General features: G+C 32.0%; 7 protein-coding genes across 8 annotated transcripts; 4 read left to right on the forward strand and 3 right to left on the reverse strand.

Annotated features, from left to right (window-relative positions):
- Positions 1-15,045: 15,045 nt before the first annotated feature.
- On the reverse strand, positions 15,046-21,011 carry LOC110993227 (MMS19 nucleotide excision repair protein homolog). The gene is made up of 7 exons (XM_022259396.2): positions 20,714-21,011; positions 20,168-20,551; positions 19,109-19,458; positions 17,469-18,923; positions 16,409-16,672; positions 15,599-15,766; positions 15,046-15,397 (listed from the first exon to the last, which is right to left on the reverse strand). Exons 1-7 carry the CDS (start codon positions 20,799-20,801, stop codon positions 15,194-15,196), a joined length of 2,913 nt encoding a protein of 970 aa, XP_022115088.2. The 5' UTR covers positions 20,802-21,011; the 3' UTR covers positions 15,046-15,193.
- A 2,140-nt stretch (positions 21,012-23,151) lies between these two features.
- LOC110993245 (DNL-type zinc finger protein) lies at positions 23,152-23,886 on the forward strand. The gene has a single exon (XM_022259424.2). The coding sequence runs from the start codon at positions 23,297-23,299 to the stop codon at positions 23,810-23,812; it is 516 nt and encodes a 171-aa protein (XP_022115116.2). The 5' UTR covers positions 23,152-23,296; the 3' UTR covers positions 23,813-23,886.
- A 673-nt stretch (positions 23,887-24,559) lies between these two features.
- Positions 24,560-26,796, reverse strand: LOC110993244. The gene is made up of 2 exons (XM_022259422.2): positions 26,592-26,796; positions 24,560-26,253 (listed from the first exon to the last, which is right to left on the reverse strand). The coding sequence occupies exons 1-2, from the start codon at positions 26,673-26,675 to the stop codon at positions 24,703-24,705; spliced, it is 1,635 nt and encodes a 544-aa protein (XP_022115114.1). The 5' UTR covers positions 26,676-26,796; the 3' UTR covers positions 24,560-24,702.
- Positions 26,797-27,231: 435 nt separating this feature from the next.
- On the forward strand, positions 27,232-28,107 carry LOC110993282 (U6 snRNA-associated Sm-like protein LSm1). Its single transcript, XM_022259479.2, has 3 exons — positions 27,232-27,468; positions 27,550-27,734; positions 27,877-28,107. Exons 1-3 carry the CDS (start codon positions 27,408-27,410, stop codon positions 28,048-28,050), a joined length of 420 nt encoding a protein of 139 aa, XP_022115171.2. The 5' UTR covers positions 27,232-27,407; the 3' UTR covers positions 28,051-28,107.
- Positions 28,108-28,225: 118 nt separating this feature from the next.
- Positions 28,226-38,318, forward strand: LOC110993281 (rho GTPase-activating protein 19). Its single transcript, XM_022259478.2, has 10 exons — positions 28,226-28,861; positions 29,032-29,216; positions 29,690-29,899; positions 30,239-30,447; positions 32,528-32,718; positions 33,912-34,084; positions 34,546-34,691; positions 35,550-36,131; positions 37,042-37,208; positions 37,575-38,318. The coding sequence occupies exons 1-10, from the start codon at positions 28,749-28,751 to the stop codon at positions 38,071-38,073; spliced, it is 2,475 nt and encodes an 824-aa protein (XP_022115170.2). The 5' UTR covers positions 28,226-28,748; the 3' UTR covers positions 38,074-38,318.
- Positions 38,319-40,071, reverse strand: LOC110993182. Its single transcript, XM_022259334.2, has 3 exons — positions 39,891-40,071; positions 38,798-39,622; positions 38,319-38,460 (listed from the first exon to the last, which is right to left on the reverse strand). Exons 1-3 carry the CDS (start codon positions 39,938-39,940, stop codon positions 38,340-38,342), a joined length of 996 nt encoding a protein of 331 aa, XP_022115026.2. The 5' UTR covers positions 39,941-40,071; the 3' UTR covers positions 38,319-38,339.
- A 1,201-nt stretch (positions 40,072-41,272) lies between these two features.
- Positions 41,273-58,370, forward strand: LOC110993210 (delta-1-pyrroline-5-carboxylate synthase). 2 transcript variants are annotated; one of them, XM_022259365.2, is made up of 10 exons: positions 41,273-41,503; positions 48,463-48,639; positions 48,973-49,116; positions 49,881-49,988; positions 52,276-52,446; positions 54,128-54,316; positions 54,395-54,587; positions 54,860-55,864; positions 56,355-56,492; positions 58,136-58,369. In XM_022259365.2, exons 1-10 carry the CDS (start codon positions 41,387-41,389, stop codon positions 58,255-58,257), a joined length of 2,364 nt encoding a protein of 787 aa, XP_022115057.2. In that variant the 5' UTR covers positions 41,273-41,386; the 3' UTR covers positions 58,258-58,369. The 2 variants fall into 2 exon arrangements, with proteins under 2 accessions (XP_022115057.2, XP_022115058.2); XM_022259366.2 differs by lacking the exon at positions 41,273-41,503 and adding an exon at positions 44,694-44,969 and having other exon boundaries at positions 58,136-58,370.
- The last annotated feature ends 13,719 nt before the right edge of the window (positions 58,371-72,089 follow it).

A 72,089-nucleotide genomic window follows, 5' to 3' on the forward strand; every position in this document is an offset into this window, starting at 1 on the left:
GATTTGTCTATTGACTATTTGACTGTAAAACAAAATTGACCGCGTTTTGACTAACAAAATACATCCTACGCCCCTTAATAAAATGCTTGATATAAAGAAAAAACGTTTTCAATAAGTACCTTTAATAAAATTTCTTCAAATTATCTGCGAAATAATTATTTCCAGTGAAGATATTATTCCTACGTATCATTAGACACGAGAGTTCATATTAAATTGGACGTTTCCCCGTAGCACCCTAGCTACACACATACATTAATTGTTTCCGAGCCCTGTATAATATTTGTATCCTGGGGATCAAAGACATGTCAGGTGAAATGAGGGGATTTTTTTGTTTGAAGGGTAATTTTATTAATGCAATTTTTTCATATTCCCACAATCCATTAAATTATAATGGTTCGTTTTGAATATGTAGTATACAATAATTTGTCTTTAGAAGAAACAGTGTTGGGCTATTGGCTTCAGCATGAGACTCTGCTCCCTGTTATGATGAAAAAAAACTCTGTGCGGAATCCGGTATGCCTTACCAAAAAGACTGTGAGTTATGTAACCCAACATTAATTTAATTGTTTTAGTTACTAAAAGATATGAAAGCGTAACAAAACTTCTTCTTAAAAGGCCGACGCGCTTGCGAACCTTCTGACAGTGCTAGTGTCCATGAGCAGCGGTGTCACTTAACATCAGGTGAGCCTCCTGCTCATCTGCCTCCTATAACATAAAAGAAAGTAAACAATCACTTGAAGCCAATACTGAACCCTTACGATTTTACCACACTTATAAATTTTATTTTAAAATTCTCGTTACCGATAATGTCCATAAGTGTTATTAAGAAGTATGTCACCCTTAGATAAGCCAGGTTTATTTTTAGCGTTGCAACGCCTTTACCCCTAATTTTGTGTTAGTGGTAAGGTCATATTTAAAACCATTACCAAGGTTACCCCGCTTCAAACACAGAGTTTTATTTAAACATATCCATAGTACAACCAGATTTAATTTGCCAGCATACTTAATTTGCGTCAAACACAGAAAGATGAACAACTACTTGCCCATTAGAAAAGATATAATCACGAAATAGATACAGAAATCTGAAGCCAAAATCGAAGAAGTTGTAATTGTGTTTAATTGTAGTCTGCATGACGTAGGCATCTTTAAAAACAAATATCCACATAATGAACCTTTGCACATCAATGCGAATTTATTTCATAATAATTTGTTTCAAGTAGTCAAATACTTGATATCGTTAATAGCAAATCTCGATAATTATGTTTAACAATTTAAACTTTCAGTCGCAAACAAAATTAACTTACCAATAATTAAATTGTTCACTGTTTGATATCATCAATAATATGGTGATAATTAATAAATTTTTCTTCGAAAACGATTTACAATAAAACAAGCTTTTGCCGGAATACAACATTTTAATTAATATACCAATAATTTATTAAATTAGGTTTTCGTTAAATTTGCTAAGCTGAGCGTTCACGCTTTAAATGAGATCCTCGTGTAAATAAAGACGCAGTTTTTAATTACCCCACTTCATAAATTTCAGCTAATTTATAATAGACACCACAATACAATTAAAATGCAAATAGAATACCTATAATAATTTTTGGAGTTCCGAAATGTGAAGCATGTTTAAATGCATATTTGCAAATACGCATAACTTAGAAATAATGCGAAGCAGTAAGATAGCTAGCTAGTACAACACACGTGATGATGCAACTATCTATTATAAAGTCCAAAAGTCAAAATAAATCTTTATTATGGCCCTATTAAAGACTTTAAGAAAGTAAACGTATGTAGAAGAAATATTAATTTTATAATATTGAATTTAAAAGTGCCAAACAAAAGTAGCTATAATTATTTAAAGCAAAACGATATTTAAAGTGATACTTAAAACTATAAAAATATAGCGTTGGGTTGAGAAACAATATTAAAATGAAAGTAAAAAATTTGATATTTAATTTAAGATATTAAATTATAACAGCAATAGAAGTAAGTAAATACTAATTGATTCTAATTAAACGCGAAGGAATCGGCAACAAGTTTCAATTCATTGTGATTCGTTAGCATTTCTAGTCCAATCAAACATACGCGGCATTCATGTTCAACCAATCACAATCAAACGAAAAGAGCCATCGTTCGTCTTTCTAAGATTCTCATACCCATAGATGCGCAAGTAACATTTCCCAAATGTAATTTTCTTTATTGAAAAGTGATCACAGTATCTTTATGTAAATTGGGAACAAAGTAGGATCGAATCCTTGATTATCTTGTAACACAAACGTTATCCTTTAAGCTTACCACAAATAGAATTGGCGGATATGGGAACTATTAGGCCTAGCGCTCACTCGCAGATAAATGCGAGAAAACGGCTTTTCAGAAGCGGTTACACAACCGTTCAAGCTTACTTAGATCTGTTTGAAAGCTCACGTCGACGCTTTCAGTTAAAATATTTGCTGAAATGAAACGGGATAGAAACCGTTTTTGTCTTTATTACTTTTATAAATATATTTTAATCAAAACATATTTTTTTGTTTTTTTCTTTACTTTGTTTTAGGCAAGCAGATACATCCTTATAGTCCTGCCTTGCCCCAAAATAATCAAACGCTTCTTATTGAAGTAATAGATGAGTTGTAGTACTTTAGTTAGTACTTTACTTAAGTGCATTATCATACACGATAAAAGTATTTAATTTCCTGATGATTAAGGTCTATAACTCTGTAATTTTAAACAAACTAGAAAATAACGAATGATTTAGAAAACCTAACAACGTTTAGCCACGACGCTTGTTTTAATTCAAGAACATTTATAACCGTACATATTTTAGTAAAAATATACATTTTTATATCAAATGCTAAAAATCATTTGTAAATTTTATAATTATATCAGGTCTATGATTATATTATGTAAAGTGAATTGAGTGTATGAATATTTAAATCTAAAAGACATGATTCTTTTTTCATACCAATCTACGAATCGTAGCATTACCTACGCGTCCCTTGCTGTAAGTCTGTCATAACCACTGTTATTATTATTTAGAATCAGTATGTACAGGCCCCTAACAAATGTTTAACGCTCGGTTAGGTTTAATGTAACGATATCACCTATCAGAACTATCTATTCTAAATAGCAATGCTAAAGATTACCGCTTCAATCGTAGAATCCTGTTCAAAGTTAATTGAATAGTCAAGTTGAACTTCTCTTTGGAAGATAGTTTATTAATGCGTATTATTAATTCCGATTGCGGCTCGGGGCTCAGCGTATTTGCAAATTAGTTTCTTTTGATTTAAAAAATGGTTTGCTAGTTTACTTTATGTTACCGAAAATTAATAAAATTATTTTTTTGTAAACAGTTAACAATTCTTAAAGTTTTATATTAACTATTAAAAAAACTAACAGCTGCTTCTATGGTATGAGTAGTTTTAGGTATAAAAGTGTTTGTAAACAAAAGACACTTGATGGTGGTAATCAATTTTTATTTAGATACAATTTACTTTAAATAAATATCTGTAGGTAACCGGCATCGTGACATATCCTTGGTCATAATAAAAGTACTCTAGATAGAATCTCAAATAAATAAAAGGATCATATATACATATATTATTATAAACATTTTCAATTACGGTGCTTAACATATGATCAATAAATCCAAAAAGAAGTTTATATTTATATAAAATAATTTTCTTATTGCCAACAACTGAATAACTTGTGAAAATTAACTATTAAACACAGTACAAAGACTAACATAAGAACTACAAAGTTTTATATATAAATACTGTACAATGTAAAATGTTTAGTACTAAACGAAAAAATCCTATAAAAATATACTACATAACCTACATACAGGATATCTGTAATTTAGTGCATTCATAAAATATAAAGCAAATAGATTTCAGAAGATATTCCCAAATAAACCCAGTAAAATCATGCCAATGAAATGGTATAAATCGCCCTGAGCTAAAGCAATTTCCAATCTGGACTTATGCTGTCCAGTGAAGCAAATACAGCCCGCCAATTAGTCTCACTCACGCCAAAACCATATTTCGTTTATTTGTAAACAACTATCGAATAATAAGATACCACTAAATTTAACAAAGATACTTTCTGATTTCTACTTAAGTACAATATTTAGTGTTACTACTATAAGTTTATATTAAATGCCAACAGCAAGAAAGAACTTTTTATAGCAAAGTATATCACATAGTTGACGGAAAAATCAATTCAAATAGCTGTCTGATTTGACACATTTGTATTACCGAAACGATCAAAATTTTATATTAATTTATAAATTAAGAGAGAAAATTCATTAATTCATAAAATAGTAATATTTTTAACTTTTACTGTGACTTATGAACTACTCTTATGATTTAATACTACAACTAAAACAGTAGTAGTAAAACAAAGCAGCATTAACGTCCAAAACACGCATCACCGAAGACAAGGGTTTCCCAAACAAAAGCGCAACCACAAAAGGTGAACGCATCGTTAGTTGCACAAGATTTATCAGAAACTCCGCACCATAAGTTATAGCTCATCCCCCTGTCCCAAACATGTGTGATCCGGCTCTAAAATGCTGCTTAATCTTCGGTAACTTTGGGAAATTAGTTCTACGGAGATGAAAGGTTGACTTAACGCGATATAAACCAACTACAACCCTTTAAGTAAAACTATGTTAACCAATAAAAAAGCAAATTTATTACATTATGTACCTAGAGTACTGCTGAAGAGTACTGAGAACTGCTACATTAAGTGGACAGACAACTATTTGATATTATATAGGCCAGCAACGTACTTGCGAGCTTTCTGGAAATGTGCGTGTCGCCCATGGGCACTATCACGTAACAATAGGTGAACCACCTGCCTGTTTACCCAATACTGTTAAATAAAAACTATAATGTTATCATTTTAACGCCAATGCTTTGAAAATCGGTACTAGATCCTCATACGTTTTGCTAATGTTACTCCTGATATGTTTACTAATATGTAAATATATTAGTAAACAAATTTCCATTTTCTCACAAAGTATATAATCGAACATCGTTTATCGTCATTTAATATCAGCCTGTTATGTGCTAAAAGGAAGACGTTCCACAATACCATGTTATTTTCTACGAGAAGAATCTTCGAGAACCTGAACTGAACATTTCTTTTGCAGAGATAAATTAAGTCCTTTATCCATCCATATAAAAGTTGTCTGCAAAATATTACTGAAATATGTAACACAGTTGGCAGACAATGCAGGAGACAGTGAAATGGCGGCATTTTGCAGAGGCGCGCCGTCAACGCCACGTGGCCTGCAGTCTTTATTAGCGCGGTTTCAACAAATAACCGGCTTTGCCCGTTTTCGCTCGAAGCTCCACTACTCTAGCTCACATTTATCCCTTTGATAAATTTAGATTTTTACACCTAACACTTAAATTTAGAATATTCTCTCACACTTTTTAAAAACTATCATGTTATATTATGAACAAATACATACTTGTATAAAATTGTATAAATGTATGTACATATTAAATCGATCGAAATAGCTGAATCTTGCAAAGAAGAGAAGATTTTATTTAAAACTATATAATAATAGTTTTAGAAACAAGATTCAGAATAATTGTTTCACAAAAACAAACAATAAACACCGACTAAATCAAACCACAATAAATGGTAATTTAATACCAAGGACCAAAAATAATTAATTCGTAAAAAATATAACAGTGCGTTTACTAGTAATCAAAACATTCTAATATACAGTCATTACAATTTTTTCAACCTAAATTTAAATAGTTTGGTGCCTGTGACATTTCCTCGCTGTATTATATATGCGATACTTATTCGGATAAGGCTCTGCTGTTATCGCATCCCGCATAAGGCGATTGCTGGTGGCACCTTGGGGTTTAGTGGGTATGCACAATAGCGAGTCGCACATAACTCATCCGCATCAAGCAGTCGCACCGCGGGATGCGCAAAGCATTTCCCCAAGTATAAAAAAAAGTACCAGCTCAGGGGTTAACGGTTCTTATTTATGGGTATCTTATTTTTTTTCTTTTTTATCTACTAGGCGCCAACTTAAATCTATAATTTGCGCCTGTGCAATTAAACCCCATGGCCCAAGCGTCTCTACTCCAAAGGGAAAAAGTTAAGTAGTTTTTTTTTTATTCGTAATGATCATTATTACGAATAAAAAAAACCACGTCTTCATTACGAATAAAAAATAACTTAGATAGATACTTTACCATAATGTCATCACATAATCACATAGAAGTTGTCGAGTAGATTTAACCGAGTTCTAAGGGTAAAGAGTAGGGGGCAGACTACGTGCGTCAGATTGTGATGCAGGCTTACGAGTAGGTGGGCAATTTGCACGGCTCCCGATGGTTATAAAAGTTAACTAATTCTCTGTGACAAGTTATGTCATTCATTTTCACTGGAAAATTAATATGCTAACGTAATATTGGACTACGGCTTACAGTTTCAGACTGAAACAGCTGACTTTAACATAAAATCGTTCTTGGTCATGGTGCAATAAAATTGCCAATTATTCCGAGTTTTTATCATTCTTGGGAAATAATGGAAGCCGCAGGGTGCCAGGCTCAGGCAAGCAGTCAGGCAAATCTTGACAGTTTTGCGGGGTTTTTCGTGGTGAAATTCTGCTTCGAGGGCTGCTGTCGAAATTTTTCCAAGACAACAGGCAAACAGCTTCCACAACTGGCGCGAACTCTTGTTACACGTGAAAATGAACGGACCGGTCTCTCACGTTAGGCTTATATAGATTTGCCGCCAATCCACAAAAACAAATGACAAATCGATACAATATACTACATTAGGTTACCAAAGAGTCCTAATTTAAAAAAAGTTTTCATTAGCAATGTTTTTAATTGGCCAGTTCTAAAAAATTTCAGTGATACCTGAAACGTATACATATAATAAGAGATGAAATAAATAAACCTGTTAAGGTCTGGGCGCCAGATTTCTGTAACTGTTTCATGATCATCCTGTTAACGACAGACGCTGTTGACTTTTTTGGATTTAAGGCAAGCCGGTTTCATAAAGATGTTTTCTTTCACCGTTCGAGTGAATGGGTTACATTGGTCGAGCCTACGACCTCGCTGTTGATAATCGCACGCTGAATCCACTAGGCTAACACTGCTCTAGTGTATAATCATACGAATATATTTAGGTTCAGTTTCTTGACAGAATGAGTAAGTTAACATAGAAAAGAAATATAGACGTTGAATTGCTCTCAGAAACAGACACTTTTATTATTATGTCTAGCGACTTAGCAAACGATTTATTTGGATCAAAGAAATTAGAACAGAAATTTAGTAAAGATATTGTACACAAGTTTTCCCTAATGACATCTTGAGCTTTCTAACTACAATTAGGGTACAAATTTGGTACATTCTCCAAACAGAATATTTAAACAAAATAATTGTGCTGTTTCAGTTTATTGCAGCTACATAATGGTTTTATTACTAAGTAATTTACAGTAAACATTATAGTATATGAAGATTCAGAAACGAAAGACTAGAAAAAAGTAAGATTTTTAAAAGTAGTTTACAAGTATAATCTTAAACTATCAATAAGATTGTGACTTATCGATTAAGAACACCGAAAACTAATGTGTTTAATTTTCTTGTTAATTATACCACCAATCAAGATCGGCTGGACCGTTGTTAATAGTATCTCTTTTGGTGGATTCTTCTCCGCTCCGAATAGCAGAATAAGTAACAAAATGTCGGATAAGTTTCGAATAACAATAAATTAAATAATTTATTTATCGAAAGCAAACATTGCCATCTGTTGACAAAACTACGCATCATTTTACATCGAATTCGTGTCAGTTCAAGAAATTCCGAGCTTGAGGCGATGCATAACCAGGCTTTTATTTTTATCGCAGACATGTGTTACCTCACCAAAAATCTTGTATATCAGAAAGTGCTTTAACATGCAGTATCGCAACATTAGCGCTACAGAGAAGAGGTCTGTGTGTAAAACTGCCATGCTTCTTTCGCAATGGTATGCAATAAGACATTTCTGTATTCCCAAAAAAGTTGTATTAATGAAATCCTAAATTAAGTTTAACTTTGGATTGAAGTTACAGGCGGCGGTATCACTTAACGTCAGGTGAGCCTCCTGCCCGTTTGCCCCCTGTTCTATAAAAAAAACTAAAGTTAGCGCTTTATTATAACACTGTTAGGCGGAACGAAGTTAGCCGAGTTATCTAGTCAAATATAACACAACATACTACAATACTAAATTAAAATTGATAAAGGAGTTCAACTCTCTATATTCAAACTCATATTCAAACTCTCTATATAACAAAACGCTCAATAATATTTAAGCTACTAATAATTCTATCCTATATACCATAAGGAATATAGGATAGAATTATTAGTAGCTTAAATATTATTGAGCGTTTTGTTCAAAGAAACGCTTTCTGTAAAGATGACAACACTTTGTTTCTCCTACTACTATCTAAAAATAGCCATTCAGTCAATACTTGGTGTAAGCCCCCAGTTTGAATAGATATTGAATAAGTTTTCAATACGTATACCATTATTGACTTTCACATATTTACAGTGGATATTCTCATATTTCTTCAGCTAAATAAATAAATTCTGGGAAGAGATCGTCGTTTGTAGACTCAAACTTTCTCGTATTGAAAAAAATATTGTTGAGACCTGATTGAAATATTCATACCAATATTCGCGAACTTTTGGCAAATAGCAGACTGATACTTTAGAACTAAGCATGGTAAACAAGTTACCTTCTTCAAAAGAACTCAAATTAATCACGAACATTGCCTAAGAGATAAGAACTAAAATTACTTATTCTATCCAGCCTTAACCTTTGATACGCTAATTTCAACCGTATGATTTTCGTATAAGACGTACATTCATGTAAATCTTTAAGTAAACAATTTAGTCCAAACATTTGTATGCCACATATCTAATTTAGAAGTTGCAGACAAACATATCAATCAAGATAATGAGTTGAATAATTTGTTGGGAACATTACGCAAAATGCTATTACACAGTATTAAAATCCGTCACGTTAATTCTACTTTCATACTAGATGTGGACATTGGTGCTATACCAATTATAAAATAGTAACGATTTTTTTTTCGAATCAAGCCACATGTAACTTAGTTAAGTAAATAACAAAGGAAGCAATAAAGCATTTACCAATTATTTCTCAAACAAAACCATTTCACCAGGTTGGTAATTACTTACTGTCGTTTGAGTAAAATTCTAATTATCAATACTGACGATAACATGGTTTAAAGTATTTTTTCACTAGACCGTATGCAATAAAGTGCGATTCGATCGTCGACGACCAGTCTCTCGCTGGTGGCTTGATCCCTCGGAGAAGAGTAGGCCTAGAGAGGTATCTCTGCATCTTTAACCGAATTTACTATTGAGAATGTTCAGAGATGTTGGGATTAATACCAGTATCTGTCTTTGATCATCGTTCCACAACTGAACAGATAAGTTTTTGCTGCGCACCACCGCTATGTGGAACTAGTTACCCACTGGAGTATTTCTAAACTAGTTTGAGTCAGGATGACTCCAGAAAAGAGTGTGTTTTACGCATTTGCGGGACCTTTGAGGGTCCATGGGCGCATAAAAATCGTGATATTAATCCTGGATCCAAAATTCCAACGAAGATGATATTCTTACAAATATAAAATATACAAATTTTCAAGTTCAATAATATTAGAAACCTTACCATCAGTGAGCCCAGCCTCAATTAAACGAATGAGGAATCAAATGGAATTGGTAGGATTTACAAGGCATCGATAAAGCATTGGTCGTTTTGCAAGACTAAACGATCACGTATTTTAGTCTGGATTAGAAACTCCTATAAATCTACATGTACCTATCTATTGCAATCGACCGCAGTTTTACTTAACAACCCTTGTTGTTTATGTGTAGGCAATCACTACACGGCAGCTGAGTGATAAATTTTCAAACCTGCTTTTGCCTTTTGCATTTTTTCACACTAATTAATTTAAAACTTTAAAAAGAACTGTTACAAAACTCATAGAATCTGATAAGTCGTAAGGATTACTAAATGGATTTGTCAGTCAAGGTGTGCTTAGTTTTAAACAATATCCCTTTGTAGTTCACGCCTTAATAAATAAATAAAATATTTACAAAAATATAGCTTAAGCAAAATGAACAATACAAAAACGTAAGTATGAACGATCCTAGACCTTGGGAGTGAGTTTTTAAAATCAATCAATGTTTTTGAGCGAATTGTTACAAACATATTTACATACGAATATTTCCTCTTTGTAATATTACTATAGATGAGGTAACGCAGGTGAGGCAAACGGATAGTAGTCTCATCTGATGGAGGACGCCGAGAGAGGGTTTCTTCACTGCGAGCGCGTGTGGTATGGCTCTGTGAGAGTTTCTATTTCTTTTGCACCTTCACATTTATTAGGAGAATGTGAAATCACACACTCACCACCAATCCAGCCCACTGCGCAACTGCTTGTGATTTTATAAGTTGAATTAATTGTATCGAACTATGTTTTATTAAGTAAATTAAGTTTAGAATTTACTTGGTTCTTTATTTAGTGCAAACGATGATAATAAGCATTTTGCGTAAGGGTCGGTGCCAAGGCCCATTCACTGGTAACTTTAATATTAGCATTTATCTTAATTTATTTACGTGATACTTAAAGTAAGTCTTATTTAAATATTTGTAAATAAGTATCCTTTTTCCTTAACAACACTATCGGAGTTAAGTGTAAGTATCATCCCCTACTCGTATTGTCTTGTAACAAACAGCTCTAGGCCCGAATGAAGGCAGATTAGTGAGAGAAGGATTACGTGTTAGAGCGAAACTAACCAAGGAGCTTTGCAATCGAACTGAGATATCTCCATGTACGCTTTGTTATCAGTGCAATATATATCGCTTATATTCTCATGTATCTTTATATACACTATGGATCTCAGGTATATAATGTAGCTTTCATAACTTACATCGTATTATGACCGTCAGTGCGTAATTATGTATTATACGTTAAATACGTTTCAGGTGAATTTTGTTTTACGTTTGTAAATAACGTGATTTCATTGTTTAATTTTTCTTAAAAGCTATTTCTATAGTCCATGACATATTCGAATCTTTACTTATTAGTGCCTGTGCCAGCTTAAGCAAAGTTAAGATTTATATCACATTTTTCTTATATTTTAATTAATTTGTAAGTATATAAGGCAAGTGTTAATAAATTGAACTAACTTAAACTTAACCTGGTTACGGCACAATGTTACTACATGTTTTTAAATCAATGGTACTACAACCTTTTATGGGCAGGGCCACAGATTTCTGTACCTGTTCCATGATCACTTGTTAATCTTATAGGCAAGTTGGTGATCAGCCTTCTGTGCCTGACGCTCGCCCTCGACTTTTTAAGTCTAAGGCAAGCCGGTTTCCTCACGATATTTTCCTTCACCGTTCGAGCGAATGGTAAATGCGCACATAGAAAAAAGATCATTAATGCACGGCCGAAGATCGAACCTACGACTTCATGGAGTTGCACCATGAAGCCACTAGGCCAACACTGCTCCTAGATGGAAAACGAAATACACATTTTTTTAACTATCATATTAAATAAACTAAATGTTGTTAACTGTTAACCAACTTTAAAAACGAATGAAGGTATACAATTCAACGTAGATGTCTTTTAAAATTTTAATTACTATGTTGATAAAGGTTAAAGGTATGTACTTAGAAAGCAGATAACTTCAAGGAATGCTACAAATGTAATTACATTCTTACACCACCACTAACACAGTGGAGTTTAGTTAACGATTAGTATTCGAGGAGTTAATACTCTACACCACATACTAACAATAGAGAAACCGAACTTATGTTTCACAATGCAATGCTACTACCTAGATATAAAGTGCTTTAATAACTCAATGGGTAATAAGCACAAACCTATTTTCAACATCCTTTCGTTTAAGGTCTGAACCGTAGATTTTTGTTTCGTCACGTCGACGTCGTCAGCTAATTAGACTCTAAGGTTTCAGGATACCTAAGTAAAAACTTAATTTAGAGACTAGGAAAAAGCAAAAAAATACTAAGGTGTGCTAATTCGGTAACTGATTGACGACTGAGTGAGTGACGGAGCATACAAACACGTGCAAACAACTGATGAAGGAATTACATCTTCTGAGGATGCAGAGGTCTGTTACTGGGTGGTCAGCGAACTAGCTGTTTTTCTGTAGAATATCGAAATTTGTTACATCAAATTTGAAGGTGAAAGTCACCGGGAAAATTTATTGCAGACCTGAAAACATCATAAAACCATCATTCTGCGAAGTCTTATTGATTTGTAAGAGGCAGCGAAAAAAAATCGCGTCCCAAATTTGCCACCCTAGGCTTCAGCCAACTCAGCCTGCTGGTATGTTCGCCATTGATTATTAAATATGCAAATAGAAAGTTCATTGGTGCCCAGGTTTTCAAACCTAGGGATGACAGCCACTGGGAAAATACTACTTAAAATAAAAATTATATTGAAATAAATATAGTACCGCTTCCATAGAACTACAAAATAGGTAAGATCTTATTTACACTTCAATAGGCATATAAACGACATAAGTAACTAATTACCCATAATTTCTCAATATAACACGTAACGACTTTCATAATGAAGCAACTAATGAGCATTTGATCTCGTCATTATATCTATATGTATGTTACCAGGCGAGTATTGTGAGCACTCTCGGGACAGCGGTTCTCCGCATAACGGCGGTAATTAAGGCCAATTAGAGCTGGCAACACTGGGAGTAACGTCAAATAATATGTCATTTAGGCAGGACGATGTGTGTGAATGCTTTATGAAATGGGTGGTATATTCTGCATACCTCTTGGGAGCCTCTTTTTTAGGCTCTATATTTGGTTTTTTATCCCAAAATTATTATTACAAATACTAAAAGTAGTGAGTGTTGGTGATAATAATTTACGTATAATAATGTAATAATATTTAATAGCCTAAATTTTAATATATTATGGTGTCTACATCCTCACATATATTTAAGCTAGTATCTACGAGCAAATAGGACCGCAAATAAATATTGTAATATGTATTGTATATTTATTATAATGCACAATTGGACATGCAGGAAAGAAATTTTGTATAAATATGCCTAAAGCTAAATTAAGGTAAATTAATAAATAGTAGATATAACGATATATGTTCCTTAGGTATAAACGATTAAATTGGAATACGTTAGTAGTTTAGTACCTATTTACCCCGCTTCGGCAAAGGTCGTTAAGCAAGATTAGTATTCAAGAGGAACGGAAGAGCTAGTCCGAAGAATATGCGTCCCCAGACGACTAATGCGACAGTATTACGAACCTTTTCAAGGATTAGCTAAACAAATCCAACCCAGTGATTCTATTAAAATTAGCATACCCGTTTGCTGTTTATTAAATTCACGGTTTAGAACTTATAAAATGAATGAATGTTTGTTTCTGTTTAGAATTAAACTTTAAAATTTAAATATTCACTACAAATCATGTCAAGTTACTCAGCGTTGCAGTTGCACCGCATTTAGGTGTATTCTAAATTATTTCGGTGGTCTTTGTATATCCGGGCGGTTGCTGCGTATCGCTTAGGTACATGGGAAACGGACATGATAATCTCCGTATTTGGTTGCATAAAATATAAAAATAACAACAATATAATACAGCCAACCTATATATGTATGGTGACCTAAACTTGATCACTATATATATGTATAAACTTTTAACTAAGCTTTACTATTGTAGCATAGATACAATGACTGAAAAAATAGAACTGATTTCAGATCAGTGCAATAAGATAGTAAACAGATTTAGTTTATAAAGACATTCCCATATCCCATTTATATCCACGGAATAATAAAGTAATTAACGTCGGCATAACACCCTTTACCTACCTGTTATTTTATTTTATACGTAGTCCGAGATATATACGTACTCAAAAGCGGAGAATAAAAACCCTGAAACCCTTCATTACCATTTAAAGTGGGGCAAACGTTGAAACGCGATAAGAGATTATGCAAATTCAAATAAATTGTTAGTGGCCTCGGATTGTGACGTCTAATCCTAGAAGTACTAAAATAATTAGGAGTCATAAACGCATTTTGGAAAATAACAGGGCGCTTTACAAAACAACATAGTGATGCAGTTTTTTCGTTGCCAGAGCACACACCGAACGCAAAGCAACAAGACGCGGAAGTGATGTGCACCAAAGTAACAATTATACCTATAGAAGGGTAGCCCAAGAGGGAATTTTGGGATTTACTAAAGCGTGGCAGATTAATACACAGAGGGATACCATTTACGGGTTAAGTACCTCTACCAAATATGAGCCCCATATATGGCCGCTCGTCATTGTAAAGGATCAGATTAGTACAAAAAATAATAATCAATTGAAATGGTCGAGCGCGTCAGATTAAGGCAAGGTGAATTAGTGACGTAAAGAAAAGTTGCAAAAAACGACATCTTGGTATTCTCGAGCGGGGCAATTTTATTTTTATTTTGAAGGAAATAATTTAAGGATGACGAAAAATATAATCTGACGATTTCTTCAAACCGAAGTAAGAAACATTTGTCGATAAAATAATAATACGTGTGGCTGCATGTTGCCTATGTATTAAAAAATATTCATCATGAGTAATATTAACATATAAGTAGTGGTACTACTTTGAGAAAATTAATAAAATTTACTTTAAAAAAATTTATAAATTTTTTTATCCTCATTTTCAATCAACATTAAAATATATTTTTTTTTCATATTATTATCTAAGGATTGCAACCCAATAGGTCTGTATGACGCTTGAATTAATACCCTCTTAGTATCGTGTATTCCCCTACTACTCTATTTACTGCTACTAATATTTCATCTGAGGGACTTAATTGTCATGTTTTCAACAGTTGTAGTTTTTTTAATATTCTATAATACATTTTTAGCACGGCACATTTATGCTCTTCTTTCTCTCAAATTCAATTCAGTCGTTCTCACATACATTAATAAAAGAAACAATCATATAGAAACATTTAAATTTTTATTTAAAAAAACAACAGCAAATAGATAAATATAGCAATACATATAAAAGGAAGTCGCTTCTGATTCAATCAGAATTGTAATTTCGTTTAAGGTTACAGTTGCTAAAAATCAAACATATAATTTTATTTTTTAATCATCTTTCTCTTCGCCTGGGGCCCCAACTAGATACCACCTGGTACGTGCACGCACTGCCATATTGCGAACAAGACGTTTTTTGTCGTCAAGAGATGGCGCTAAATCAAACAGCAAATCTGTTTTATACGGCAACAATAGAGCCGTTTTGTACGAATTCGCTATTTCATAGAGGCATTGAAGGCTCTTTATTCGTACATCCTGTAAATAATTAGTAATTATTAAGCGTACTCGCTTCAATTGTACTGTAAAGAAAATTACGAAAAAACTCAAGGAAAAAATTGGGGGCCGACGATACAATGAAATCTTTAATAAAAATGCGATATATTCGATTTTAGTCAGTTTCTCGTTGCTTATATATCGTATTAATATAAAATAAGGCAAGCTGTAATAAATTCTTACCATAGATTTCACATACTCGGATAATTTTACCAATCGTGGTAAAATAGTTTGAAAACTTTGTGCCACAAGAATGTTTTTCGCTAGTACAAAGTATATCAGAACATCGACCATCACTACAAGTAGATCTTTGTTATCATAGTCCAAACTATCCACGACTAATGGCAAAATCTGTAAATCAAATTTATAGAAAATTAATATGTATTTATTCCAAATATATATTTCATTGTACATAATATAAGCATCCACGACATTTATAAATTGTGGACCATCCAATCAGTACTTTTTATTATTATAGTACCTGTTTTTCTTTGTAAATAAAGACCGTACATTTAGTTCAGTAAACTTTTTATATCATGTATCTATTTTCATCAAAATGATAAAAACGCCCTCTATTGGTAATCAATGTAATCATTATTTTATTAATATTTGGCAGTTATATTGAGACATTGAGTTTTACCTCCCTTGTTAATAAAATACATATCATATACGGTCACATCAATTCTTGAATCATATTGAATTAAGTTCTAAAAACATATATTATGCCATCTTATCTAGACGTTAATATTAAATAGTTTCAAGAAATATTTAAATTAGGTCTTCAATTATATTGTATGATAGGAATGTATTATTGGTTACACCTGCATTTTTTAAATATACTTTAACTTAAATAATTCGATTACAAAGACAAGATATAGTATAGACTACAGAACATTCAACTTTTGGTTAGTAATCTAGAAGTTTCTTTATAACTTGTTATATCAAAAAAGACAATTTTCTTGCATGTAAGTAAAGCCAAATAAAAATACATACTTTTTCAACTTCATTATTTAGGACACTCTTAGGAGCCTTCTCCAATACATAAGCCCAACACAGCAGATACGTCTCCTTTGTTTCGCTGATTGGGCCAAATTTCTCTGATAATTTTGCGAAAGATTGGAATATTCTCTGTCTGTATAGTAAACTTGTTCGACAATGTTGTCTAGCGTTTAGACAGTCCGGTTGATCACTGACAATAAGGCGAATCGCTTCCGCTCCTTGCTGGCAACATTCAGGATTTGATAGTGTTATTAGTATCTGTAAATAGATAGAATACGTTGTTAGAAACTTTTACAGCATTATCTCTTATTATGATCAGACTGAAGTACGCAAGTCCTTAATTATTGGTAACAATAATTTTTTTTTTTTTATTTTTTTTTTAGAAATGGAATCTCGCTGTTGCCCTAAAGGGCCTATACGCTCAATTCGGGCTGTTTTGGCGAGCGTAACTCGGTTTAAATTTAAAAAAAGAAGTTTTTCACGCGACTAGCGCAAAGGCGTCTCCTGTGTGACTCGAACCTCGGCTTGATCTATCGCGGGGTGGTCAATCGCTTGAAGGGCGGGACGGAAGCTCACTGGAGTGAGGGAAGTACAGGTCACATTCCCAGGTTTTTTGCCCTAATCTGTGTATAGCTATTAATATTATTGGCCGAGCGGGCGGCTTTTAGTTTGTATTTAGCTATCGTGATTGGATCATCCGTGTCGGGGCCATGAGCCTTTTTTGTCGGGAAAGGGATAATTTTATAGATTACGGGCTCATATATACATCGTAACCATGGTAACGAATGCGGTAATGTTTACGTCCATAGTTTATAAGGCCAGTAACGTTTATTTTACGATCAACAGATGGCGCTCCTATATCTGAGCAGGTAACAAGGGTTCCTGGTATTTTTGGAGAAACACTTTTTTAAGAATGATCAATAAAACAGCCATAGAAAACTAAGTTACGATATGAAATGATATTATATAATATATATTATATAATGATAATATCATATTTGTAAATTATATATTATAATTATTAATGATATTTGTAAATTAAAAAATTACAAACCTTTTGAAGCCAAAACATAAACAAATCGCTTCCTCTCATTATTAAAGCCTTTGCTATCCATCCAAATAATTGTATCAATGACAAACAAATATTTTCATCTTTAGTGCATGAAGACAAATAACTCTTCAAAGATTCATATAACAATTCAAATGTTTGACCAAATTCAGCTTTATTTAATAAATGTGCTACCAAGCAACAAGCTCTTGTCTTAATAAATTCATTATCATTATTAATAGCTATTTTTAATGATAATTTCATTATATGCTGATAACTGGAATCATACACATTTCGTTGTAATGATCGGTACAAGCACTCCAATAGTGGATAATAAATAGCTTCACTTTGGCATTTTTCCATGATTTTTGGACTATGGCACTCCAACACAGCCTTTTGCTTCTCACTTGGCAAACTGCACATTGTATTTGATATTAATGTATATCCATGTACTAAGGATTCTTTTGACCCTGATTGAATTTCCTTCAATAACCAAGTAAGAATGGAATCTATTAATCCATGATCACTTTCAATTTGAGTAACCTTTTCTTCTGTATATAAACTTGTGTTAGAAATTGATCCATTTAATGCTTTAATAACATTATATGCATTTTTATCATCTACAGTAATAATTTTCAACATCTCCTCAATAATTACTCTCGTAAAGTCATCTATACTTGCCAGATTAGATAGCAAATTAAGGCGTTTTTGTAAGATGCTTTTATTATCTACCATTTCCTCGATATTACATTTTCCTTTCACAACCAAATCCATAATAAGCTCTGGATATTTTTTTGCAATTGCATTTGTTGTTTCGACACTTATGTGAAGGATATCATGATCATCTGAATGTTGAACAATATGAATTAAAATTTCTACAAATGGCAACACCAAATCTGGTTTCAAAACATCTATGGTTCTGATAAGAGCTTTAAACCCTGCCATTTGATGTTCTTTTGTTGGCTCACTTACAGCGGACAGGCAAAGCGGTATTATTTCATTTGCTTGTTTATCAATACTGCCTACAACATTCCAACATTTTGCAAGATCATATAGATCTCCTAGGAATTCTAAACTTGCCACTTGCAATTTTGCTGATGTTTTAAACTCATAATATGATATTACTGCTGGAATCATTGTTTTTGTAACAATCACACATGATTCCTTTGAACTGTTAGCTGTGGAAAGCAGAACTCGTGAAGTTTGTACAAATTGGGCCACAGTTGTTGATTCAGCAAGAGATGTTTGCATTGATATAATAATACCTTTAACAAAATTCTCAAATGATTGATCTGTGTTACAAGAAGCTGCCATGTTAGCAATAAGTGCTGATAAAGCTTCATGGGCAGCCATTTTAAGTTCTTCATCAGTTTTATGAGAAATTTCTCTATATAGTGATGACCAAAGTGCTTTAAGAAAAGGTACATAGGTTTCTGGTTTAAATTTTTGACAGCTTTGTGCCTGAAATTGTGAATATTTATGTCATTAATAATTACTTATATAGAAAACATAATATTAAAAAGCAATAAAATAAATATGATAACCTTTTCACTTGCTCAACCTTAGCAAATTTCCATCACTAATTATTTTAAGTAAGAAGACAAATACAAGATAATTAAACTGGTAAATGAAAAAATGCTTCTTACCAATAATCTCAATGAGTCCAACTTTGCTACTCTTAAACTGGAATCTAACTTTTCTATTAACAGTACGAGGCACTGTTCGCCAAACTCCTGAACTCCACATAGACAAGGGCACAGTGCTAAGGCCAAATCATCTCGAGAGACAGCAGCAGGGTCATCAGGAGATGGATGGAAATCAATTGGATAATAACATGAAATCACTTCAAACATTTCATCAACTAAATGTCCAAGAGGAATATTTGCTAGGAATTTAGGTAGAAAATTAAAGAGAAATAATAAATTTCTAGGATCCCTTTCTCCATCCATGGATGATATTAAACCAAAAACAAAGTCAGGCCCCAAGCTTTTTATATCTGAAATTTAAAAACCTGTTTAGAAAAAAATTATGGCATGTATCAACTATACTGCATATGAAGTCTTTATAGAATTATCTTTAAACTATATAACATTTTCGTAATTAAATCTTTAAGTTAATAAATCTTTGAATGAATGTTTTAATTATTGGCATACTAGCTGACCCGGCGAACTTTGTTCCGCCTTAGACGCCATAAATGAGCAGATTTTTGATTTTATTAAGTTAATTATGTATGTTAGTCTATCCAAACTTACCAAAATTCCATATTAAATTGAACTTTTAATATTAAGCCTGATGTCTCTAAAGTAACCGTCATGTTCAACTAAGAAAATCAGGTTTCTTAGATCTTTTCAATTAATTATTTTATTTTTTTTTGTTTATCAATAAAATAAGATTGACAGAATAATCCGCTTTAAACGTCTTTTTTTTTTCATCCTCTTTGACTATATTTGGAGCACACATTCAGTCAATTCTATGTCAAATGTCTTAAGGTTACATTTAAAAAGTTTAATAATTTTATACAGTGTTTAAGTAATTTAAAATTTTCTAATTTTCCACGCATTTCCTTAATTTTTCTTTCATAAGAACCTTCTCCTGATAATAACGAACAGAACAAAAAAAGAATTAGCGAAATCGGTCCAGCCATTCAGGCGTGATGCTGTGACCAAGGGAAATAGGGATTCATTTTTATGTATATAGATACTTACACTCCAAATCTTTATCCATGGCATTTTGCATAGTCAGGTAAATATTAAGTCTATCTTGTCTTAGCTGTGACTGGCAGGCAATCTCTCTAAACAAGACTGTGAAGTATTCACCACAAAGACTAATGTTAAAATTTTTCATACCAACTATTGTCAAATAACCATCTAAAACTGCTGGTATTACTCTGTGATTGTCTTTTAAACGATCAATGTAAAACTTTGATATGAAATTTATTTGTGACACTGTTAAAAAGTCTTGAGGAATTTTTTTAAGCAAATTTGTGAAAAATCGCATTCCTTTTTCTCTGTTTTCAGAATCTTTATGAGTCAGCACTCCAGCCATATTCTCCACTATTCTGGTGATTTCAATATGACCAGACACAATATCTAAAAATAGTGTATCATAACATTAATAAGGAGATAATTCAATAAAAAATGGCAAACATTAATTATAGTAGTAATTAATAAATTAATTAGTAAAAAACATAAATTATTAGCAATCTAAATTCTATGTTATATTCTGAGTTATAGGATTAAAACTTCCAATACCTGTGACGATACTTTGCATTTCATTTATTATGTCGTCGTTTTTAATAATTTCATCAGCTAAAACTTCCTTAAACCAAATTGGCTCCATAGTTAAAGATTTGTATTAAAATATTTCTTAACTTCCTAGGGAATAGTCTACGAATACCAATTCTTATTTAATGCATTATCTTTTTAATCATTACTTTAGTTTACTGTATTTATATTTAAACATATTCAAATTTAATATTTATAAACTTTATTAAACTACAATTTTGCAAGACTTTTACATCTGTGATTAGACTTTAGAGGTTATTTTTATTAGAAGGCAAATACCAACACATACTCTGAGCCACAGATTACTTATTAGTACTTAGTAGTAATAATTTTCACAAAAATGAAACCACCACCGAGCTAAAAAGTTTTTAGCTCGGTGGTCGTAAACTCACTCCGGTTAGGAAGATATAGCTTTAGATACAGTTGCCGTAATATAATTTCTGACATCGAAGTATCACACCGCAAAAATGTCGGTGGTGCCTTTCCTTGGTCATCGACAGTCCAGTTCAATACCAGGAGACAGCCTAGAAGATGGGCCTTCTCCTTATGGGCCTACGTAGTTATATTCCCCGTGTAGTAGTGGAACAGAAAGCTGAGAGAAGTTCCCTCGGACAGCATTTATTGCCAAATTTGTCAATGTGCTACTTTGCCCTGGTAATTTCCCGTTTAACAGATCTGGAGACTGAGTTTTTTCAGGCACTAGTCACTTCACAGGATGTCACCTCTATCCAGACCTCTAAGCATTCTCGTTTTCGACGCAAGGCCACCTTTTACAAGAACATTTAAACCAAGGCTGGGACTTTTCACCAATCGGCCTATGAACTAAAGTTTCATACCCTACGGGACTACCTCGGTGACATTTGGAGTATTTACCAACATCCAAACCCAATCTGCATACATGTAATGCAACACTTTGTTCTCCGATGCGAAGTAAACAGAAGATACAACAAATAGGTTTATGACCATCTGGTATTTGCGTGACTGCAGGGACGATTTGTGTCAAGTCGTAAAGCAAAGTCGAAAAAGAATCTTCCGGCGTGAGCGGTAGTTTCAGTACCTAGGACGTTAAAATCACCAGTTCTGACGATTTCAGCGGTCATAACTCTTTTGGCGTTTCTATATGCTTGATAAATTGAAAGTCTCATCGTTTCCACCATGGGACCATTACATGTAGAATCGCGGATGGTCATTACAAGAAGAATATCATTTCCAGTCCTCCGGATAGGAGAGATGGAAAGTACCAGCCAGAGAAGATATTTGAGTCTCAGTAAGAAAGATCAAGTCCGGCTTCGTAATTTTCAAATCTTAGTGGACCTCGTGGTTGTTGGAATTAAATCCTAATCCTTTAATATTTGTGAAGAGCGCACAAGGCGAGAATGGGAGAGGACGCCATGGATTTTATATGGACGCCACTTTTCTTATTGTGAGATATTATGTCATTTGGCCTAAGGCCGTAGGAAACCACATAAGACTCCCTCTAGAAAGGGATTAACTTATTCCGCTGGTAAAATAGGTTATTTCAAAAGTGGGTGATGGGGTGGTGACGACGAATATGTAATGGCAATAGTTTAGTGATAGAAACGCATCAAAAAACAAAGGTATAAGCTAGTTTAAAACGTAATATTTAAATAAATATTAAATCTTAATATTATTATTGATAATGAAAGAAGATAATACATTATAATACAATAAAAGATAAGGCAAAAGGCAGGAGATTTTAGTCGGAAACGGAACATGTAGTAATTGTAAGGAATTCAGAAGGGTGGTGGGGGGTTGAATTTCAGCATAATATTTCCCTTTGATCTCGCTGCTTTTCAACCAAACATATTCCATTACTCCCAAAAATGGGTTTTGGGAAGAGCAGCTAAATCATGACAATAATTCATGTATGGGACTATATCTAAGTCCTTTATAACTTCCTTGGTAAGCTGATCGGCTTTCTTGGAGTCTATGTAGAGAATGGCATAATTTCTTTGAGAACATGAAAAGCTTATCACGTATTTCGCAAATAATATCCTATTAAATTATTATTATTAATATAGCGCTGGCCGATACGTGGAGGGGATTCCTGCGCATGTGTACTGTGGTGCGGGGGCTGGAATGCGACTGGAGAGCCAATCGACGCTCTTCATTCCACTAGCCCCCCTCAGGTACTTTATTTTTTACTCCTGCGCAATAACGGTCAGCGCTAGAGTTTCGTGCCGCAACTAATAACAAGGTTTCAGTTAAAAAGGAAACTTTTCAATAGTATGTAGTGCCCTTTTTGAGTCTGAGAATGACTGTCCCCACTACCCAGTACCCAATGACGTTCATATTATATATTAATTGTTAAAGTTTAATAGCGATAAACCGTGACTGTCAATGTCAATATCTATTTGACAACTTTAGACAGTGAAAAATGTTTTGATATTTAGTTCGACTCGAGGTTTTAAAAATCTGACGCAATAATAATAGATTAAAATCTTCTTGACTGTTTAAATAATAATTAAAGAAATCTTTTAACAGTAAACAAAAGTCTTACTCCTAATAAAATAGGTTGACAATTTAAATATGTCGCATAAGACCCTAATAGATTTCGTTGTGAAATATCAGTCTCCGAGATTGCTCAATAGTTTTGTATTTTTTCCAAGCCATGGAAATTCGTTTCTGGGAAGAAGAATATCATTTCCAGTGCCGGTTTCATCTTCTACACCACGTACTGAATCATCGAGGCAGTTTAGTTCAAGTACTATTCAATTAAGCACAGTTCCTCTGACCGTTGAGCCAAAGAAATTTGAAGGAAAATTTCAACTTATGTACACATGTAAAAAATGCAACACACGAAATGCTAAATTTATTACAAAACTAGCATATTACAAAGGAGTTGTCATAGTTAATTGTGATGGTTGTGAAAATAGACACCTAATTGCAGATAATCTGAATTGGTTCACAGACATGAATGGAAAGAAAAATATTGAAGACATTATGGCAGAAAAGGGTGAAACAGTACAAAAGATAATGTCTCATGACTTGGAATTTATTGCTAAGGAAATTATTCAAAAAGAGAAACCAGAACTTATAGCATAATCATTACTTTCTGTATCAGTAAAATAATTATGTTAATTTTAACATTTACAATTAAAATGTGATATTATCCTGAATGGACTTTGAATTATCACAATATTTTAAAATGAGTATTAATTATCTTTGATAAAACCAAGTTTTAATAAGACATACACATTGTTAAATGTATTTATTAAAAATTAATTAATTTTACTACATGTTGATATATAAACATTTTATAAAATATGGCAAATCTTACAAGAAAATTATATTGTGCTTAATTTTTTAGCACCTATTTTGTGCTTATTGTATATATTGGCACAAGATGGTAATTATAAAAAAAATATACATTATTTGTAGGATGCTGAAGGCAGTTTCATACTTTAATATCTTAAAATAAAATAATACTTCGGAAAAACATAAACTACAAAAATCTTTGTTAATTACAAATTGAATACAATAAGGCTTTTGCATATTATAACTATACCTACAACAACAACATTGTAAGAGTTATATTAAGTCAGATTTGCACTTATAAATATTTAATACTATAGTAATTAAAAGGCACTAAGATCACAATTTCAATAAGTAGATGTACGGATTTTAGTTTTTAACTAATCTTCTACAATAAAGGAATGTTGAACAGTCTCATCTTTTACACATAATAATTAAATTTTTAATATGCATTATTTATTATTATTACATATGTATATTTGTACATATTTAATAATAGTAGATTAAATTCCTTTCAAAGGTTAAAATATTTGTATTGGAATGGTAAAACTTACATTGTATTTTTATGTAATATTTATATCATAGTGTAAAACTGTAAGGTTTTAGGTAAATAGAAGAGTTAATATTCACCAGTAAAATTCATTGTTTCATTCAGTCTTCATAGCTTTAATCTCTTCTCCTTAAACTCTTTTCGGACGGCTGACAATAGCATAATCAGTACCATTACAATTACTATGTGTAACATCTTCCAAACCTATTTGGTTTTGAAGTATTTGAGCCTGTGCTGCAGTGGGCACTTGGGGACCAGGAGTGTTTGGTTTCCTAATCATGCCATAGCCCAAATGAGAATCATCTGCCATCCTTGCAGTCTGCATAACATTTTCAACTTCATCATAATCATTCCATGTGTCTTTGCTCTTTGAATCGTTAAGAGCCAATGTTGTAGGTCTTGCTTCAATTTTCTTGTACTTAGAGGATTTATTTAATTTGCTTGTTGATCCAAAATATTGCAATCTATCATAATTTTCATCCTCAGGATCAATGACAGGACTAGGCAATAAAATAATTCTTGATGTTTCTGGTCCTGAGGTATTCAAATTATCCTGAGATCTTGATATTAATTTCATACAATTAGGACTATCTCCTAAATTAGGAGTAAATTCCGTATGATCTGGATCATCTATACCTAAAGTTTTCCAAGCTTCACTACGCACTTCCACTTTATCATATGGCACTAATGGAGGACTCTCTTTCTTAATTTGTTCAATTGGTTCATAATTATCAAGTTTTTTATATCTACCAAAGTCTATGCTTTCATCAGTAGAACTTGTAGTATCTCTTATTTTTGGTATATTTACTATTTTTCTTGGTGGTTTTTGTGGTTTTGGCTTTAGTGCTGGTTTTGGCATTAAGAGGGGAAGTTGGTCTCTATCAGTACTGATAGTTTGTTGACTTGATATTGATGAAGTTTTGAATGAAAGAGAACTTAAATTTAAATCATCTGGCCGAGCAGCCACCAATGGACTTCTTGAACCCGGAAATAGGTTCAGACTGGGTTGAATATTAAACTCTGAATGTTCGGGACTGTGCATGTTTTCATTTCCTATCATTTGTTTCATAGTTTTCATTTTTAAAGATAAACATTTAAATATTTCTGACTGATTTGGATGCTCTAAATGGAAAATTCCTTCACCAGTATCACATTTTCTACCAGCTTCAAATGTAAACTTACCCTGTCTATATCCATAGCGTCTTATATATCTATATGGCCAAGTAGCATATAACTTATTGTCATTAACATCTCTCAATTCTATGGCAGTTGCTGTAAGAAGAAGCAGGTACCTAATAGACTCAAAGCTACATCTTGTTGAAGCTTCTGAAGGACACATTTTAACAGAAAACACCCCTTCCCCTGATGAACAGTAGAGGTCATTATCTTCATCACAACTGATAGGACTAGATGAAACTCCTCTAAAAGCAACAGATTGGAGCGCCGTTACCCATTCTAACGTTTCCGCCTCTGACTGAGCACATATTTGTTGAGTGAGAGACTTAGTCAAAATAGTTATAGTGTTTGGACTAGAATGTGTTATTTTGATGCAATTTTCTAAGGTTATTATTTTCGGAATAGCACCTGTTGTCACATCATCCTTGTTGTCATAAATTTCCAAACGTTCTATACCTTGCTTACTTGCATTTAACAAAACACAGTATTTTTGTTGCCAGTTTTTCTATAACAAAAAATAGATATAGTCATACTCTGGCATTTAATCTGATAGAACAAATATGTCATAAATCTAGACAGATTTAGTTCTCTTTAAGAAAAATAGTTTTAATTATATAGAACATTATAAATAAATTTTTACTAAATATATCTAGGTAAAACTAGCCATAAACTTGCTAATTTTACAAAAGTATGGTTGGACAGGCTCAGTATTTATAAGTTTTGCTACTCACAACCTGCCTGCAACTCTGAGTCATTAGAAAGCATGTATCATAAACGCGCGTTCCATTATGCAAAAATATATCGTTAATATAATAAACACAGACAATATAATTATCATAATACCTTTTTAGGAAATTTACTAAACATATTTCCTCCGGCTGATGGAAACAATAAGAAACCCGACTTTATCTCATCGTCCTGTTCCATAGTGGATAAATTTTCTTCAAAATTTTGTTTTTCATAAAATATAAAAAATAATATAGGGATACTAATTAAATATGCAGAAAATTATATTCATATAATAATTGGACAAACAAAAATATTTAGATCTACCGTGAAAAATACACAAAAACACCACAAAAAGAAATAAAAGGTAAACTCTCAGAAATACGTATATTTGATTTTTACCTAGATGACAATTTACAAATAAACCCTATTGTGTAATCTGTGGGCATATGTCTAGTAACAGATTATAAATAATGAAAAATAACATAATGTACATCAATTGCCAATTTAAAAAAAAATGTTATAAACGCGTAATTTGAATGGAAAAATCTAGAGACGATGAAATATATACAAAGTACTTTGTACTTTTTTATTATTCAAAAATATAACTATTGCTCCTTGTTCTTTGCTCTGTGGTTTTCCCTGCTTCTGTAGTTATTTATCTGTGGTGGATTTCGTAAAGGCAATGTGAACAATGTAAACTCATTTTTGTATTCAATTTTCAATGTCAATGTGTCGTCGAATTGACATACTTGATACTACTAATAATATATATTGTATCTGTGAATATTAAACCAAACATTTACAGAATCACAGATGAGTTACTAATATTAACAATAAGTGTTTCTTTTTCTACGGAGTTTAAAAAATAAATGCGAAATTTTCTTCATTAAACTGATATTTGTCTTAAAAAGTCAAAAGAGCATTGTCGAAATGGCTAGTAATAATTTAAATCCACTAGAAGGTACTGCTCATCTGCTCGATGAACTGGATAGTATGTTTCTTTTTTTTGGTAATTACTGGTATGGTATACTTAAGACCATACATTGTGAACTAATTGTTATTTTTAATTAAGAAAAACTGATGGTTTTGCTGCGAGATGGGAGGACATTAATTGGCTATTTGCGATGTGTAGACCAATTTGCCAATTTAGTTCTTCACAAAACTATTGAGAGAATTCATGTTGGAAAGGAGTATGGAGATATACCCAGAGGAATATTCATAGTGAGAGGTGAAAATGTAGTTTTATTGGGAGAAATAGTAAGTGGAGCAATATAAGTACACTGAAATTCTTATCTTCTTCATAATCTTTAATTGCATTTAAAGTCTTATTTACAACATTTCAACACTATTAATTTTGGGTGTAAAATTATTGTTTAGTAATCTTATGTTAACTTTACAGGACAAGGATAAAGAAGACAATCTACCACTTACAGAGGTGTCTGTTGATGATATATTAGATGCCCAACGACGGGAACAAGATGCCAAAATTGAGCAACAAAAAATTTTATCAAAGGCTTTAAAGGAACGAGGACTTAATTTATTAGCAGACTTGGGACACGATGACATGTTCTAACAAAAACTATATCAAAACTTGTTACTGATTACGGTTTAAGCAAAAACTTTTATATTATTATTGTTTTAAATTTATTTCAAACTATCCTTGCTGTATTAATATGAAAATAGGTCATTAAATTATAAATCAATTAAAACAATGATAATTAATATTTCTACTTATTTGATGGGTAAAACTAGTCATTGCAAATATTAGAGATAGTTTAGAAATTACTTTTGGGAACATATAATTTGTCTAATATAATGATTACTTCTTCATTGTCGGCGGTAGCTGTTTGTATTTTAGTTTATTGCAGTGATGAGTGAAGTTCAGGTGCCACAGACTCGACTGAACATTCTGAAGTTGTTATCTACATCCGTTTTGTGTATAATTTATTCTTATGGCAACACTGAATACCGAATAATCAAAAAAAATCAGTGATCGACCGTTGTAAAATTGACAGTTGTCATTTTTTAAATAGCGTTTATGAAAATACTTCTACTTTGTAGTTTATTTTGTGTTTAGTTTTTTAAATGCATGACTGTGACTGTAAAATCAATGTCTAATAATTTTTATATGAAATCCAACAGTATAACATAGTGGACTCATACTAGTAATATGGTAATTTAAGACTAGTGTTATTGCTAACATGTGATATCTTGTTGCAAAGTGTTTGATTCAGCACCATACATTATTGATACTGATACATAAAACCCAAAATGAGTTGTCCCGATATTAAACTCATAGAAAGACTCAGACAAGAAAATTTAGAACAGTTTTTTACTTTAGTACGGATGCATTTATCTTTTGTTGTTGATATAAACACAGATGAGTACGTTTAAATTTTTATTTATTTTTTGTATATTTATTTCTAAATATAGAGAAACAGCATATTCCTAACGGCACATTAAAATTCACCATAATGTTGGTAAAAGCTAAATGTTAATCTAATTATTCTATGTAGTATTAAACATTTTTTTAACATCATTATCACCTTTACAGTGTTGATTGTTCAACTGATAAACCAAAACAATTCCGATGGAATTTTCACAAAAAAACTAAAAATCCAGGAACAACACCTAATCATAATGCAAACAATACCAAAAATAATGTTGAAGCTAATTCTATCACTGAAGAAGGTATTTCCAGATTAAATGAACTTATTGCCTTTCTGTCAAAGCCTGAAAGTAAGTTGCTCATATTTTTGAATTGATTTAATTTAATAATGTTATATATAATTTAATTTATGTATTTATACTAATGAATACAATTGCTAGGCAGATTATCACTTTTACCTATCCACTTATCTACAATAAAAAGGTAAAAGTATCCACATTTAGTGACCATCTGCTTGATTGTAATCAAAAGATAAGAAAGCTCTGTGTATTTGGTGGACAATTCCATATACAATTATATTTTTGTGATTTGTTATAAGATACATATGTTATAAAAATTATGTGCACAAATTTATTTAAAATAGTCTATACCTGAACTTGGTATTACATCCAAAGTCATTATAGACATATAAAGTCTACTATGTATGCATTAAACTCAAGGGACTTATATTTACTTTTGCTGTAGCTAAATGGCATACAACTATGTTCTAGCAGGTATCCACTGTGTTTTATTTATACATAACAAACATATTATTACATTTCAGATGTTACCCAAGAAGGAATATTTCGTAGAACAGGCTCATTGAGTCGTCAACAGGAATTGAGGCAGTTACTACATACAGGATCAAACTTGGGTCTTGATGATAGTAAATTCTCTGTACATGATTGTGCTTCAGTTCTGAAAGGATTTTTAGCAGATTTACCTCAACCTCTACTTATGGATCAGTATTATCAAACATATTGTACCTTGGCAGGTTAGTTTACTGAGTTTTTTTTCTTAAAATTAAACTTGTAATTGACATTTTAATGAACAAATAGTGTTTAGTATTGATATTTACAGTTATTACAAGACTTAACAGCTTGCTTTTGAGTGCCAGTGTCCATGGGTGGTGGTATCACTTAGCATCAGGTGAGCCTACTGCCTGTCTGCCTCCTGTAACATAAAAAACTGATATTATCTGTCATAAAAATTCCGTCCAAATTAAAACTGGTTTAAATATAAATTTATTAAATAATCTTTATTGTTAACAGTAGAAGTAAAAATAAAAGGGTTATTTAAGTCTTCACATGTTAACCAGTGTTTGAAATTCCAGCACAATATCCACCAAATGCCGAATCATCAGAGGGTAAACTATTGACAGCTCTACAGCTTTTGTTGTTACTGCTTACACCATCACATCGAAGTTTTCTTGAAAGACTGTTAAGCTTGTTGCGTCTTGTAGCGGATAATGAAGCAAGTAACAGAATGTCACCAGATACACTGGCAACAATGTTTACACCACACCTCTTATGTCCGAGAAAGGTAAAAATGGAATTCAGTTACTACCATAGAATATGGATATTCCCAACCATCCATAAAGAATGCCTTAATTTAAAATATAATTATTATTTATATACATACAACATATAAAATACAATTATTATTAAAGTTGACATATTTGTCAGCACACAGCTGTTACATTTCTTAATTTAGAAAATTCACATTACATCTTTTTGGATAAGACATTTATTTTCATTATTTAACATTGTGATAAGAGGCTAAAGAGGCTAATGAATAGTTCTATTATAACATATGCTGATATTTTTTTTTGGACTTCATTAAACAAGTGAATATGAATATTTTTAGCTATAAATAAAAATCCTTACGGCAATATTCCAGTGTCTATTGAGTATACCTTTTTTAAGATTTAACAAAGCTTACAAATCTGACATTTTGCACTGCTTCATATATGTTATAGATATCAATAACCTCCTAATTCTGCAGCAGCCAGCTCTCCCGGGGGTATCTATGGTACTAGCTGATAAGCGTTTGTCAAAACAGCTTACTCCGTAGTCGCTCAGCTAATTGGCCTTTAAGGCCTAAGAAAATTGTATACCTTACACACATATGGGCCGAGAGGCAATTTAAGTCTTAGATAACACGAAAACCCTTCGATCGGGTGTGGCATAAAGTACTTCTCTCGAAGCTTCCAGTCTGTGCTCTTCCACCTTCCAGGCTTCCCCAGAAATTATGCGATTGACTTCAGCTTTTTGGTCGATCGGATCAAGGTCATCGCCGGTTCATAATCCTGCCTTAAACCCGTGAACGCTGGAGTGGACAAGTGTTTAGTGTCCTATAGAAAAGAAACCGCACCCTGATTGCTTATATAGAAATAATGGGCCCAGTGGTTTCATCGAATGCAACGATATGATGAGTCTCGGAGATTACTTTGAAGAACAATAAAAGTATTGGCAACTTTCTACATTAAGCAGTTTTTCATGTTCTAAACATTTTCAGTGTAACCTAGGTATTACGTCCGTTTAACGAATCACAAATGAACGCCACGTTTCGCCTTTTTTTATAATATTTAAAACCGGCCAGGCGACGTATTACACGTCAATAATTCGGTACACACACACACACACACACACACATACCCCATGTGGTTTCCTTATAATATATACATTCCTTATGTGTATACTATTGTAGAAAAATGTATATATGTATTTTCTTATTTTGTTAAAGTTACAACCTACTATAACGATAATTGTCTATTCTCTATTATTTATTATTTTTTATCGATCCGAAGTGGTGGAGGCCTGATGACCTGTAACACAGGTGCTCAACCTTTAGCAGGCATCAGTCTCACATAAACAATAACTATCCCTCAAAAGAAGAATGACAATTATTTATATACATTAATAAATAGTTGTAACTTATCATGTATGAAGTTTTGTGAGAAAATAAATAAAGATTATTATTACTAATATATATATTAACAAATTTAGGATAGAAATTTAATTACTAACAAAACTAACACTAGTATGTAAGTAAACTAAATCAATGTAACTTGTTCTGCTGTAAGAATTAAAAGACTTTTTTATTTTATTTTATTTATTATTAATATATACATATACTAGCGGATCCGACAGACGTTGTCCTGTCTATACGTCTTTAATTTGAAAATTTCAAACTTTTTTTAATAAGCTAAAACATTCTGGACCATTTTGATGAAAATTGTTATTCAAATGTTATGACAATATCTAACGATCCAGCACATGGTCTACAATAACACAATGATAACAAAACTTTTTTTTAATTTGATCGCAGCGCTAACTGTCGGGACAGACTAAAATTAAAATTCGAATATTATTTAAAATTTGACAGTGCGATGGTAGCGCCGTCTGTCGGATCCAATGTAAAACATTCCAAAATCAACAACTACTAATTAATTAAAAAAAACATTGTCCAGCGGACAAAATTGTGAATCTAAACCATTCTCGAATCTCCACGAACACACATAAAAAATTTCATCAAAATTGGTCCAGTCGTTTAGGAGGAGTTCAGTCACATACACACGCACACAAGAAATATATATATTAAGATTTGAAATTTATTTCAGCTGTCACCAGAGAACTTTCATGCAGATTCAATAGCTATGTCGCCGGTTATTAGCTTCATGATACGTCACTCGTGTAGGCTCTTTGAGGCGCCCTCGCAGCTCGCCACAGATTCAGCGGCGTACTTTGCTCTACGGGAGAGAAAACGGATCATGTCGCCCGATGTGGATTTGGATGAAAGCATTACTGATAGGTACATTTTTTTTAGGTACATTTAAATAGGCTGCTTAACATCTACCCTCTCACCGCCTACAACCTAAAAACCCGAATAAAAGACTGGCTTATGATCACGCCTTATGCAGTATTAGAACTGCTTTTGAGACCCATGATTTAAATAGCTACACTTTACTCATTCACTCACCTACTCACTCACTCATTCACTCTCTCACACACTTACTCATGCACACACTCAGGTGTGATGATAACGGTTTAACAAGTAAAAAATAAAAAGGAAATGAACTAGTTAAATTATTTTATGTAATTAACTTTGTTATGGAAGAGCTGGGAACCCTAACACACATATATTTACTTAAAAGGGTTCCCAAATCTTATACTATAAAAAGAAGAATGTACCAACTTAAATGAATAAAGACTTATTATATTAAATGAATAAAGACTTATTATATTATATTTGAATTTCGTATATAGCAAATTTTATTTGCAAATCTCGATATTTTTCCCCACTATCACACACAAATACACACACACTCACATACACAATCTTCCATTTTGTTATGTATATGACTGGCTATGGAATGGAAGCCTGGTTATCCATATCACAGGTTCTTACCTAGTTTGGAAACCAGTCTCCCAATACTGTCACTGTATTATGAATTATTATTGTTAATGTTTAAGGGAGAAAAATAAATAAATTATTATTATTATTATATTGTAAGTACCATTTCAGACATGGACGTTCTGAACTTGTTAATAAAGTAAAGTAAAATAGTAATTTATTGAAAAAAAATTTGATCAACTTAATAAAAAATTAAGGTTGAGGTTATCAATTTGATGTATATACGTGTCTATACTGATTTTGTGCTTCAGTATATTTAGTATGTAAAATATTAATTATAACCTGACAATCACTAGTGTTTACGCATCACGCAAATAATAAAAATAAAATAAAATTTGCCTAATGGCCAAGGTGAATAGTTTAACTATGAAGCTTAAAATCTAAGGCCTTGCGTTCAATTTATACCTGTGCACTAACGTACTTTTCTTTCTCGCGTTTAACAATCGATAGTTCGTGTATGAAAAGATAAGGAGAAAACCGGCATTAGATTCAAAAACACAGAAATGTGATCAGTTCATTATGAAGTAAATAAATGACTACGATACAGATATCTAATTGACATAATTCATGTTTGAAATAACTTTTTTTAGGACAGCAGCAAGCACGGTGTACACATTCGTGGACCGTCACCGAACACAAGTCGAGAACGAGACGAACCCAACGGATACTGCGCTTGCGCAACTTTACGCCCATATTCAGGCGTTGCCCGACTCACAGCACAAACGACGGCTTGTCAAACACTTCAATAGACAGAATGGATATGGTATGAATTTATTTTAAATATTTTTGAATTGGTTTTTAATGTCTAGTTTCCTTTCGAATTTTAAATTTCGAAACTAAATAGAACTTTATCATATGTAATTTTTAAAATCATTACAAAGATCATTTATTTCATTAAATGTAGTGATAAAAAATTTATAACATTCAATTTCAATTACAGTAAGGGTTAAGCCCTATCATAAAAAATAAATCAGTGTAATTGTTTGTAGTCTCTCTTATTTATCACAGCATAAACACAATATCATAGAAAGAGATGAAAGGTGTTATTTTCATGTCTAAATTTGATTTTTCATGATGACAATTTGATTGATTTTTCATGTTATTTTCATGCCTCAATTAACATTTGCTTGTACGGCAAAAAAGAACAAAGTGAGGAAATCAGACCTAACAGAAATCTAACTGTCCCTTTTTGTTAATTCAATACAAAATTGCATTAAATTTTAGGTACCCCAATACAAATACAAAGAACGGGAAAGGTTGCCGGTTCGAGAAGTTTTGGCGATTCAATAAAACGCCATATATTTAATAAGGGAATTTTAAACAAAACACCAAAGAAAGGATCAACTTCCATGATCCATGCTATAGAAGAGGTATGTAGGCTTTCCATATGCTTTTTGATAACCATTAATGTATACAAACATAGACTTATGGAAGATTCCTTTAAATAAAATTTATGTATTGAGAACTCTACGCTTTGCAATACAGTTGTCGATAGAAAATTATTCCAGACAAATATTTGAATATAAATAGTTTATTTGTATAAAACAAAGACATTAAGCCGACATTTGAAATTTACTTTAGATTTTATGTATATAACATAAAATCTGGACTCAAATGAAAAGGTTGTCTTAATGTCTAAGTTATGATATGAATCATTACATGTTTTAGCACCGAAATAATAAAATCTACAAAGAAACTAAAATTGTGACAAACTTTATGTTAATTACACCTGTATTTTACTTAAAAAGATCTTAAATAATTATCTTCATAGCTTTTCATTTACACAAATTTAACATATTTTATTTTGCCAAAGACATACAATATATATTATGAAAAATCTGTAAACTATGCCGGTGCATATATTTAACGATTGCCTAAAAAAATTGTAACATTACTTCATTTAAAAAAGTTTTGAGATTTAATTTGCCTAATTAAGTTTTAAAAAACTAATTATTTTGTTGATGAGATTAAAGTTCTTTAAATAAATGCTTATAATAAAAGTTTAAACCCAAATACATAAACATTTTCTATTGTTGCTAACATTCTAAAACATACTTTTAATTCAATTAAAGTGCAGAAAATTAAGAAATCGATAGATAGATTTTATTTCAAAAGGATTTTTAATCAACGTCTATGTTTGTATACAGCATATCTAACTTCTGATCCATGATTTCTTCTATCACTCTTCTAATTTTCACCCACGTGCTAAACGCATGCCTTATTTACAGAAGTGCAAAGGAAAATTGAAATTCTCTGACGATAGCAAAGATGTATCTCACAAAAATATCGTTCTTAAGAATTTAGCCAACAAAATGGCGAGTTCCGAATCTTTAGATGACGATTACGAGTCGGATGTTAGCAACGAAAGCACATTATCCGAAGGCGCTTTAAGTAAATCTAGGAAAATGAGTCCGAAGTTTGTTTCCGAGCCTAACTTAAGCGCGTTGGACTCGAACGATGAAACTCCCAAAAACACAAAGAAACGTTCAAGGCTGTTTAGATCCAAAGTTGTCTCGCAGCAGAGCAAAAAGTATCAAAAACGTTCCATTATACGCAGCACGCCGACATCCTGTGTGTCATGCTTTGAGGACCAAGATACAGATAACGAAGTTTGTACCCCAGAAACAACGCCGAAGAAAAATATACTCTATAGCAATGATTTAGAATTGAAAATTAATTATTTGACATCCACACCGGGGGTGTCTGAGGTTTTTGATGAGGAATGTTCGACGCCGTATTCGATTAACTTTAGACGCGCCTCAATGTCGCCTATAACTCAGTCCACACAGAAGTTATCTAAAGCGATGCAGGTTTGTGCTTTGCATGTTTTGAGCATGAGTGTGTTAAATCATCTCTATGTTAACGATTCTCATTTCTAACGTGAATTTTCTGTTAAAAATAAGTTATTATTAACACAATTTCTATATATATACAAAAAAAAAAGTTGTACTAGTGTACACGCGTAAGACCTTGATAGTTATTACTACTGAGATTATTACAGAATTTTATTAATTATAATAGAATTATTAGTATCGTTGTTACCATTATTATATATTTTTTATAGTTATTTAGGGCTTTGAATCTTTTCGAATCATGGTAGGGACAAGAAAAAGATGACGCGTAACCGAAAAATGTGACGTAATTTTTTTCCAACGCCAATAAAGAAGTTTCAGTTAAAAAATCTTCTCGCGTATGTAAAGGCATAATAATTTTAGGGTTCGACTCGCGGCGAAACCCTAAAATTCGTGTGTTTAACTCACGAAAGAAAAAGTATAAAATACTGATGTCGTATTTGTCTAGAATAAAACTGTTTTATTAGAGACTTTTTTTTTTTTTTTTTAATAGAACAAGGGGCAAACGGGCAGGAGGCTCACCTGATGTTAAGTGATACCGCCGCCCATGGACACCCTCAATGCCAGAGGGCTCGCGAGTGCGTTGCCGGCCTTTAAAGAATAAAAGGCCGGCAAAGACTAGGGTCTTTCAAGAACAAAAACCAGATGTCGGCAACGCACTCTTGAGCCCTCTGGCATTGAGAGTGTCTATTTGCGACAGTAATACTTAACAAAATGTACTACACACTACCAACAAAAGTATTAAGTATCATAAAGAAATCAAAACATATTTATGGCTTCTCTTTTCATCAGTGTAAATACATATACAGACAGAGATGACCAGTCCAATCCATGTATAATTAATAGATGCTTACAAATTGTTTGACAGGAATCAATAATGACGCCACGTTCTCGCAAACCTTTAATAATAACAACGTCGGAGCAGCGAGACATCCCCGAGACGCAAGACATTTACCAGTCTTTGTCTCCGAAGAACGATAGTGATTTCGTCTCTTCCGAGGACGAGATGACTCGATCTAGTTATTCTTGTGAAAGGTATTTATTAGCTAGAAACAATATGGACGATATTTGTAATTTCATATTTATTGTTGTTTTAAAACTTTTGTGATTTATTTAATACAGAAATACATTGAGAAGTTTGGAAATCCGTGTAATAATTTTGAGTATAATAATTTAATTTTTCTACTTAAAATACTACTCATTAAAAATGCCTATATTTAAAATACCATGTTTCAATTTAATTTGATTACAATGCCAAATAAATATAAAATAAATTTCAAAAGTACAGCTATTTCATAATATCCGGAATTCCTTTGAAAATATAATAAAATTATATCAGTGAACTCCATAAATAAATATGTATAAGTAATAATTTTTGATTATTAATGATTCTGATTTCAGGTCAAACTCAGCAAGTGCATCGCTACCTCTAAAGCAATTCGATTCTCGATCGAATTGTTCAGACTACAGTCTATGCGCACCAAGACTATTCACGAACGAGAGAAATAACGATTTAAACACAACACTAATCGATGATATACCAAAGAAATCCGAAGACCAAAAATCGTTATCCGGCCCATTTCGGGAGTATTTATTAAGTAGATCGGTGTTGACCGCTACGCCGATCGATCTATCGATTCTAAATAAATCGAATGACGACGACAGGTTGACTGATTCGTTGTTATACTGTTTGGATGGTAATGTACCGTCAGATTTAACATCGTCCATTGGCAATTTGGCAGTCGATATATCGAATCGGTCACCGCTAAAACATTTGAACTGCGAGTTAAGTCCAAACAGGAAGAGATGTGGGAGTACGATAGATAGTATGGAGAATAAGAAAGTGATGATTGAGAAGGAAAATTTAAATCACTTTGAATTACGGGAAACTGATTTGTAAAACGCAGTTTTCGTCTACTTTGAAAATGATAAATGAAAAATTTGTTTGTTGAATGTGGAAGTTAGATATTTGTTAATTTTGTGAAAGCTCTCTGTTTAATTAAGACGTCGCACAGTGAATTTGCGTAATTTTTACCTCCATTTAAGGTGCCTTAAAATAATTATTTTTGTTTTGTAAATAGCGTGTACGTATCGTATAGTCATTATATATTTGATAAAACTTGTATTAAATATACCAAATAATACAGTAAACTGTTTTTTATTACTTCAAATGAGACACATAACACAGCATGCGATAATAATTATACAAGTGAGGTAACAATAGAATTGGCAGCAAACTCGGTAGAAACAGTTGACGAATTTGTTTGTAAACGATTCTCGGTGATTGCTGAAAAAGAAGAAATAGAAAATAATGTGTCACTGCTGTGCACAAAGGCATTCTATGTGTGTATCTACCGCTCGCTAGTACGGGGTTGGTAAATATCGTAAGGAAACCGGCATGTTTTAGACCGAAAAAGCTTCATATGTGTCAATCAGGCACTGAAAACTCACCTCATTGATAAATAAATGATCCGACACAGAAATATGAGCCGCAGACTTGAAAGGTTCTGGTATCTTTATAAAGGCAAGAAATAAAGTTCGAAAAGGGATAGTCTGTTTTATAACGCGGTTCAACAACTTTTTTTTAATACAGACCAAAGATAATAATCCTGAAAGTTACTTACTATTTCTTAACGTAAACGGACTTTGATTTTTTCACTGGTTGCACTTGAGCGGGTTTTTCACTTATACACAAACCCCTGCATTCTCTTGCAACAATGACAGGTGTTTTATATTTCTTCTCAACTTTCGGAACTGGTTCATATTTGCGAGGGGGTTCATAAATTCGTTGGTCGTAGTAGAATTTAGGCTGTTTCTCTACAATCGGGCTTGTCATGTATTTGAATGTGGCATCTGCATTTAGTTGGTTATATTTGACTGGTTCAGGCGGTTTGTGCTTGACTTTAGATGGTGGTGTATACATAGGTTTTTCAATTTCGTTTTGCGATTTTTTCCGTTTAAATCTAGCCCAGTTAATTAAATCTTTGTGTGTCGGTTCTAATTTAATTGGATCTGGTTGAACATGTGTTTTTTCACTTTTAGGTGATTTAAAAGGCTTTCGAAGGAAGGGTTTATGTTTCTGTTTTTCGGTCGGTATCGCCGATATAGTCGATATTTTCGGCTTAAGACTTTCCCAGCGAATGAAATCTTTCAGGCGTTCTCGCTCAAATTTTGCCTGTTTCCTCTTGGCAGCAACTTTTAACTCTTTTTTATGTTCTTTTACTAGTTGGTTGAGCGCCCGTTTTCGTCTAAACCATCGACATATTGGTGTCCTGAATCTTCTTAATGGCGGTTGAGGTGCTGCGGCATGTTTACTTCGAAAGTTAACTGCTTTTAGAAAATTTACCGCCGTCGGTTTCTTTATAGATGAAATATGGGTTTTTGGTTTTATAAGTGAAATTTTGATTGGCACTGGGAGATTTTGTGACTGCTCTACGATAATTTTGGGCCTGAAATATGCATTTTAGAATTACTTAACTCAGTTCTTTAAGTTTCTTATCTCTGTGTATTTGTCCTCCTTTTTCCTCTCCTTTAACTATCAATGCACTTTAGAATCGATATGTAGCTTTAGATTCGTGGTATTCGGTGCAGTAGTTTTTGTTTTATTCAGAATTTATAATCTTACCCCCATATTCATGAACCCTCGTCCTTACTACTTATAAACTTACGAATCGCTAGTTAATACTAACACCAGGTTTTTGTTTAGGAATTGCTTACCCTTTATATATTCTAGTTACATTTTGTTTTGCACGAATAGACGAGGGCATGGTCTGCCCATGTCATGCAAGAGTTTCATGAAATTCCGGTCATAATAATTTATTTACATTTTTAATATTCAATTGTCTCACGCCTGCTGGCTTGTCATAGTTGACTTTGTCATTCAAATAAATTTTATGATAATTAAATATTGGGCAATTTGATTCAAGTAGACTAAAAATAACCACAGGTGGCTGAAAATTTTTATTACGCATTACGGGGCACTTTGTTCAATATATAGCATTTACAATCATGATATCGCGTTATTTTATTACACAAAAATGCAAACGCATCTACGACATTAGCCATTATCAGTAAGTAATAAAGTAAAATTTATATATTTAATATGTGTTTTTATATTTTTGGAGTCCTCACGTGTAAAACTCAAGGTTTCCACAATTTTCCATTATTTGCTACCTTTCCCTCGCTGTCAACACTTTTGTATACCCAACATATTTTCCGAAGAACTCAATATCCGCTAAGCATAAAGCCCAGAAGTTATAAGCTAACATTGTCACAAAAAAAAAGAATTACCTCGAATTGTATTTCGTTCTGATTTTACTACAGCTAAAACCATCACAATCATCATTATTACTACTTAATGAACCACTATTCCAACTGTTATCTTATCTTGTAACGGAACTAAGAGCATGATCGAGCATTAGCAAGTATTAATTTATTTTATGTTTAATAATTTTTTTTAATGTATGGTACTTAACTGACCCTAAATTTGACTAAATATACATATCGTAATCTTGGTAAGGACGCCTAAATTAGTGTGAATTTCGTACAAACGAAAAATCAACTTTATTAAATTAATTTTAATTCTTAATAAGATCGATTATCTTAGAAATGTTGTGTTAAACATAAACACATTAACTATACTTATTAAAATAGTCTTTTTTATGGGAGCCAATACTACCTATGCGCAGAAGATACACTTAGTGCCAATAGTAATGTAACAAATATATTATATTAATGTTCACTTTTTCTTTTAAAATCCTAAATTCATACCTGATATGCCTATCTGATATATCTTTGATGCACGCGACTATCACGTTTAAATCGCGTTTCATTATTTAAACTTTACATAAATTTATTATGAAAATAAAAATTATTAATTTTAGAGAGACTATCTTTCTTTAGAGCGCTCAAAACGTCAGGACGTTTTTTTCTTTTCACTAGTTATTATAAATCGGAAATTATTTTCAAATGTATATCCGGATTAGCAGAATATAAGTAATCTATTATTATAAACCCCGCGTTGTAAGTCGAGTGCGATATCAGTTAATTGTTTAATACATTGATAATTTATGATAAACTTGATATTAAAAGCGGCAGAACTAATATTATGAGATACGCCACGAACTGAGATGTCGCAGTTACCAGTATAATATTGGTTTGGCATGTGTTTCCTTGTTGCATGACTATTTATCTAAACGATTTTTATTGCGACAATGACTTTTACTAAAATTGCTAGTCTGTGCTTAAAAGTGAGTGCATTAAAGAAATGTATTACGGGGAGACCTTTGTGCCTGCGTCGGGACTTTAGTGTTAAAAGTCGACATTTAAGTGTAAGTATTTTTTACGTGTAAATTTATATGTTTATTTGTGATAAAATATTACGATATCGATGAAGAGTTGCGGCTGAATCCTTAACATTCAAATGTAAAAATAAAATAAATACATAAGTAAGAGCAATATTTCTCCTAAATTTTATGTGGAAATTTATAAAAACATGTCACAACTTTCAAAAGATATTTAAAAAAAATCTAGGATATTAAATATTATATTACATAAATACAATAGTAATATTTATTATTATAAATTAAATATTAATATAATTATTTCATTTAAAAATATACTCGAAGTCAAAATGTAAGAGGTCACCTCAATGTCATATTAAACCTTTATTCATTATATGATGTTTGAGACTTGGAGATTGAATGAATATTATTAACGAGGAGTTCAATATGTACATAATTAATTAATGAATAGACCTAATTAAAACCAGACCTAAGTCTAAAACAGAATTTACATGAACTTAATTATTTATGACCGAGATTGACACGTAATAAATTTTCGTGTTAGCTTTTATACATTAATTCTTTCAAATTAAATCATAATATTGCCTTTAATTTATTTTTCTTCAATATTTTTCTCATAACGTATTTCTATTAGTGCGACAATCATTATTATCTCTAGACCTTCTATACTACACAGTTTTTCCCGGGTTCAAACTCTCAAGGCAAAAACATTGATAATTATTTTTGTAAGATCAACTGAGCTGTAAATCGTAAACATACAGTTCGTTTAGTGAAACTGGTGTATTTGTTTGGGAATAATATTGTTGCGGATATAATGAATTAATGTTTAGTAAAAATGTAGCTTGCTTAGTCGTGGGATGATGAATATGATTTTCAATTGTTTTCATTACTAACATCTATGATGGTGAGGTTTAAATCGATAAACGATGAGAATAAAGAATACTCCGAAATGACTAGATTCTGGAAATTAATTAAATTGTAAGGGATGCTTATGGCTTCACATTGGCGACGTTTGACATCAAAACGTACCATAGACGAGATAGAAATCTTAAACTAAGATGAATCACTGCGATAAAATGTATTGTACATTATTATGGCGCTTCTAAACGGGCCATGTTTTGCTGCAATTGATGGCTGCACTATTGGCAATTAATTGTCCGGCCATCACAAAAATGTTTTAATGCAGATGATGGCCGAGCAATCTATGGCCGGGCCATGTGTTGCAATATGTCAGCAATAGTATGGCCCATGATGCAGACTCCTAAACGGGCCACACATACCGGCAACAATGGCTGATGAAATCACACTTGTCGCAGCAGCTTATATTAATTTTAAAAGAAAAGAAAAAGAAGAGATTGAGGATTCGACCTTACTTAAATAGGCGTGAAACTGTAGACAATTTGAGTCTAGCAGTAATAAGCCTTGATAATAAATTATTCAAGAACTTGGCTAGAATTTCAAAAGGCGACTTTGACTTTCTCTTAAACAAAATTGGACCAATAATAAAAAGAAATGATACAAACATGAGAACAGCAATACCTGTTTCATCGCCATCACGAGATTTGCGATAACTCTACGGTTTTTGGCAACAGGAGATTCATTTAAAAGTTTTATGTACCTGTTCCGAGTGTTAGATTTCAACTTTTATACAAGAGGTGTGTACAGCTATTATAGAAGGATTAAAATAATACATCAAGGTAAGTTAACATAGGTTTATTAAATATGTTACTCATTTTATTTTCATTGGTAGTAACTATTATGTACTTTTTAAATTTAATAATAATAGGTATGTAGTAGCAGCATATTCGTTTTTATTTTCGCCAGCATCGCGTATAATATTTTGAGCCTTTTAGTACGTGGTTTTGGAGTAGTATCGACGGTTTCCAAAGTGTCGGTTGTTTCTGATTCTACTACTTCACGTGGGTCAGCACTGATGTGAGTGTGTGTAGTTTCAGTCGCCTGTGAATGCATAAAATTGTTAGTATATCTTTAAGCCTTTCAGATGCCGTCAGGAGTAACAGAATGGAAACAAGTTGCAAAAGATTTCGAGGGAAGAAGTTCAATTTATCAATCGATATGATACATACGTAATACAGAGATATGTACATTTATAATGACTAAAATACTTTATTAAAGATACTTACGTTAGAACTTTTCATTTTCACTATGTAATCCTATATTCGTGGTATTTTGAGTAAAGAGAAACGATATCGCATCTTAAGCAAACCACTTTACTGTTTTACCGCCAGCACTACCACTTTTCTTCTTTTTCTCCTCATTATTGGCGTAGGTTCTTAGGCTTCTGAATTTTTTGTAAGCCTCGTTACTTGTTATGCCAAACTTTTCAGCGATTTTATTCCATGCATCTTTTTTAGCATTTATATCTTTGTATGTGCCGGTTTTTATATCCCACAACTCGGGGTGCAAATGTATTTCTTTAATAAAATCAGTAATTGTCTTGTTAGACCAGTAATCATTTTTACGTAGTTGTCAAAATGCAGCTGATCGCAAAACACAGAATATAGCAACAGGCACACTTCACTCATAGCAAACTTCATGTCGCGTAGAAAAGGATACACTATGCCATAACAAAGAGAGTGACTGAAACAACAACAGAACTGGCTGTGCAATATTGCAGTTGAATTCGATAGCCTAGCGATCGTTCGGCAACCCATCGGGGCAATATCGGCCATAAGTGGCTACACAAAACATGTTTGGCTATATGGCCGGGACATTAATGCAATATTGCATAGTGTGGCTGACATTGTTTGCAATGTTGCCGGGCCATGTGTTGCAGCCATCAATTGCAGCAAAACATGGCCCGTTTAGAAGCGCCATTAAGATATGACAATTCAATCGTAAATGATTAACAGTTCATCACTGTGAAAAGAACAGTCACAGCTATGATAGTGCTTTAAAGTAAATCGGTTCTATTTTAAAATAACAGTTGAGGGTAGAACGCAATTCTTTATCAGCTGAACTGACTGCAAAAATAACATTACAGAGGTGACCATAGCCGAAGCAACACTGCACTGAAATCATTGACAATACGATATGGATGCATAGCTCACGCATAATATACTCGTTTGCTATGCATTTAATATCAGAAAGTCCATATTTATCGTCATAAATTAATGATTTCGTTTTGTTGGTTTATATTATGTACACACATTTAAGCTTGTCGTAGCTGATAAATGTTCTCATTTCGTTTATCATTGTATGGATTCATACGCGGCAGCTGCTCGTGACAGTTGGTTACGATTTGAAATAGGTCAAAAAGGTGTATTTTATTAAAAAAAACATAATTTTGTGAAATAAGGAAAAGGTTCTTGTGTTTTGTTTTTACAAACGTCCCGTAGTTTCCTCTTTTTTATTAGTGGCCAGCTTGTACATCATGTTACGTGCAAGGTCTTGGTTTGTCTTTGGAAGGAGGTCTTATTCCGTTATTGGAATCGATTCATTATCAGCTAGAAAAATAAACACAGGCCAAGAGGTGAGTTTAAAGTAAACTCGTGTTTTTAATAAGTACATTATTATTAATTGCTTTATCAATTGTACTTGAAGATAATGTTTATGTTACCAAATGCTAAGGTTAAATATATAACGCTTTTTATAAGCATATCCTGTTTTCTAATATGTTCAAAAGCAATGGTTACATTTTTAAATAGTTTCCTTTTGATGCTTCCTTTATTTTAAATAATTAAAATTTAACATTAATAAAAAAAATACGTTATCTCATCTTTTGTATTTTTATACATTACAATATACCAAAATATGTGTTATACTTTGAACAAAATAGTACGTTAATAAAAATTAACAGTTACGTATACCATTTAAATTACAATAAAAATAAATATATTTACTTATAAAATAATAAGAACACATAATATTATCTTTTTCTGCACACAATGACTTTGTAGGTTAATGTCAGCAAATAAGATAGGTACTTATATTGTTAAACTAGGTGTAAGGCTACAGGGCTTCCAATCGTGATTGCGATTTCGATATTGAGTTTTGATACAGTTTCAAATGCAATATTGGTATTTGGATATTGAAAGGTCGAAGGAATGTCTTCTAACCAGCCAGCTACCTAGCAATTCGTTGAATAATGATATTAAACCTATCAATGATGTTTGAGTTAGGCATTGGTTTACAGAAATCTCTCAATCTATTTTAAAATCTCATCTAATAAAATATTCTGTTATCATACATACTGAATTACATATTTTCCGCATTTCTATAATTGTAAGTTTTTTAACTTAATCATTGTGATAAGTAGATAACGAATATTTAACGATATAAATGCTAGTCATTTGATTGCAATGCAAATAGAAAAAACTGTTGAGGTTGAATTAAAAACAACATAGAGATTTATGTATATGTAGTAGTCCTACTTAATTGTTATAAAACATATTCCAGCCGCAAATACGCATTTCTTAGGACAATTTTAAAGTGTTCTTGCTGATACATATATAAAATATAATGAGGTAAATTAAATTTTCTTGAAATCTTTGAATTATTTTATTGTTCAAAAATGTATAAAAACAATTAGTTCTTATTGAAGTAATTTTTGCCAAACTGTAGATATACTTATTGAAACGTATAAGAGACCATATTTTAAAAATAAGAACAACAATACAATATTAAACTTGCGCGTGGTTAAATAAAGAAAGAAATTGAATTGTCAACTGTCAATTGAAAGTTTTCTGTGTTTATATTGGCGCCAATTTAGTATTCATAATAACCACTTTTGCATATATTTATTAGACCTTGAATAAATAATACGTGCATTTCCGTACACATATTATATAGCTACACTACGTATTAGAATATACTGTGGTCGGACAAGTTCATATCAATTACCGCACGTGTTAGATGCGTGAGTACGTTTATTGTATTGTAAATAAAGATTGCTTATTTATTTTATATAACGATACTTACTAACAAACTTGTCATTGTCTTCGTAGATATTTAATATATCTCTTTAATCCTTTATAGTTTATACTCAACATGCTTTCTATCCTTTTCTACAAAGTTTTTTTATATAATCCCACTCGCGTCAAAACTTTGGGATAAACAGTTGACACTTGACAGGTAGGCACTTCTGAACAGGATCGTGAATATTTAAAGACTTAAAATGTAACAATGGTTAAATCTTAAAAGCCTAGCTCAATTGTTATGCCAGCTCCTGTAATTTAGTACAACGCGAAATTTTTGGTGGTTTGTAGCAGGAGATTGATTATTCGGCGACATCCAAAGTAGTCTTATAGGATCGCATTAGTATACTTATTTCATAGTTATATTTATTTATTTTGAACTAAGACTCTTAAATAAGAAACTTCATCAATTTACACATTTTAGTGCATTTTGAAGTCTGTTCTAGTATTGAATGTGAAACACAGTTTGAGCCACGGGTGACTGGTACATATAGCGAGCATAAATAATAAAAAATAATTAATATCTAAACCTATCCTTCAATCTTTTATTGTTTTGGTATAAAGGACCCTTTGAAACTCCCGAGTTTTTTATATCTAAGCGTCAGCAACTTTGCAAATTGATGACCAGCTTGAACTTTGATCCTTTTTGCAATATAAATCTCCTTAACATCCTTCTCTACTTAAAACTTAAGCTTTAATTAATTATGATTGAAAAATTCAATTCTTTTCTGAATCCAAACTTTGATAGGCAAAGCTTTTTGAAACAAGGAAACGGAAGTGCCTGTTATTATTATTTTCGTCTGCTGTATCCAATGCCATTAGGATTAGTACCCAATGGGATTCGGAAAAGCAGTTATATTTCAGTGAGTTTTCTATTGATATTATTAGCTAGCCATAGCCGGCCTTTTGTGCATGAGCTTAGACAAAGATACCATGTACGTTTATTAATGGTAGCTTGAAAACTTGGCATAAATATAATGCTATTTTCTGAGTCAAATCAAACCGTAGCTATAAAAATATTGTCTGTAAAATAAACAGAAAGCAAATGCTGCTGTAAAAATAACAATATATGCATACATTATATGTATGCATATAATGCTTTCTGTTTATTAATTCTAAACTCTATTTTTATCACAAATTAATACTAATGGAGTCACTACTTTTTTATTTTAGTAAGTAATATAAATTCCTTCGGAAGTTTCTTAGAAATCGTTATGAATTTTAATCTTACCTAAACGTGTCTCATAATATTTTTATTCTAGTACATTGTTTACGCAAAAAATTTATTCACCAATTTTTATTCAGGTCGTGATACGAAATTCAGGTTCACTTTTTTATTTGTCCTTGCTTTAATGAGCAATTTTATAGTTTCGCCTTTAGATAGAAAAGACGTTTATGAAAACAGTAACAATGTATAATTAAGTAACTATAAAAAATTGTTCGTAGAAAATTTCGACAAACATAAAAACGAGTAAAACGAATTTGTAAAAATATTAAATTCTGTTGAAATAAAATTGTATAATTAAGTAATGATTGTTGATGCCGAAGCACGTGTTTCAAGAGGGTTATTGTGAGCACGCGTTACCAATAAAGCGTCAAGACCGATCTTTATAGGCTCGTAAAAGAAAAGGGACGTTTTTACAACACCCAATACTTACTAAATCCTATATAAAGTAGCAGACCTTCATAATTTTTAGTATAATAAGCTTTCGAACAACGGTCTGAAGTACCTTATGATTACAGTTATCGAAAGATGGTGTTGGAATTGTAAAGACTCGGACTTTCGGATCGCTGGACTTTCGAGTTTGTACACGACGTTTTAGACTATACTTATTTGTACTTAGCGCAAGCTAGACACTTGAAAAGCCTTGAAGTGCTCAGATGCTTTCTTTATCTTGTTACAAAGTTCGAGAAACTTTGCGAATTGTTTCCGAACGTGACTTGATATTTAGTTATTTCATTTAATAATCTTCAAGGTTACTTAATAATCTTGATACCTTTGATTTAATATAGTTAAATTAATTGAGAATTCATTTATTTCTGTTATAGAGTTCAAATGTCGACAAACGTGCATTGGGTAGTACGGAGCGGAGACAACGAACATTTTCAGATAGGTCACAGCTGAAATTTGCGAGGCGTTTAGTGGTCAAGTTGGGAAGTGCAGTTATCACGAGAGAGGATGGCAATGGACTAGCTTTAGGACGATTGGCTTCTATTATTGAACAGGTAAATGCACATGTGACCTATATTCTTAGATAGTATCAACGGTTGTTACGACATCTGTGATTTTCAAACGATAGATCGATTTGTTTTATTTTAAAGACATATCAGAAAAGATGTATAGCATATACATAGAAGTTAAGAAAAAAACTGTATGGCACCAGAATGGCTTAATGGAGCTATAAAAAATATAAAGATATATTAAAATCTTTTCTGTAATTTGGTACTGAAATCACATGAGGCAATTGAAAGAACTAGTTTAGTATATTCAACTGCAGTACAATATGTTATTAAAAATTTTCGCCATTAGGTGTATAATTAGATCCATTAACATTGTAGGTCGCAGAATGTCATCACGAAGGTCGAGAGTGCATCATGGTGACAAGTGGTGCCGTGGCCTTTGGAAGACAAAAATTAACACAAGAACTACTTATGTCTATGTCTATGAGGGAAACGCTTTCTCCCAGTGATCACACAAGAGAGGTAAGTTTATATTTTAATATCACTTAATAATTTAAATTAGATAATAAAAAATCATTTCACCATTAAATTACTGCTTGTAAGCTAAAAATATATTTCAAATACATCCATGTAATTAGAGCTATTGAAACTTAAATAAAAATATTATTTAATTCTTCATTTATAATTATTCGTTCGATTCAGCATATCCGTTTATTCATTTAATTATTAGCTAATAGTAAATGGCATGTAAGCTGTTACAGCCGTACTAATGTGAACATTTAAATTAGTCATTAATATGATTAGTTAACAGTTTAGGGTGCTGAATAATGTAGATAATCCGCAGGTGTATGGGCAAATCTGCATAGATTAATCAAGTACAATAGAGCAACATTAGTGATTGGAGGCCTCTACTAATGGGTTGTTTATTGAACTGAAATCAGTTCATTAGAAGTTATAATGATAATATTGATTGAGTCCTTGGCCTTAAAGATAACCTTAGTCGACTTACACTTATAACACGTCTTAAGAATTACTAATAGATTTAATTGAAGTCAAATTATGACATAAATCAAAGAAATTACAAAAGCATTTTTAGAAGTTTAAAATATTTTTTTACGTAGAATGTTACGGATATTTCAGGTGCGCTCGGAGATGAAATATGTTCAGTAATCCGTGATATTAGTATTCATGCCTCTGAGAAGAATGTTCTTGGCTTTGTGTAGTGTACGTTGCATACAAGGCACTTAATTTTATATCGTGATGTGGACAGGAGCTATTTATTGCAGGATGCTGGGAGTATATTGGATCCTAGGGCCGCGGCTGCAGTCGGTCAATCCGAGCTTATGTCAATGTATGATGCTATGTTCTCGCAATATAACGTAAAAATTGCACAGGTATGATACTTATAAATAAATTATTAAGAATATGTTAATGTACTGTCGTAATAGGCTAACGGCGATTATCCCGTTTAAAGTTTTAATATGTTAATGAAAAATGTTTGTTACTACTTATATTTATACAGTAAAAACAGACAGTATAATTCAGGATAATTATGTTTAGCGTGCAGTTTGTGCATAATTTGACTATACAAACATATAAATACATATTAAAGGATTAAAATTTTGTCCAAGTAAGATGTATTATAAAATATTAATTCATTTTTATAATAAGTTTACAACCCTGACACAGTTGAAATGTATGAATTTAATGGACCGTAAAATGAGAAAGGTTCTTAAAATAAATCAGATTTTATTATCACGAGATTTTGTTTTAAAAACTAAAATATTGCAAAGGTTAGGACGGACTGTTAAATTAATTACTCTTTTAAATTAAAATGTCTGATAAAACATAAAATATTAAAATTTGATAAAGTTTTCTTGTTTTCAATTATGTTTTAATTAATTTCTAAATGCATTGGGTCCACGAAGAATATTATATGTTTACACATAATTTATTTAAGAAAAGACACTATAAATATAATATATAAATACTTAATTTTTGGTATTATTTTGTTGTTTAATTTATGGAAGTAGCATTACATTATAAATGCATAGGAATGTAGCAAATATAGTGGAATCTCTAAAACCAGAACCTCGTTAAGTCGAAAAAAATTGCCATTCCCTTCCGCTGAACCACTAAATACGTGGTATCTCGATATATTTAGACTTTATAAATCGAACACAATGTTATGTATCTAAGAAGTATTCATAATACATATTAATACACTATAACTCGAATTTCAAAAAAGAGACTCCGTAAGTGTATTACAGATTACTTCATTAATGTGTAACTTGACATTTACAAATCACGCTTCTGTAGGTCGACATTTCAGCGGGTAAGTCATAATATGTATCTCGAAGTTCTTGTTAAGACGAAAACTCGTTAACTCGTTTTTTTACATTTCCCTTGACATTCGAATTATAGAGATTCCACCGTATTTAAATTTAATATTGGGAAGACGTGAAAGCAAACTTACAAAGCAAAGGATTTGATACTTTGATTTTAATACTTTAATTTACTATTACTGATATATCACTAATATTATGACCACAAAGCCTTATCTCTGCGTTATAGTAGTCAAATTATGACTACTTCATATTGAAATCGGAATCGGTATCGATACTTGGTGATGGAAGGAGATACCTACTTCCTCCCAGAGATACTCGGTTAGACTTCAGTTTTTAAGAAAACACTGTCAGATGACGTTGTAAATAAGCACGAAAATTTTAATTAATATTTTAATGAATCTAGTTTAGGAAGTCCTGTTGATAAATTACAAGGTTTGAGAAGAAAACTATTTTAATATCGGTAGCCTGAAGAAACAGTGCCTTTTTAGTATCCCACTATATATTAAATATACATAGTACATATACATAGTAAAAACTTCGACTTTAATGCGAAACAATTTCCGCTACTAGGAATTAGTAGAGGAATAAAATTCGCTTTAGTGAGGAAATATTTTGTTACGGAATTAGTTTTAAACTTAATTTATAACATCTCACTTCGCCTCTTAAGAAATAAAATAGAATTGCATTTCATTAAGGACAAAGTCTTTGTTATTTACCAGTTAAAACTTGGTTAATTGCAAAACCTTTTCTTTTTTATTTAGTGCCATTAGCATGTATCTACAATACTAAGTCCGAGGCTCTATGTTTTCTGTAACTGCTATTCACAGGGACTATAATTCAAAGACAACTTTTGGCGCGGTCAATGTGCCATCTGTCAAACTAAAATATTAATTTCCTTGCGTCCAGGCTAAAAATCTATATCAAACGTATTCTCAATAACTTATTTATGGATTCTACTATCTTATAACTTGACTTAACTAGTAAATTAATTTACATAAACTATTAAAAACATGACGTCATTTACGTTTACTCCTCATAGACGTTTCTTTGTTCTCTTCATTTATAATCTCATAAACAACTGTTTGTTACATCGAGTACCAGTGTTTTTATTAATAACTACTGTTCCCTTAGCACATATTGATTATGCTATAATCCTTAACTGGTATTTTGTTGTATTTAAATATGTAATAAAACAACAAATTATTATGACATAATTGTATTGCTTTGCATTCTAGCGTAATTATAAATTCAAAAACGAATATTTACACCATTAATTATTTATTTGTAAGTAATATAAAGTATATGTAAATTATTGATATACCCTATCTCACAGGTATTAGTCACCAAACCAGACTTCTACAACGAGGAGACACGGAAGAATTTATTCTGCACTTTATCAGAGTTGATATCATTAAACATAGTACCCATAGTTAACACGAATGATGCCGTCAGTCCCCCGATGTATATCCATGATGACACTGTTGTACCTGGAACAGGGAAGAAGGTAAGAATAGTAGTATTGTTTTTGTACGAAAAAAGCTTTTTTGAGCATTTCTGAAGAATTTAAAAAAGTAATTATTGTTAGGTAAATTGATTGAATTTTTTACATTATGATGAATATTTTATGACTTTGAAAAATAAGTTTTTTATTGCTAGTCACATTTAATAGTTTTAGCGCGCCTACCAATTACTGCACTGCATTGTATGACAAAATAAACAATCATGCTATCGCGGTTTTGGTACAGGTTCTGACATCTTTGTATGTAACTCACTGTACATAATTAAACAATGTAGTCACTAGCCTATATGGTGAGTCAATAGTTATGTATACATTTTTCTTAACTATAAATAAACAAGCAATCTAGATAATTCATACACACACAGAGCATACACAGGACAGAGCATACAATTTCCAAGATTAGGTAAATGTGTTTACATTAATCACAGATTTTTTCGCTTCAGTCAGAGCATACATATTTATTAGTTTTTCGATACCCAGTATTAATGTCAAACTTTTCATAGTTCTAAATATCCCTACGGTCTTAATTCTAGCCAAGGTGTGAGACTCCGTCAAAGTTATTACAGAAAGATCAGTAAAAATGTTAAATCTCTACTTCTACCATAAATTTGTCCAGCGATCAATATTTATTTAAGTTATTTATTACATAATCCAGAAATATGACACTTAAGTTTTGTATGGACGCTACTAACCCTTATTAATAAAAACCAAATCATTTATAACTAAAGTAATCTTTTATCTTTTTCTACTGTCATGAAACAGATAAAACTGTAACACGACTTATTTTGATTCAATAAATGAGCTGAAAAACTTTATTTACTAACTACATCTAGAACTTCTAATATTCCTCTATAAGTGTAATAAAATCGTTCTGAAGCCTAATTGTACTAAGGACGATATCAGATGAAATCTTTACAGTATTGAGAATAGAATGGTCATTGTTTCTTAGCTGTGTTAACTTTAACCAAGTAATTAGTACAGCCAAGCCTCGTTGGCAATACCGCAAAACCGTGCTAATCTACATCCAGTCAATTCAAATCTAATGCAAAGTTTAATGCTGACTGTGGGATGAAACTTTACTGTTACGACAAGATGGTTTCCCCAGTTATGATGCCATTCAAACGTCATGCTAAACCCTAATGGGTACTTAGTTTCGGAGAGCGCCTTAAAGACTGCTTGTTGCTGAATTCTAAGCATTGTTGCGAGGTGATGTAAATGTCTTTAAGATATTTTTGTCGTACTTTATATTATGAGAATATCCATATTTGCATTTTGCTTTTGCTATAAGGTATGCGTTTTATGCATATATGTTAGTCAATATTGTGTTAGTCGATCTAGTTCTTAGGGTAGAAAATGCGTTATAACCTCTTTTATAATCTATTCCCTACTCAGACCCGTAGCAGTTGTTCGTAACAATTCGTAAACAACCGAACGAGTCAAACTATTACACATGCACACTTGTAGCAAGATTCTTAAGAAAATGTTTCATAAAAATGTTTAGAATATAATGAAGTATAATATATTAAAAGCTAACAATTGTATTAATATGAAATTGTTACAATCTTATTTTTAAACGTACTTTTAACTTGTGTCATTTTAATATTAATATGACTAGTTCTTTAAGTATTAGTAGTACATTGGTTATTAAACTCCTTTATTATTTTAGGGTATAGGTATAAAAGATAATGACAGCTTATCAGCTCTCTTAGCAGCAGAAATCCAATCAGATCTCTTAATAATGATGTCAGATGTTGACGGTATCTATAACAAGCCGCCGTGGGAAGACGGTGCCAGAATGATGCACACGTACACTTCTAAGGATAGGGATCAAGTTCAGTTCGGTCAGAAGTCGAAGGTAATTCTTGTTTTATTCCAAAATAAAGTGGGGCATTGGATAACATTTTTCACATAAAATTCCTGCCCCTTTTTATAGGTTGGAACTGGAGGTATGGATTCTAAAGTTAACGCCGCGACATGGGCTATGGCTAGAGGTGTAAGCGTAGTGATTTGCAACGGCATGCAAGAGAAGGCAATTAAAACTATTATCAGTGGCCGTAAAGTTGGTACATTCTTCACAGATACTCCCATTACTTCCACCACATCTGTGGACGTAATGGCTGAAAATGGTAAGTGTACTTTGTTTTTTTAAGTACTTAGTAGTTTTTTTTAAAATGTAAAATTGTCTTTTAATGCGTTTGCTTGTTTTCTGTTTTTTATACATAATTTGTTAATTTATGTAATCTGTTTTAGCTTTCTGTATTGTATTAATATGTTGTATAATAATATGTATTAAGTAAGGTGTTAGATTACCTACTTATAATTAAATAAATAAATAATAAAATTGTTTTTCTTTTTATAACTCAACCTAAAATAATTTCTTGTTATTTAATTATTTCAGCTCGATCGGGAAGTCGCGTATTACAACAGCTAACTCCAGCTGAAAGAGCCTCAGCTATTCACTCCTTGGCTGATCTTCTTGTCGAAAAGAAAGATCTCATCCTGGAAGCCAACTCTAAAGATTTAGAAGAAGCAACTAAAGGCGGTTTAGCAAAACCACTCTTGGACAGATTGGCATTGAGTCCAGGAAAGTTGAAAACATTATCGATAGGCTTAAAACAAATTGCCGACTCCAGTTATGAAAATGTCGGAAGGTTGTTGCGCAAAACAAAATTGGCTGATAATTTGATTCTACGTCAAGTCACAGTTCCAATTGGGGTTCTACTTGTGATCTTTGAATCTCGACCAGATTCATTACCACAAGTCGCGGCCTTAGCTATGGCCTCTGCAAACGGGCTTTTATTAAAAGGAGGCAAGGAAGCAGCTCATTCAAATAAGACTTTGATGGATTTGGTTAAGGAAGCTTTACAAAGTGTTGGAGCTCAAGATGCCATATCATTAGTATCCACACGCGAAGAAATCAGCGATCTGCTTGCGATGGAGAAGCATATAGACTTGATCATACCTCGAGGCTCGTCAGACTTAGTTCGCAGTATTCAAAAGCAATCGCAGCACATTCCAGTATTAGGTCACGCTGAAGGGATATGTCACGTTTACCTGGACAAAGATGCAGACCCATCGAAGGCGGTGAAAGTCATAAGAGATTCAAAATGCGATTATCCGGCCGCATGTAATGCAATGGAGACTTTACTGATCCACGAAGATCATTTATCGGGAAGTTTGTTCACGGATATTTGCAGTATGTTGAAGAACGAAGGCGTCAAAATTCACGCTGGACCGAAGTTGTCCGGGCATTTGACGTTTGGACCGCCCCCAGCAAGAAGTATGAAGCATGAATATAGTGCTTTGGAGTGTTGCATCGAAGTTGTGAGTGACATTGATGAGGCGGTGGATCATATTCATAAGTTTGGCAGCTCACACACTGACGTGATTATAACGGAGAATGGTAAGTCGTCGAGTTCATAACATTCATAAGATACATCTGTCAGTATATTTTTTATGGTGCCTGTGAGAAATCGCTTTATAATGATAAGGATTTTTACTAAGGGCCGACTAATAAATTTAAGTATTTTTTTCTAGAAAACGTGTTTCATACTATATAGTCGCTAAAAATGACGTTTTATCCACATGTTTGAAAAGTTTATAATTTGAGTTCTACAAATACACAAAAAAATACAAATTAATTAATCCAAATTGGCTTATTGTTAAATTGTTTATTATTACTATTTGTATACTTAACTTACTTGCTAGTATTTGTATACTTTCAATTCATGAATTGCTACCAAAAGAAAGGAAAATATCCCAAGTTTTAAAAAAACTGGGGACACATGTCTAACATGATAAAGGGCCTCTTCAATCATTTGATTTGTAGAAGAGCACTATTACTAATATTCTTAAATTAATATTGTATAAATAAAACTAATTGTGAATTTCAGACAATACAGCCAAAACGTTCCTCAACTCCGTGGACAGTGCCTGTGTCTTCCACAACGTATCTTCTCGTTTCGCAGACGGATTCCGTTTCGGACTTGGCGCCGAAGTTGGTATCTCCACGGCAAGAATCCACGCTCGAGGTATTTATTATTTTTCTTATTTTGGACAGTTGTACTAGGCTATAATACATACATTGTAACAATTTATGTATGATCCTTACTTTATTAGAGGATTATACAATGAATACAACTTTAGCGGATAGTAACGCAATTTTCAAATTACGTTTCGAGTAGTTTTCAGCTATCGCGGTTAGTGAAAGTCTCTTTGCTGTCAAAGTTATAAACTCGCGTTTATATATATGCGTATAAAATTGAGTTGAAGACTTTATTATTATTACTTTACACATTATTCCTAAGTTTTGAGTTATTCTATTACTTACTAAAATGGCTTGCAGGAGGCCCCGACACGTACTAACGGATCCGGGTGATCCAATCACAATAGCAAATGACAAAATAAAAGCCGCCCGCGCGGCCGAAAATAATAACCGTAGCCATAAACAACTGACTAGGGCAACAAACCGCCTTCACCGGGGAAGGCGAGGACCTTTACTTCGTACTTCGCTTACTCCAGTGAGGTTCCGGCCTGCCCTTCAAGCGATTTACCCCCCCGCGACGGCCCAAGCCGAGGTTCGAGTCTCACAGGAGACGCCCTTGCGCGAGTCGCGGGAAACCCGCCCTTTCAGGCTGAGCTAAGCTTGCCAAAACAGCCCGTGCTTAGCTGTAAAGACCCTTAAGGCTAACAGCGAGATTCCATTAAAAAAAAAAACGGTTGTTCAAGTCTAATGTCCGCTCTCAACAACATGTTAAGTATATGAAATTAAACGCGCTACATGAGAACCACTACGGGACGTTAGATTATGGTTAGATAAAACTTACTTCAAAATTAATTAAATCTAAAACATTGCATTTGGTACCAGTAAATAACAGAATAATAGCTTTAAAATTTAATCTTGAATTATGTAACTAACTTTTGGCGGCCGCGGGTCGCAAACAAAACTTCAACATCTGCTTAACTTTTGGCGTGGTTTTCAAAATAAATAGAGCTTTACAAGGTTTCTTTGATGCATTAATTGCTTAATTAAACAAATATATTTATTGTATTTGAGAGTGGTATACACAAATGTCAATGATGTGTTTTAATGTAACTCACATTTAAGTACGATTCATAAATTAAACATCGAATTGTTGATAAGTGTCTGTGACAGACATTTTCACACTTACATTATTTTTTACGACACCGTACAACTAAGTTTTTTCTCTTCATGCACAGCCTAAAGCGAAAGTCTCTTAAAAATGTGTAGACATACGGGCTTTCACACAAATCCTTCAATGCAAATATAGGAAGAACGTTAAATGCGACATAAATATAGACTTTTTGTTGTGTGTTCGTCGAATCTCTCAATTTGAATTTAAGTTTATTTTTAAAATTATACACGACCTTTAGTAAAAATACAAGTTTATTTTTGTTGTCAAATGAAGTTTTTCAATTTCACGTATATCCGCTGGGATAAGAGAGAAAACGTCTGATTTGAATTTTTTATTATTATAATGTTGATTTGAAAATCTTTCTCATTTAAATTCTTCTAACTTTAAATATATATTCGTTCTTCCAAAAATACCACCTAAATGCAAATATTTGCCTCATGTTTATTCATTAATACTCGTTAGGTCAGTCATTGTGTACTTAGTTCAGTTATTGACAAAAATAAACTATTTCTTCTCAGGTCCTGTGGGTGTCGAAGGTCTTCTGACAACAAAATGGGTTCTAGAAGGCACCGATCACACAGCAGCTGAGTTCAACGAAGGCAAACGTCAGTGGCTCCACGAAAAGCTGCCTATAAATTGACTCACACACTTTCATATATTGATGAAGATTATGTATGGAAATAAATATTAATTGTAGCTATAATATATAGATCTAAAATCAGTGTTTAATAAATTAATTTTAAAAATTTGCATGTTTTATGTAAAAATTATTATATTTACGTTTTGTATTTTAAATAAATGTTATTTATGTGTATCATAAAGTATTTTTCTTTTAAAAATGCATTATACTAGTCATACATATCGTCTCTGAATAGAGAAAACCAATTAAATTACGAATGAGTAGCAATTAGTATTATCACTATCAAGCTATAATCGAATTTGAAATAACCTTTTAAACATATATTACAATATTTTATTCAATTTGAACCAGAAGTTTAAGTATTATAACTAGACAAATTTCTTAATTTTATCACTCACTCAGTGACCGATCATCGAAACTGTAAGCACTTCTAACAGACATAGAATCTTCAAATTTCGAATAAAATTAGTGTTGTGTAGAATATCAAACAAAAACTAAAAAACCCATGCATATATAAATAAGTTTTAATACATTTATTTTTCATATATATGTTTCATTCCAATACACAAAATTCAAAATTAATTTATTCATGTACATTTATGAACGTCAAAAAAATAAATATACATTAAATTCTTCTACTTTACATTTACTGCCAGTTCTCAAATCAAGCGCGTAGAACATAACCTTAAACATTTCTTTGTCTACCAATACACTACAAAGCCATTATATTATATTAAAAAAAAGAAGACATCACAAACTATGTTAATAGTTTTATTTTTATTTGGATATATCCCGAATCTCAATGGGTATTATTAATGCGAACGTGATGTACTCATATTTGTGCGTTATATTTCGCAAATATTGCTATGAAAAGGTAATAAGAGGACACTTATAGATGGAAAGGAAATTTTGTTTATTATTCATTAGTAAAATACATTTAATACCTTACTGAATACGAATAATATATTAATATGATTTTTGTTATTTTATAACGTAATTTGTAATTCAATCTGTCAGAGCTCGTTGAATTTGGCCTTAATTAGGGGTCATTAGCAGTTAGGGCTTGAAACATTTGTGGTGTGCCTGAATTTGAGAAATTACTAGATTACCTATAACGTACCTAGGACCTATGTCAGATCAACGCTAGGTTTAATAATTAACGACTGAATTATTCATACGAAATAATCTAAATGACTAAAAAAAACATATGTGCAATTCACACATGGTAGAAGTGAAACCTTCAAAAATATTTTTTTTTATTATTAATCATATATAAATTAATCATTTTCCATTATCTAAATGTGTGTGTTCTTTTAAAACAGTATATTTTAATGATAAATTTTAATTTATAAGTTTAATATAAATTTTTAATTTGGGAAAAACTAAAACATCGAAAGTTTGAAATTCGATCAAATGAAAAAGCGGCAGTAAAGAGAGGCTGTATAATGCCTGCTATCTCATTTTCTCCCACGTTAAATCATATGATGAATTGATGTTTCTGTCTCTCTTTACCGCTGCATCCGGTTTGAAATCACGACGATTAGAAAGAAGTTTATCTATCTCATTTTCTCCCACGTTAAATCATATGAATTAATGTTTCTGTCTCTTTTTACTGTCGCTTTTTCGTTGCATCCGGTTTGAAATCACAACGATTCTAAAGAAGTTTCACTTCAAAATTTTGAAGCTTATTGTAGGAATAGAAATATATCTATGCGACAATACTGTATTTACAATCATTTATATTTCACCAACAATTTCCACTAGCCAATGACCCAGTTCCATATGAATACAAACTTTGTTATATTGTACCTCTATAACTGAAAGCGAACACGATAGGTGTCCATATAAAAGTTTGAATTAGGGCAAACGAAATAGCATTAAATATTTATAAAAATATGACATTCTAAATATTAGGTCGACACCACAGAAATGCAACGGGAATGTTTGAGGTAAATAAGGAATAAAATGCGGCGTTAGAGGGACGATGTAAGTCTAAAAAGGGTACAGCAGCAACATCATAATGCGTAGCAATATAATATTCTCATATTAATGGTAATACAAAATGTATAATACTATAATGTAAATACCTGTAAATTATGGGCCCTTTAAAACTTTAACTGCTACGATCAATATGTCGATTCTATTTCCTTTCAAATTATCTATCGGTGTTCGTATAAAACAATATAATCTTTATACTAACTGCAGAGATATCCTACAATATTGGACTTATTTCTTGGTTTAGTGGCACAGTGCAAGTCGAGGTTCGTACTTTCGACCTCAGGGATTACCACTGGGCCAACACTGCTCTTGCTTGAAGTGCAACTTCATATGTCAGAATTTTTTAAATTACTACAAGAGGCTCTCTGTGCTTTAGTACAATTGTACTAATACAAGTTGCAAAATCGCTTAGAGAATTCCTATATCATGTTGAGAAAATTTTATCCCGGAATCCAGCGGAAAAGGGAAAATGAAATAATTTGAATTAAGAATTTTCCTCTGTTTTTAGCGACACAGAAGACGTCCCTAACTTTCATCGTGACATCAAGGATTGCATTCATTATGAGTAAAGCACAAAAGCTTGCATCTTTTAACGAGAAGCTTTGATCGTCTTAAACAAGAAAGTTTCATCGTTGGCATTTATGTACAAACTTATTTTCCTTATATAAATGAATAATAATCGGAGGTCCCGAGTTTTTAAAATTTGCAAATAAAGGACGGTTCATGAATATTCTGAAACATTAAAGTATTTGTATTCTGGTTTTCGTTACAGCCGAACAATTTTATTAAGAGAAGAAAGAGATCTGTTGACAATAATTAAGGGTGAGACGCGGTTTTTGATTTGCTCAATTTTCCACCGCATAGAAACAGTATAAGGAGTAATCCAATATCATAAGGTATTGATGGTAATCATCCCATAAATGATCTAGCTAAATTACTGTATTGACATATCTACGTAAAAAGCAATACTTACTTCGACTGTTAATACAAAAAGATGTTAAATCTCATAGTCAATTTGGCGACTTGATCCATGGCTAGCTGTAAAACAAGAGAAACGACGGGAGAGTTGGTGATACTATCGAAAATAAAATTCCATCCATTAAAGAGAGATGTACAATTTTTTAATATTATTTCCAATGAAAGTGTAACATATTTAAAAAACTTCGCTTTATAGATCGTAATCTTAACTGAACTTTGATTAAAATAAGTATATGTGAATATTTGCGATAAGCGCTTCCCTTGAAAGCTTATTTTTATATCAAGCAAAATCTACATCTTATATCGTAAATATCTCCTACATATAAAATTTATGTTCAAACTAATTTTTGTATATATATATATATATATTATATATATATATATTTTACTTTATAAAATAAGTTTATGTTTTGAACTACATTGCTCAGTGATTCGGTTATTTCAATAACTTTAGCATAAATGTGTAATGAAAATTGAGAATTTTCTTGTACATTGAAAGGTGAAACTTGGTGAGTGGTAATTTGAAACTTTACAAATCTTTGACGTATTTGAATGTATTATTTAATTAAAATCGTGTTTCATATCTGGGAATTGGGAAAATCTTATTAAAACATTTGTCTTCTAGAATTCTTCTATATATAAAAAAATATTCTAAGAGATAAACTTTTGTTTACTGTACACTCATCCTCGTTGTACGGAGACAAAAGCTATCTCCATAAAGACAATTCATTGGGTAATAATTAACAGCGCAGGCACTGAAAGTGTGAGGGAAAAATACTTTCTTTGGAGTGTTTACGATATTGTAAATATGTCTAATCCAAATTTAGATTCATTTTTATGCGCTGCTATGTAATTGGCAAAATAAAATAATATTACGACCGACCTGAATCATTACAATTGTGAAGTTTAGAGAAGAACAATGTTTATTCTATATGTGTGATATATCTTATTGTTAATATGTAGTAATCATATAATTTTTAATGGCAATACTAAAATAAATTGTATGCCAATAACAACACAGACCAGATATAAAATAAGTCTTTTAGATATTTTTTAAATGCAAACAATAGCGTACTCCATCACTACATAGTATAAAACAAAGTCGCTTTCTCTGTCCCTATGTCCCTTTGTATGCTTAAATCTTTGAAACTACGCAACGGACTTTGATGCGGTTTTTTTAAATAGATAGAGTGGAATTTCAAGAGAAAGGTTTATATGTACAATAACATCCATTTAATAGTGGAGAAGTACTGTTATTTTTGAGGTTTCTAATGTGATGTCGTAAATAATTACATTTTTTCCGCTTACATTGCAAACGCAGGCTGAACTCTACGAGTTTTATCAAAATAATGTACTAAGTATTGTACACATTGAAAAGGTCTACAGAAAATTCCGTGATGGTATATGTCTATCTCTTATGGATACAATAACTTTTTTTTTGTCACTTACTTCTTACGACAAATAATGGCTAATTTTCGAAGCGATTTTTACCAATTAATCCTTAACCAATTTAATACCTTGAATACATTGTTCATTTAATATAGATCTATACAGCCCATTACAGCTTATTTAGCAGCGATCGAATAATATTATCGGAGCTTTCCAGCGACGGAAATAATAATACATAATAAAAACCTGCTTTTCATCAATCAGCATTGCACCCGTGCGAAGCTGGGGCGGGTCACTAGTAAAATACCTGTACTTTGATATAAATAAATAGCTACCTAGAAATAATAATATTAAACAAGTCCTTAATATCAGTCGCATAGTGTACGTACATGTTGAACGAAATAACACTACCGTAATAGGTATTAAAATCACTGACATTATAGTGTCTTACATCCACTAAAGCTCACGAACAATAGAAGCTAAGAAACCGTTAAAACTCGTAAACGCGAACTCACTGAGCCGTTAAGGGTATAAAAATCACAAGAACAGCACCGCCAGAGATATAAAATCTTTACTCAATAGCCATCTTGGCTTTGTAACACTCGATTTTCAAATTTAATACACAATCAGTGGAATCTTACCCGTTTCTTAGATTTTATTTTTAGCATATTTATAAAAATACTGTTTTATTCTATATGTAACGAACGTATGAACACGAACGCTGTAATTATTATTATTAGTGCGTATATTAAACAATATTATATGATAGGTATTATAGAATATATATTCTTTAGCTACAAACTGTCCCATTTATTAATTTTGTGTAGCAGTATTTTTTCTTCAGTTGTATGTAATTAAAGACTGTACTATTCTCTTAATATGCGATAACTTATTTATTACAACACAAGCGAAACCTTTTTTGAAATATATATTTTTTTTATTTGAAATCAATTAATAAGGAATTGTTCTAATTCCTAATTACATACTGTAATTATATTCCTTTATGTAATGAATGAAATAATTTTGTAGTTTATACACTTCACGATAAGACGTAATAACAGCGCTCTCAAATGGACAATTACTGATTGCATTGAGATTAGTGATTACCAACCAGTCTAGTGCCTAACTTGTATCTACGATGTTCAACGTCTTCAAATATTAGTTTCACACTGTATTTAAGAATAAATTCCTATTCCTGGGTTTCTGCTTAAAATTGTATATAAACAATTTCAATAGATTCATCTTGTTCTTGTTGTTCCTAAGTAAACGTATGAACAAACGATAAGAAAATATTTTTCGCAATTTAAATATTTTAAAATATCTTTTTGTTAAGAAAATAGGAAATTGCTGTCTGAGAGAAATTATTCGGCATGTTTGAACGCAAAATTAGATGATAATGAGGAGTCAGAGCAAAAAGGTGTTGTTTACGTAAGAAGTTTGTAATCGAAAGACGTCAAATTAGGCTATGTTTATTAAAAATCTCTTAATGAGATTTCATAATAAAAGTAATATTAGGGTATACTTAAGATTCAGAGCAACTAACACTACTAATTATTGTCATGGTATATAAATATAAGTATATATTATACATACTATGACATTAATTAGTAGGACTTTGCGTTCGAACCAAATATTTCTTATATATTGTTATCGGATTAATATCGCGGCAAGCCGCCTGCGTAGCTCACATCACTGTAGACTTTAGTTACCCTAAATGTATCTCTTGTATAATTATATAAAAAATATGTGTCTAACTTGTCCAATGTACTGATTGAAACATACCACTCTAGAATTGAAATGTGCGCCTAACCACTAGGCTAGAACTACTAACGAACTAGCGTATTGTACATATATAGTCAATTATTATATTGTCTTGAATTGATTTTCAAGTGATCGTTGAAACAAAAGAGATTAATATCAAATCCTGTATCTCAAGAGTATTTTATTATATTAATTTTTGTTTCATTATTTCTTCGCTTATTGCTCTCTCGTAGGAATCATTAATTTGCGTTTGTTATTTACTCGAAACATAATTAGAAGGAAAATTCAATTTACGAAAGACGGCCTTTATGCGACAGTTATCAATAATAATAGAATACGTGTTTGTTATTTAGTTTAATTTATTGAAGCTTATGCCATTTATATATAATTTTGGTTAAGGTAGTGTCTGCCCATTGGCGATGCTGTAACAAGTTAGTACAAGATTCCATGGGTCAACAAATTTCTAGTTTGAATAGATAAATTAATTAATTACTTCCAAAAATAAGAATGTTTTGAAATGCGAGAAAATTAAAGGCACACACCATACACCACAGGTGGTCCCTGTGATCTTTAAAAAATTGATTTTTTTCTGTTTATCATTTTTATTAATAATATAATAATATTATCGTTTCTATGTAGTTTAAGATTTTTTATTTTTGGATGTAATAATTGTTTTAAGTTAATTGTAAATGTTTGACTCTTTCTTAGTACAAACTAAATCAAAGGTTGAAGCTATTTTTTCACTTTCTTTAAAATTTTGTTTACGCCGTAAGAAAGATATATAATTGAATACTTTATTTTTATACTTTTTTTGAATAAGGCATAAGTTATATAACCTATCATTATGTTTTGAATATGAATTACGACATCAGTACTACACTGATTTTAGAATCAAATTTAGTAATTATATCATATTGTCACAGCTTCCATTGCTACAAGTCAAATATGTTAATAACATTTATAAATTCGTAGACATTCTCTTTCGTCTACGTATCTCCTCTGTAAAAATACAGTTACTATGTCTTGAACAAATTGTTTTTCGATTTTTCTACAGCTTACCATAATATCGGTGTTTCTGTTCTTCAACATACCAGAAAATGGGAATTTACATGAAGTTACGCTCGTTTTCGGTAGGCTATTTCAGAGTAAGTGTTGTCAAGTGGTATAGTTTTAGAAATCTTCTTTCAGACGTTTTGAGGACTGGCTATAACCATTGATGAAAACATTCTAGGATAAATTTTCTAGGTGTGAGGAGGCAGGAGACAGCACGGCCTCAGGCTCGATTAGATTAGACGTGTTGTAGAGTGCTGCGCGCGAGTGAGTGTTGTACAATAATGATATCGAAAAAAAAATGTGAGGACGGAATGATACGTAAAAGACAGGAAAGATACCTTGAAACCAAACATTTACAAGCGTTGTATGACAAGGACGGAGTGAAGTGGAAAAAAGATAAACAGTATGTATTTGCTAAAATTGTGCGATTAATATAAATCAGCAGTTTAGTAATTTCACTCCCAGTAATTTCTCAAATAAAGTTGCCGAATATGGTTCTCGTTAATTCCCAGGGAAATATAAGCAGGCCAGTGAATTCGAAAGGAGTTCAAAGTGCGAATATCGTGACAAGTGATCAAGTAGTTTGAAAGTACGCATAATCGAATTAGTTAGTGACAGCTGTGTATTATTTGTGTTTTTTCGCATAATTTGCATTTTTAAGTGCATTTTAATTCATCTTTGATTATTATCTAACAGACGCTTGAATATATATACGGCGTTTTTTAATAAAAAATAAGTACAAGTAGAAAGTAGTATAAGTAGAAATAATACATTATCTGACTTTTGGAGATATTTAAGAGTTAAAATGTAGACCCAATTCACCATATAGGTTATTGCATTACATGACGTGTATTCATATAATCACTTTAAAAATAATTTGAACTTTTAACAATAAGTTACAATTCCATTAAAAAATTTCAGTTGAGTTATTCTGGAGTAAATACAAACTAACTTCTGCCTTACCTCCGTATACCTGCAGAGATGTCATAGCTAATTGTTTGCTTGCAAAACATGATCAAGATAATGTTGGCTCTGTCCAACGCCATATCTTAATTAGATAAATGTCAGCAATGGGACCTTACAAAAATATTGCCTATATATAATTAACTATTATATTTATCAATATCTATGAAGATAAAAGTGATAGATAGTGAGTGATCGTGATCGTCCAGGGCCTTTTATTCACGGCGTAACAGGCTGTAACCACCCACTACCGCTATGTGGAACCCACTGAAATATTTCCGAACTAATATGGATTCATATTTCAAGAAAAGAACTTACTAATTCTAAAATCTGGCCGGTAACGCACTCGCGGTACCTCTAGGATTGAGGTTGTCTATGGGCGGCAGTATTAAAACATCAGATGATGATGATGCAGTTGAATTCCTGTTTTCAATCTAACAGAATAATAATGTGCTTAAAAAAATATATTCACTGTTGAAATTGAAAACTGAAATGTATAGATTAATATTATATTTACTAAAATGAAAAGTATGTTTATTATGGAATATAAGATACAGATATCACTTATTCCACGTCATTAAATTTGAACATAGGGCGAGAGAAGAAGCCGGCGTAAAAATTCTCAGTACTTTTTAAAAATAGCAAATCACCATATAAAATTACTCTGTCAAACATCACTTAATTAATTAGAAGTAGCCTGTCTAGCACTAGTCTCTTTATCAACTAGATAACCGTTAAATGTATAGTAAGCCTTTTTTACACAGCTTTACTTTAATACATTTTTAAAATTAATTAAAATTCAGAGATAAAAGAGCCTCTGCGAGCCTATTTAAATTCAAATAAGAAAAGTATGCCTTTTCCCCAAAAAAGAATTACTAACTTTAGATTGTTCCGAGTATGAACATTGTCCGTATGTTCTATTCTAGTAAACTTATTACTATGTTTGTATACGTAAATAATATTTGTAATAAATAAATAAAAAATATATTGAGAGATTTTATAATTCAAGGACGTATCATCAACGAGCAAAACTATCTGAAAGCAGGTAAGAGGATAGGGCCAAGAATTGAAACCTGCGGTACCCCCATATCCACTGCTAATCCAAACTGATTATTATGTAATATTTTTTTTACGTTAAAATGACTTATTGGTTAATTTCATATAGATTTTTCAAATATACAAGTAGATAGTAAAGAAATTGGTCTAATTACTGGGATTGGACATTCTACCTTCTTTTAATAATGTAATTACTCTACTATGTTTCATTAGATCGGGAAACTCGCCACTTTCGATACAATTGTTGAAAATTATAGCTAGCTAGGTGCAAAGATGGTTTTCTAATATCCTAGGCACAAATAATATATATGTATGCCAGATGCAACTCATTTGTAAGTTACACGTTATTAGACATAATTCATTGTTTCAATCTAGCATTTATTATTAACGCTCGTGGTAGGGTTACAAAGCGAATAACGTGGTTAGGACTTATAAAGACCTTGAGGCGACATCTGCCTTTGTTTTCCGAATAATCTATTTCGTTTATAGAATAGATATTCCATATATCAATACTTTTAAATTGATTCGAAAGCATATTCCACATTCAATCACTCTTCATTTCCTTTCAATTTGAAATGTGGCTTAAATTTCGATTTTCGCGTAAAAATCTGCAGTGATATTGAAACCGCTTCACAAATATGAATCTCATTGTGGAGTGTATTCGTTACAAAGAGTTGTTTCATCGAAAATCGTTTGTACTACTGTCTTTTGTGACGTAACCGTGAGTAATCATATGAGATTTTCAATACCCTGGCTGTTTATAGCGATTTTGAATTTGATTTCGTGGTTTCATTTAATTGTTTTGTTTACGGACTAATGTTAAGTTTTTTAAGAAAACCTATATATGTTTACAAAACGCTGATTTTTATTACCGTTAACAATAGGTGATACCTATTAACTACAGATTTAATCCCACGAACGAAAAGAAAGAATATTAATAATAATAATAATAATGATTTATTTCTTGCAAGAATATGGTACAAAACGTAAAGTATAAAAGCTATGTTGACGTGCGTCAGTATATTACCAAACTTAAATTAACTTTCCATAATTTTAATTTCAGACTGTTTATTTAAATGGAGATTGAATTTTGAGATGCGTAAGAACTTTAGTCTTCCTAAGTTTTAGTAGTGATGGTCTCTTGTTCATTATCAAGTAATATTGCTCAATAGTTTACTTAATATTGGTTTAACTAACTGGATGTCGGCGATATAAACGAAAATTTAATGACATCATTTTTTTCTATTAAGATTTTATTTATAAATAAACTAAAATTGGATTATCGACACTAGGCAACTTGGCCTGTTAGCAGGGTTACTCCGATTAGCTGCTACAAAATTAATTGACGGAGCCGTGTCTTTATCATAAATTATGTAGTTTGAATGACAAAACCAATTAGAGTTATGTAGTACGAATATTCCATAATTCCATTACCGTTGTAAGGACTCCGCTAGGACCCAATTCCACAGACTATTACAATGTCTGGTATGTTTAACAGATAGACTATCAATTTTCAGCTTTCCAAAATGCTTACGTATCATGTCTCTTTTTTAGGCATAATTATTTTCGTATATTCTTCAACGTATTTTGTTCGTTAGTTTAAACTGCCGATATTTTCTTACCTGTATAAGGACAATTTAAATAATAAATCTTTTATCCGTATTTTGTATCCTGTATTTCCATGAGATGAGCCCTCGGGTTTCGCCAGGCGTTCTACCCAGAGGACTCGGGCTTATATCAGACATAGAGAGCTCATTCACGAGCTACGCTTCCGGGCCACTCTAGATCGAGACCTTGAACCACCGAACTATACTGAACTTGGCTTGTCTAAGATCAACCCCAGACCTCCTGACCTCCTTGACCTCCTTGATGCATGTAATGCTCACAGAAGGAGACCATTGCACTTCAGGCCTCCTCACTTCTTAGCATATCTTATATAATACCCAGTAAAGTGAGTGAGTAAGTAAGTTTTACTTTCTATTGTATTTAACTTAAACTAAACGAATCGAGGTTTAATTATATAACTTAAAATAAATCGTGAAATTATAATAGGTGTTTAATTAACTAATAATTAATATCTATATAATTAAATAAAGGAAAATTATTTCAGTCTCAAGTCAAATGGATCTGTAATTTTGAAAGCCAGTGATTTAGCAAATGGAGTCGTTAAAATTACACAAGCAAAGCGTCCAAAAGCAAAATTAACAATATCCTTTTACAAAAACAAGAGATTACAAAAGCCAGTGAACAACAAAGCGCTCCCAGTTTATCTGTCTTGCAAATTACCGGGCCCAAAACGTCTACCTTCCATTTATCTGAGACGTTGCGAGATTATCTACGCAAGTAAGTAATAAAAAATACAGGGACGGCGAAGATTTTCTCATGCATATCGTATTTTTTTCGGTTAGTGGCTGACAGGCGAGATTGAAAGTAGCATAAAGTTCATAGTAATGTTTTCCTTCCGCAAATGCAGAATATTCAAGTTTTAGATAGTGTTTTTTTGTTTTATGTCTATAATATACATTACGGTTTCATAAGTAGTTTTTGGAGTTGTACCTAATAACATTAAAAACATAGTTATTAATTAGTCATTATTATAATCAAAGCCTTACCAAATCCAAAGATAGAGATTTTACCCTTTACCAATATTTAACTTATGTAATTGAAATCTCAGTTAAATTATACTAAAACTAACATAATGAGTATTGACTTATTATATTGATACAGAGCATGTCAATTGTCGAATCCCCGAAAAATCATCGAAATCCCGTTTTGTTATTGTGACAACAGCAATGCGTCATCAATGTCATATGACCCAGGGCACTGACCCTAAATGCTTGTTGGTGAAATGGAAATAAGTTTTCTGAGAATCCCACAAATCATATCAACAAAGATGGAAAGATATAATCACCTCATTAATTGCATGTTAACTGTAGCAAACCGGTGACAGTTTTGATTACCTTTCTACCAATATTATTAATATGATTCATGATAAGTTTAAACTTATCACAATTATTCCTAAATTTGCCTTAATATCCCTTGTTTTTTTAATATTTCTACTCTAGTTTTACATGATAAGGCTTAGAACTTGGGATAGTTATCAATAATTTTCATTTAGGAATTTATTAGTCTCTTATTACTATTTGCCATAACTTTAAATCTTATACCAAGGCACAGACACATAGAACATTTTTAAATAATGATTATAAAGGTTAAATTGTTTTACTAGCTTTCCGGAAAGCTGCGGCCAGGGAGTCGTTAAAGGCTTACGTTCGCCGGATAAACGTATATTTAAGGATTTTCCTTTTACAATGATTGATGAAATCTTGTAGTATCGGTATATGTACTCCTTATGGCTGATTTTGATGAAGAAATTAATTTCAGAGAAGTCAAGTCAATAAAACTTGTGTGTTATATTATGAGATAACTATGTTTTTATGCATATAATGCATGCATTATACCGAAACTATTTATTTAAATGTACTAAAAGTATACAAATTTGTTATGACCTAATAAACTCACTATTATAACAAATGTTAATTAGTAGCTTGCAATTCGTATTAAAGTTGACTTCTAATTATCTAAAACCAAGTACGATATTATATACGTAATATGGTAGTTGCCAGTTTCCGAAGCATTAGTGCGGATAATAGGCTTAGTGCCGAAGTTTACGCCTGTCACTTTCAAGACATTCTAGGGACTGTTGTTTAAAAGCTTTTATTCAGCTTCAACACTAACATAGTCCATGTATATACATATATACATATATGTACATTTGTTGAATATATACATATCTATACAGCTGGAGTTCAGTTCATTATGAAAATGTATTCTCATAATAATCATAATTTTTAAATATATTTTAACAGTTCACCCGTATAATGTTCATGACCAAGTTTATGACTTAGTCATACCTATCATGAAATGTGCAATATAAATGGCGGGAACATTAACAGCTAATATTCGATATTTGAAATATTATTGAGGTCATTATGACGGGTCATATTTTGACTTGCATTGCAGTATGATTAATAACAGATGTCAAATATCACGCAATATCGATTGCCATCCCAATTTTAATGTTGAGTTTCTGTACCGTGATCCCTAGGTTGCGACATCAGCTCTACGGATATTGAAAGATCTGTATCGAGACACCATTCATCGATGGATCGCCATCGCGATGTTTTTGTGTGTTCAGAGTACTGGCGCAGATTTAACGTGGGTGCGGTAAACGGGACTAGTGTTAATAGAAATACTTAAGCCTCACACCTACCAGCGGGGTAAGGTAAGGTTCATTGGTACAAGGTACAAGTTATATATCCTTTAATGAATATTGTATTCCAGTGTAGAGCGCTAACGGATTTATATACCTTGCTTAAAAATTCCCGGCGAAACAACAATTTAATCGTTTTGCCTAAGCACATAAGGTAATTATCTATTTGTCCAAGAAAGTGATGAACGCAACAAATTCAAAGATGTGTGCCTATTGGTCATTTTATTCTTTCGCTAAGTTCTTGAATTGACATAAATATATTTTTTAAAACTGTAATTCCACCTGAAATGGACGTGGAATTAAACGAAAACGAAAGTGTCAGAGATAAGAATTCTAAAAAGAAAACTTATCTTAAAACTAG

Source organism: Pieris rapae, chromosome 3, assembly GCF_905147795.1.
Source record: "Pieris rapae chromosome 3, ilPieRapa1.1, whole genome shotgun sequence".
Classification (NCBI taxonomy): domain Eukaryota; kingdom Metazoa; phylum Arthropoda; class Insecta; order Lepidoptera; family Pieridae; genus Pieris; species Pieris rapae.

Excerpts from the sequence above, each read along its gene's own strand:
- LOC110993227 (XM_022259396.2), bottom strand. The coding sequence starts at position 20,801 with ATGGAGCCAATTTGGTTTAAGGAAGTTTTAGCTGATGAAATTATTAAA. Across the intron at positions 15,767-16,408 it reads TAAATAATGAAGTTGAAAAA|ATTTTGCCATTAGTCGTGGA; the intron begins GTATGTATTTTT and ends TTTGATTTACAG. Across the intron at positions 15,398-15,598 it reads CCGAGTATGTGAAATCTATG|GATGTACGAATAAAGAGCCT; the intron begins GTAAGAATTTAT and ends AATTATTTACAG.
- LOC110993245 (XM_022259424.2), top strand. The coding sequence starts at position 23,297 with ATGTCGCATAAGACCCTAATAGATTTCGTTGTGAAATATCAGTCTCCG.
- LOC110993244 (XM_022259422.2), bottom strand. The coding sequence starts at position 26,675 with ATGGAACAGGACGATGAGATAAAGTCGGGTTTCTTATTGTTTCCATCA. Across the intron at positions 26,254-26,591 it reads TTAGTAAATTTCCTAAAAAG|AAAAACTGGCAACAAAAATA; the intron begins GTATTATGATAA and ends TTTTTGTTATAG.
- LOC110993282 (XM_022259479.2), top strand. The coding sequence starts at position 27,408 with ATGGCTAGTAATAATTTAAATCCACTAGAAGGTACTGCTCATCTGCTC. Across the intron at positions 27,469-27,549 it reads TCTGCTCGATGAACTGGATA|AAAAACTGATGGTTTTGCTG; the intron begins GTATGTTTCTTT and ends TTTTTAATTAAG. Across the intron at positions 27,735-27,876 it reads TAGTTTTATTGGGAGAAATA|GACAAGGATAAAGAAGACAA; the intron begins GTAAGTGGAGCA and ends TTAACTTTACAG.
- LOC110993281 (XM_022259478.2), top strand. The coding sequence starts at position 28,749 with ATGAGTTGTCCCGATATTAAACTCATAGAAAGACTCAGACAAGAAAAT. Across the intron at positions 29,217-29,689 it reads CTTTCTGTCAAAGCCTGAAA|ATGTTACCCAAGAAGGAATA; the intron begins GTAAGTTGCTCA and ends ATTACATTTCAG. Across the intron at positions 30,448-32,527 it reads ACCTCTTATGTCCGAGAAAG|CTGTCACCAGAGAACTTTCA; the intron begins GTAAAAATGGAA and ends AATTTATTTCAG.
- LOC110993182 (XM_022259334.2), bottom strand. The coding sequence starts at position 39,940 with ATGCCCTCGTCTATTCGTGCAAAACAAAATGTAACTAGAATATATAAA. Across the intron at positions 39,623-39,890 it reads GTAACTAGAATATATAAAGG|GCCCAAAATTATCGTAGAGC; the intron begins GTAAGCAATTCC and ends TGCATATTTCAG. Across the intron at positions 38,461-38,797 it reads TCCGTTTACGTTAAGAAATA|CAATCACCGAGAATCGTTTA; the intron begins GTAAGTAACTTT and ends CTTCTTTTTCAG.
- LOC110993210 (XM_022259365.2), top strand. The coding sequence starts at position 41,387 with ATGACTTTTACTAAAATTGCTAGTCTGTGCTTAAAAGTGAGTGCATTA. Across the intron at positions 55,865-56,354 it reads CGTGATTATAACGGAGAATG|ACAATACAGCCAAAACGTTC; the intron begins GTAAGTCGTCGA and ends TGTGAATTTCAG. Across the intron at positions 56,493-58,135 it reads GGCAAGAATCCACGCTCGAG|GTCCTGTGGGTGTCGAAGGT; the intron begins GTATTTATTATT and ends ATTTCTTCTCAG.